The sequence below is a fragment of the Sorex araneus genome, chromosome 11 (assembly GCF_027595985.1).
Source record: "Sorex araneus isolate mSorAra2 chromosome 11, mSorAra2.pri, whole genome shotgun sequence".
Classification (NCBI taxonomy): domain Eukaryota; kingdom Metazoa; phylum Chordata; class Mammalia; order Eulipotyphla; family Soricidae; genus Sorex; species Sorex araneus.
Window position 1 is genome coordinate 31,766,653 of NC_073312.1, and position 72,089 is coordinate 31,838,741.

A 72,089-nucleotide genomic window follows, 5' to 3' on the forward strand; every position below is an offset into this window, starting at 1 on the left:
TGAACATCCTCATCATTTCATCTCTAAATTCTTTATCAGAGAGATTATGGATGCAGGCATTTCTTGTTGAGAGTTCAGGGTTATCTTCATCCATTCCCTGTGGTGGGAGATGGGGTGTTCTGTGCTGTTTTCCCATGATGCCTGCGGTAGTGTGGAGGTGGTTCCTTCCAAAATATTATCAGTGTATCCTCCTCGCTGCCAGGGAGTACTCTGTGGAAACTCAGTGAGTGGTGGTCTCTTTTCTCCTTCAAGGATATTTACCTTTCTCCTTGGTGCTTCTGGGTACCTTGTGTGAAGCCTCTTGCACATGCTCTTTGGCCTGAACTCTTAACAAAGATTGGGGTTATATTGGTTTTTGCACTCAGTGTTATTTTTGTGGTTTTGAGGAAAATGTTGATTGGAGTCGGGTCTAAGGGCTATTGGTCTAATGTATAAGAGGTAGCTACATTAATCTGGTGAGCGTTCAATAAAAGAGCCTGAGATGAAGGTGTGTGTCTTATGGGATATGCAAGGGGAGATTAACTGGTGACCATATTTGGGGGAGAGATAAAAGCATTAGTGGCACAATCAGGGTTGGTTACCAAACACGTGTTTTCACCACTCAACTCATTTAAAAAATCTTCCTGTCACACTGTTCCACCAAGTCGGTTCCTCTGCGAGGTGAGGGGCACCTGAGCTCCAAAGGAAGGGGGCACCCATTATATGAGTCATCTTTAAGTTTGATTTTAAAAGGAACATAATTTTCAATTTGGGGCATCTTTTAAAAAAAATTAAATTTTAAGCAATAGCACAGTGGTTGGGCATTCACGCGGCCAACCCAAGTTTGATTCCTCTGCCCCTCTCTGAGAGCCCGGCAAGCTACCGAGAGTATCGAGCCCATGCGGCAGAGCCTGGCAAGCTACCCATGCGTATTGGATATGCCAAAAACAGTAACAATAAGTCTCTCATGCCCGCTCGAACGAATTGATGAGCAACGGGATGACAGTGATAACAGTGATGACACCATGAAATAGTTACAAGCTTTCATGTTTCTTCTACAATCTCACAAAGACCAAACACCCATCCCTCCACCAGTGCACATTCCCCACCACCAATATCCCGGGCATACCCACACTTTCCCACCCTCCCCCTGCCTCTATAGCAGACAGTATTCCCCGTACTTTCTCTCTACTTTTGGGCATTATGGCTTGCAATACAGACCATGAGAGGTCATCATGTTTGGTCCATTATCTACTTTGGCATTCATCTCCCATCCCAACTGGTCGCTCCAGCCATCATTTTCTTAGTGATCCCTTCTCTATTCCGTCTGCTTTCTCCCCTATGCTCATGAAGGAGTCTTCAAGCTATGGGACAATCCCCCTGGCCTTGTATATACCATCCTTGGGTGTCAACCTCATGTGTTGCTACCCTACATTCCACAAATGAGTGCAGTCCCTCTATGTCTGTCCTCTATCTGACTCATATCAATTAGCATGGTCTCTCCATATTTATCCATTTATAAGCAAATTTCGTGAATTCATCTTTCCTAACAGCTGCATAGTATTCCATTGTGTAGATGGACCAAAGTTTCTTTAACCAGTCATCTGTTTTAGGGCACTCAGGTTGTTTCTATATTTTGACAATTGTGAACAGTGCTGCAATGAATATATAGGTACAGATGTCATTTCTACTGTGCTCTTTTGTATCCTCGGGATATATTCCCAGAAGTGGTATTGTAATTTCATATAGAAGCTCAGTTTCTAGTTATTGAAGGACTGTCCATATTGTTTTCCAGAAAGGGTGGACCAGTCAGCATTTCCACCAACAGTAAAGGAGCGTCCCTTTTTCCCCGTATCCAGGCCAGTACTGGTTGCTTTTGTTCTTTTGAATGTGTGCTAGTCTTTGTGGTGTGAGATGATATCTCATTGTTGTTTTGATTTGCATCTCCCTGATGACTAGCGATGTAGAGCATTTTTTCATGTGCCTTTGGGACATTTGTATTTTTTTTTTTTTGAGGAAACTTCTGTTCACTTCTCTCCCCATTTTTTGATGGGGTTGGAGAATTTTTTTCTTATACCTTTATAGAAGTGTCTTGATATTCTAGATATTACTCCCTTATCAGATGGGTATTGGGTAAGTATTCTTTCCCATTCTCTAAGTTCTTTCTTTTTTTTTTTTTTTGGTCACTATTTCTTTTGAAGTGCAGAAGCTTCTTAGTTTGTTGTTGTCCCATTTGTTTATGTTTGCTTCCACTTCCATGGTCAGTGCTGTTTCGTCCTTAAAGATGCTTTTAGCTTCAATGTCATGGAGAGTTCTGCCTACATTTTCTTCTATGAACCTTATAGATTCATGTCTGATATTGAGGTCTTTAATTGCCTTTGATCTGACTTTTCTGCCTGGCATTAGACAGAGGTCAGAGTTCATTTTTTTTTGCATGTAGCTATCCAGTTTTCCCAGCACCACTTGTTGAAGAGGCTTTCCTTATTCCACTTTGCATTTCTTGCTCCTTTGTCAAAGATTAAGTAGCCATATATGTGGGGGTCTGTGACAGGATATTCAACTCTGTTCCACTGGTCTACAGGTCTGTTTCTCGCCCAATACCATGCTGTTATAATTACTACTGCTTTGTAGTAGAGTTCAAAGTTGGGGATGGTGATGCCACCCATCTTTTTTCCCCCAAGGTTTACTTTAGCTATTCATGGGAGTTTATTGTTTCATATAAATTTCAGGAGTGTTTTGTCTATTTCTTTGAAAAATACCATGGGTATCTTGAAAGGGACCGCATTAAATTTATATAGTGCTTTGTGCAGTATTGCCATTTTGATAATTTTAATTCTCCTAACGATGAGCAGGGGATGTGTCTCCATTTCCTAGTGTCCTCATTTATTTCTTGAGGTAGTGTTTTGTAATTTTCCTCGTATAGGTCCTTCACTATTTGGTTAAGCTGATTCCACGGTATTTGATTTTCTGAGGTACTATTGTGAAGGGGATTGTTTTTTTAATGTCTCTTTTTTATCTTTCATTATTTGTATATAAGAAGGTCATGGACTTTTGGGTGCTGGTTTTGTAACCTGCCACTTTACTATATCGACTTCTTGTTTCTAGGAGCTTCTCTGTAGAGTCTTTAGGGTTTTCCAAATATAGTATCATATAATCTGCAGATAGTGATAACTTGATCTCTTCATTTCCTATATGTATGCTCTTGATAACTTTTTCTTGTCTAACTGCTACCACCAGGACTTCCCGTACTATATTGAATAGGAGTATCGAAAGTGGCCAACATTGCCTTGTGCCCGATCTTAGAGGGAAGGTTTTCAGTTTTTCCCCATAGAGAATGATACTTTACATGGGCTGGTGGTAGATGGCTTTGACTATACTGAGGAAAGTTCCATCGATGCCCATTCTGCTGAGAGTTTTCATCATAAATGGGTGCTGGATCTTGTCAAATTCTTTCTCTGCACCTATTGATATGATCATATGGTTTTTATTATTTCATTTATTGATATGATGAATTATGTTGATCGACTTGCGAATGTTAAACCATCCTTGCATCCCTGGGTCATAGTGTATGATCTTTTGATGAGCCGTTGGAATCTATTTGCCAGTATTTTGTTGAGAATCTTCGCGTCTGTGTTCATCAGGGATATCGATCTGTAATTCTCTTTCTTTGTGGTATCTTTGTCTGTTTTTGGTATCAGGGTGATATTTGCTTGAGAGAAACTGTTTGGATGTGTTTTTGATACTTCAATTTCCTGGAAAAGCTTAAAGAGTATTGGGAGTAAGTCCTCTTTAAAGGTTTGGAAGAATTCACTAGTAAATCCATCTGAGCCAGGATTTTTGTCCTTGGGGAGACTTTTTATTACCGTTTCAATTATTTCGATGATGATGATGATGATAGGTCTGTTCAGGTATTCCAGGTCTTCTTGGTTCAGCCTTGGGAGGCTATAGGAATCTTGGAATTTATCCATTCCCTCAAGGTTTTCATGTTTCATGGCATAAAGATTCTCAAAGTAATCTATGAGGGTCCTTTGTATTTCTGTAATTTCTGTTGTAATGTCTCCCTTTTCATTTCTAATTAGGTTTATCAGGGTTTTTTCTCCCCTTTTTTGTGAGTCTTGCTAGAGGTTTATCGATCTTGTTTATTTTCTCAAAGAACCAGCTCTTGGTTTCATTGATCTTTCGGATTGTTTTTATTTCCATCTCATTAATTTCTGCTCTGAGTTTTATTATTTCCTTCCTCCTGTTCGGATTGGGCTTAAACTGTGAGTTTAGGTTACTTATGTGGGCTCTCTCCATCTTCCTGAGGAATGCTTGTAGAGCTATGAACTTTTCTCTTGACACAGCCTTTGCTATGTCTCATAGGTTTTGGTAACTCGTGTCCTTATTGTCATTCATTTCTAGGAATATTTTGATTTCCTCTTTGATTTTCTTTCTAAGCCACTTGCTGTCCAAAAGTGAGCTGTTTAATTTACAGGTGTTTGATTTCATTTTCTGTTTGTGTGTGACTTATTTCTAATTTCAGTGCATCGTGGTCAGAGAAGATCGTTGATACAATCTCTATCTTCTAAATTTTATGGAGGTATTTTTTGTGACTCAGCATGTGGTCTATCTTGGAGAATGTACCATGCACACTTGAGAAGTATGTGTATGCAGCTTTTTGAGGATGAAGTGTCCTATATATATCTACTAAATGCCTTTCTTTCATTTCTTCCCTCAGATACAGTATGTCCTTGCTAAGCTTGAGTCTGGCTGATCTATCAAGAGGTGATAAATCAGTGTTGAAATATCCCACTAGTGTTGTGTTGCTATCGATGTCTTTCTTCAAGTCTATGAGTAGTTGTTTTAAGTACTTTGCTGGTCCTTCATTAGGTGCATATATATTTAGCATTGTTAGTTCTTCCTGTTGTACAAATCCTTTTATCAGTAAGAAATGACCTTGACTGTCTCTTTTGACTTTCTTCAGTCTGACATCAGTGTGGTCTGATACTAAAATGGCTACCCCAGCTTTTTTATGGGAGTTGTTCGCCTGTAGGATTGTTTTCCAGCCTTTGACTTTGAGTCTGTGTTTGTTCTGACTGTTGATAGGTGTTTCTTGCAGGCAACAGAATGTTGGGTACAATTTTCTAATCCATCCTGCCTCTCTGTGTCTTTTAATTGAGGCGCTTAACCCATTGACGTTGAGAGAGATTATTTTTGTTATGGGGTTTGTCCCATTTTTCTGCTGAAGTTTGGTGTATTTGAGGGTCCCGTCTTGTCTTAAAGTAGCCCATTCAGTTGTTCTTGTAACCATGGTTTTGAGTCTATGAAGTTCCTGAGTTTTTGTTTATCTGTGAAACTCTGTTTTTCCTTCTTTTTTGAATGAGAGTCTAGCTGGATAAAGTATTTTTGGGCAGGCATTTATTTCATTGAGTTTTTTCACTATATCCCACCACTGTTTTCATACCGTTTGGGTTTTATCAGACAAGTCGACTGTGAATGTTAAAAATGCTCTTTATAGGCAATTTCTTTCTTTGATCTTGATGCTTTCAGGATTTTGTCTCTATCTAACGTTTTGGTCATTTTGATCAGGATGTGTCTTGGGGTATTTTCATTTGGATTTCTTCTAGCTGGTACCCTTCGGGCCTCCTGAATGTGTTCACATGTTTTCTTAAGCTCTGGGAACATCATAGCAATGATGTCTTTGACAGTTTCTTCTTCATCAGGGTTTTCTTCCTGTCCCTCTGGGACTCCAATAATTCTTATATTACACCTCTTGGCTTCATCACGATCTTCTCTTGCCATCTGTTCCCAGATTGTCAGTCTCTTTTCCATTTTCTGTTGTTTTCTAGAGAGTCTCTGGACTTCATCTTTGAGCTCACTAATTCTGTCCTCAGCAGCTGTTACTCTGCTGCTGAGGCCGTCCATTGAGTTTTTTAATTCTCTTACCAGGTTTTTCATGTCTGACATTTCCGTTTGTATTTTCCGCATCTCTACCTTCAAATCTTCTTGTATTTTATTGGCATTGCTTTCCATTGTTTCTTTTAGCTCCCTGAACATCTTCAGTAGCTGCTTTCTAAATTCCTTGTCAGAGAGGTCGTGTAGCACTTCATTGCTGTTTGGATTGTATGGACTAGCCTCTTCAACAAGTAAGCTTGGTGGGGATCTGCATTGTTTTACCATTGTGACCTATGTGGCTCAGCCCTTCACAGTCAGTGATACAATTCTTTTTATGATGCAATATTAATTTAGGTACGCTTAATGAGGTATTGGATAATGTGTTTTTATTGCTTAAGCTAACCTGGTGAAAGTTCCAGCTAAGAGGGTAACTTCTGGTTTTTGTGTGATATGGAGGGGAGAGAATAACTCGTGGCTGCATTATCGGCCGTGGCTCTGGGCAGGAGTCCCGACCCGGGCTGGTACCTGAATGGGGTGGCAGAGAATGCGCAGAACGATTCAGCTTTGGATGTGGCACGGTGTCCTTCAATTCCTGTCCCCCGCCAAGACCAAGGGTGAAAACCGGCTTTCCTGGGAACCGGGCAAAAACATGGCCCTGGGCAGGAGCAGATTTTTGGGCATCTTAAATTCTACTAAATATCAACATTTAATATATAAATTTGTATATCATGTATAATAAATTTATTACATATAATAAATATTCACTATCACTGTCATTCATTCATCATTGATTTGCTCGAGTGGACGCCAGTAACGTATCCATTCATCTTGTATCACTGTATCACTGTCATCCCGTTGTTCACCGATTTGCTTGAGCGGGCACATTCATACCAGCCCTGAGATTTTAGCAGCCTAATAATGAAATTTATAATAATAAATATTAATATTTATTATCATAATATATTATATTATTATAATCTGTCACTGTCATCCCATTGCTCATTGATTTGCTTGAGCAGGCACCAGAAAGTCTCCATTGTGAGACATATTACTGTTTTTGGCATATCAAATACTCCATGGGTAGCTTGTCAGGCTCTGCCCTGCTGGTGGGATACTCTTGGTAGCTTGCTGGGCTCTTTGAGAGGTATGGATGAATCGAGCCCAGGTCGGCCGCGTGCAAGGTAAACGCCATGCCCACTGAAATATGGCTCCATAATATAAGATATAATATAATTATATATAATATATAATATAATTATATGTGATTATATATAATCATGTATATTTATACATATTATTTAATATAGTATATAGCATATATTATATTAAATATAGTAAATATATACTAGTAAATATATACTATATTTAATATAGTATAATATAACATTATATTACAATAATATTTATGGTAATAAATAAATATTTATGGTAATAAATATTATGCAATAAAATATTATAAATTACCATAAACAGGTGCTGGATCTTGTCAAATGCTTTCTCTGCATCTATTAATATGACAATACATTCACCAAGCCAGACAACAAAAAAAATTGGGTCTTGACACCATAATGATTTCCCTTTCACAGTCTGTCTCCTCTAGTCAAGTGAGTGTATAGATTGAATCCTAAATGATATGCTAGGCTTTTTGCTCTTTCTAAATTGTATTTTAGATTATTCTACATACTATGTCTTATGTAAAACTCAGCACCGAAAGAGGATTTTTATTAAAATAGTTTCTTTTCAGTATTTGGAATATCCTGATTTTTTTGTTGTTGGGACCCTTAGAGGCCTTATGGGCCTCCGAATTCCTGAACTCAATAGTAAGTTCTTAATTAATGATTTCTTCAGTGGTTTATTCAATTTTCTTCCTGTTCCTCAGAAAATCCAATTTTTTTCCCTTGTTTCTCTGGAACTTAGCTCATAGTTCTCTGATGTGCTGTTCATTTCTTTTCACAATTTTTTCTAGATCCCCTGTGGTACTCTTCTGTCACTTCTGACTATAACTTTCTCATTTCTGCTCTTATACCTGTGTTCCATCATTTCTTTGAGCTCAGTAACTATCCTTGACATGGTGTCACTAGAATCATTCTCTTAGATTTTACAGAGCTGGTTGGTACTGATAGTCTTCCATATTATTTTCAAACTCAGTGAGTTTGGTGGGCTTCCCCTTTGTGTTTGTGCTACTGTGCTGGGTAGGAATTTTTTTTGGTTATTCCCACTAGGAGGCGTTCTTAGATTAGGCTGGGTATTACTCTTTATTTCCCCTTGCTGGTCTTTTACCAGTGATGTGAGGTGTGTTTGCAGTGAGGTGTGATAATTAGAGCTTTCATACTCATATGTGACTGTGTGATTCAGATCACAAGGAACAGCAGATGGAGTTCTGGACTGAGGTGTATATATTCAACTGGAAGATTGTGAGAGCAAGCAGAGGATTTGAGATGGGACTGCTGAGAAGGAGATCAGGCAAGGAGACTTGGAAAGCAATTTTACAGGTAAATAATTGTCTTAGAAAGGTTGGGATGGCCATACATAGACATCACAGACTTCATATTTTAAAAGGCTCTAAGGAAAAGGAATGGCATAATTTTTTTCACCAAAGGCATGTCTTAGACTTATTAAAGAACCTGTGCTCCAATCAGCATAAAAACACAAAAATCCCATTAATTTAATAACAACAAGGAAAGGCGAAATAAGAACGAGGACCAAGCTTGTTGCTGATTAGTTACCATTTATTCAATCTTTAAACTTCCATCTCCCACACTCCCAGCTCCGGTCTCTCTCTGGATCTACTCTGCTCCCTTCTCTAGTCTCTCCTTCCCCTTGTCTCTCTCTCGAAACCCCTTTTTGCTCAGGGTGCAATACATTGACGTCACCAAATACACCAAAAGATGTTACAGGAAGAACATTGAGGCAACATTATTCTCTTGTATCTGCAGGCCAGTAATCTAGGCCTCCAGAAAGAAGATACAAAACCAAAATGGAAGCCTTCCTTGGGCTAAAAGCACTCGGATTTACATACCAAAGACTGGGCGGGGCTGCCACATGAAATATACATTGTCAATTAAAAACTAGGCAGCACCTGAAATCTACATCCCAAAGACTAGGCTGGGTCAGAGCCTGGAATCTACAATGTCAAGTCAGACCTGGCTAGCACCTAAGATCTGCATGTCAAAGACCAGCCAGGCTTCTGTGAGAAAAGGAAAACTGCCTCTGAAATTATTTCCAGAAGACAGCTGAAAAAGGGAAAATATTCCTGTCTGCAATATAAATGGTCTCCAACATCTCCCCCCTTTTTGTTTAGGACAGATTTTAACCATCATAACAATTCAAGCTTAAAATAAAATGCTAGGCACAAAAAGTTCAATAACAGTAGCAGAACACCTATTCTCTAGGACAGATACTCTTTCAGCAGGACCCATCAATGATGAAATCTCATGGTTGTGTTTCTCCTCTCCTTGTCCAACAAACGCATAAGCATTCAAAATACTAATCGTTTTGTATGGGCATAGCAAGAGATGCATCAAGCTTTTAGAATTGCTCCCCTGGGGCCATCTCAATCTCAGACTACAGTGCTCAGGCCAGATTAGTCTTTCCTATCCCTAGCAGGGTCCTAGTCTCGACATTACTTTAAGATCATGACAGCACTTGTCCATGATCAGACTCTTAACTTATAGTTAAGAATGAGGCACTTTGGCCAGGCCCATCTCGATGTCAGGGTAGCACATAACTTACTGCTTGCCCTGGGTCCATCTCGTCCCCCGTTGGGACCCTGCCTTTTAGAGGGCTAGAAACTGAGGGCAACCAAGGCTACAGTCAAGAAAGCAGATGTCAATAAAAGAATTAAAAAATAATAAAATAAAAAGAAAGCAGATGCCCAGGAATTAATAATATTCAAAGCCAATTAAATCCCAATTGCAAAGGCATATTAATAAATGTCTTTCTTTGTCCATACAAAAAGGACTTGCTCTGAATAAACTATGCAAAGAACTCAAGAAGAGACAAACATTATTTACAAGTCAACAGAACACCAAGAAAGAAGCTACAAATAAACACAGAGGAATGGGAGCACTGTGATGGGAGTAACCAAATAAACCTAAACTACCTGAAGCTATGTAGTCCTACAAACAACAATAACAAAAACCAAATGTGATAAAGGGGGCAGAGACAAGGCCCCTGGTGCAGGACCCCTTTCAGCAGAGCACTCACTTCTGGGGTGCTCTCAGCTTCTACATGTTCCAAATCTTGTCCAGCAGGCCATAGGTAAAGGCCTTCGTGGTTTTGTAACAGCCAGCAAAAATGGTCAATGATGAAGGTGTCTATACATTAAAGAGCTTACATGTAAGCACTATCATAATATGGACTATCAATATTTAAAAAGACAGCTAAAATATCTGAGGAAATATAAAGACACAGTAATAGCAGATTGTAACACTCATTGCTGGATAAATCAGCTAGGAAAAAAATAAGAAAATAATGACTTTAAAGGAAGAAATAAGTTTAAAATACATTCTTCATTATACATGGGAGTCTCCACAGTAGACCTCGTGCTGAGAAACAAAACATGGATGGCTCCATAAAATCAAGAAGTTAGGAATTGTATCAACTACCTTGTCAAACCACTGCACTTTGAAAGTAAATTAATGTGCATGCAAATGGGGTGAAATTAAGCACTAGGAAACTAAAATGTTTACTGAGAAATTGGTGGGCCAAGGGACATATAAGTGTTGCTGAAAGTAAATGAGAGTGAAGACATAAATTAGCAGAACATGTGGAACATAGCAAAAACTAAGAGGGAAGTTCATAGTAGTGCAATTGCTATTTACATTAAGAAAAAAAGACGCAAATAAATAACTGCATGGCTTTATTTCCCTATTTTGCTTATCTGGGGGTAAGCAAAATAGGAATATAAAACTTAAAACAGAAATCAATGAAATGGGAACCAACAAAACAACTTAGAAGTTTAACAAAATCAAAGGTGATTTTGAAAAGAATAAGCAAAGTTGACTAACCATTAGCTATCACTGTCACTGCCATCAGTTGCTCATCAATTTGTTCAAGTGGGCACCAGTATCATCTCTCATTGTGAGACTTATTCTTACTGTTATTGGCATATCCAATATGCCACAGGTAGCTTGCCAGGCTCTGCTGTGCGGGCGGGATACTCTTGGTAGCTTGCTGGGCTCTCTGAGAGGGGCAGAAGAATTGAATATTGGTCAGCTGCATGAAAGGCGAATGACCTACCGCTGTGCTACCATTAACTAAACTAAGAAAAAGATGTAATAAGCTAAATCATAAAAGAAAGGGAAGAGATTGTAATAGTCACCAAACAAATTCAAAGAATTACCAGAAATTATTACATAAAACTATTCCACAAAGCTAGCATCTAGAAAAATTTTGGAATTCCTGTATTCTTTCATGGCTGAATCAAGAGGAAGCAGCAGCTGAACAAATTACTGTCAAAGAAATTATTATGGCAATAAAAAGTTCCCCACAATACAAGAGCTCAGATGGTTTTACCAGCAAGTTCTTCCAATCATTCTCATGCTCCTTAAGAAAATCCATGAGACAGGAATCCTCCCAGTTTCTATGGGACACATAACTCTGATACCAAAAGCAAAGACATCACTGTAAAAATAATATAGTCCAATATCTCTAATAAGAGCAAAAATCTGTGGCAGGTAGTCTTCCCCTCCCGCGTTGCCTTACTGTTTCCTTCCCTAACTTTGCCTCCTCACCCCAGCATCAGTGCTAAGCAAGCTTCCAAATGAAGACCAGTCTGGTCTTTGTTTCTGTTGCCATTGGGCATTTGATGCTCCCCTCATCTGAGAGATCATTCTGAGCCTGTTCTTCCCCTCCCCTTTGGGTCACTCAAAATGTTAATCTCCAGATCCTTCCACATTGCAGCAAATTGAATGACTTTATATTATTTTAAATATGCATAGTATTCCTTTCTGTATATGTACTACATTTCATTATTCAGTCATATGTTCACAGAGCCTCTAATTCTTAACCCCCAGTGCCTAACTCTAACCCCCAAATCCAATCACCTTACTCATAGTGTCCTAACAACAACAACAAAATAATGCTGTATGAAACAATTTATCTTTGAGATAAATTACGATTCGAAGTAAATGCTAGTTTAACTTATAGATTTGAACTATATTTAAGTTGTCTTTGACACTCAGAAGTAAAAGTATTGTCCAGTCAGGAACCTCAGGAAAGTAAGGAGGAAGTCGTTTTTGAGTAATAAAATAGTTGCTCTAAGAAAATGGCTGAGGGGCCAAAGCAATAATACAGTGGGTTGAGCATTTGCCTTAATTGCAAATAACCCAGATTCAATCCCTGGCATCCCATATGGTTCCCCAAGCCCACCAGGAGTAATTCCTGAGTGCAGAGTCAGGAATAACACCTTGACGTGCCAGATGTGCCCAAAATCTAACAAAACAAAATGAAAAAATGGCTTAATCGATTCCAAGTAAGCAGGTGGTTTTAGAGTTTATATAGGATAACAATGCTTCTCATTTTCCTTGTACGATGGCACAGAGTATTGATTTTACACAAAAGATTACAGAACCAAACTATCCTGACCCTTCTTTTAATCAACTACAATATAATCATTAGCAAATATATATCTGGAAATTGATAACTCAGGGTTAATAGCAAAATGAATCATAATTGAACTACATCTTTGCTTGAGGGAAGCATGAAGAAGAAGTGCACCTGTCACCTCTTCCATATTCAGTTTGTTTTTTAGGGGAACACATCTGACAGAGCTTGGGGCGACAACTGACTCAGTGTTTGAGGGTCACTACTGGATGTGCTCAGAGATTATAAAGCGCCCACATACCAAACATACACTCAACCTACTGAACTTTCTCTTTTGTCCCCTCGTCCACATTCTGATATCAAGCACTTTGTCCAAGTATTCTACATTGAGTCCAAATTTCCTGATCCTTAAATGGGTGGTAATTTTGCCTCTGGTAAAGGTAAATAAAAAATTGAAAAGAGTTACAATGGGTTTGAAAATTAATAATGATTTTATATAAATTCATAGAAAAGAATTATTTTGTTTGGGGAAGAGGGGAAAATACCCAACGGTGCTCAAGGATAACTCATGGTGGTGTTTAGGAAGTCATATGCGGTACCAGGCATCTAATATAGGTCAGCTGCATTCAAGACAAATACTCTACCCACTGTACTATTTTTCAGGCCCCAAAATCCACATAAAAGAGCAATAAAACATTTTATAATGTCTTGACAAAGCAATTTTATTTCCTAAATGAGTGTATGAATAATTGAACTACTTAATTTAATTTAACTTCCACTGGTGCTGTGTAATCCCATCTCTTTCAAAGATCCCGAGACTATAAAAGAAAGCTCCCTGAAGAGAGCACTACAGAGTCTCCTCTTCCTGTGCCTTGCTGTCTTCACCAGGGCCCATTGGAGGGGGGCGGGTTGAGTTTCCCTCCCGGCTCTGAGCAGAGCCCCGGCAGTAAAGACCTCCGGAACTCAGCCAAAGCCATGCTTCTGGCCACTCTCCACATGCTTGGACGAGCTTCACGTATGAAGGAACCAGCAGAGGAACCCGGGTGTGTGGTACCCGGGGCTGAGATCTCTAGGTCTGCGTGGATCGGGACTGGGCCTCCTCCACCCAGATCTCCCATTTTGCAATAGCTAGTCATTCACACCCACAAATAGTCTCTGTGCCCGTGCAATCCCATCAATGGCCAAATCCAAAGACTATAGAACAAAGCTCTCTTAGCCAGTTTCTCCGAGAGGTGAAACCGGCAAGCTCCTGAGAGTATCCTGCCTGCACAGCAGAGTTTGGCAAGTTCCCCGTGGCGTATTCTATAAGCCAAAAACAGTAACAATGATGGGTCTCATTCCCCTGACTCTGAAAGAGCCTCCAATGTGGCAACGTTGGGAAGGACAAGTAAAGAGAGGCTGCTAAAATCTCAGGGCTGATCCCATTCAGGTATCCAGTCCATGTCAGGGCTCCTTCCCGGAGCCGCAAACCTAACCAGACCCCGGGGTGGCCGGTTTTCATCCTTGATCTGCGGGGGACAGGAATTGAGGCACACCATGTGAGCACCCCAAGCTGCAATATTCCAGCACCCTCTGCTCATCCCATTCAGGTATCCAGCACATGTCAGGGATTCTTCCCAGAGCCATGATTCTAATGAGACCCCAGGGTGGCCAGTTTTAATCCGTGGTCTGCAAGGGACAGGAATTGAGGCACACTACACGACTACCCCAAGCTGCTAATGCGATGACAAGTTACTCTCCCCCTTCCATATCCTATAAGAACCATAAGTTACCCTCTTAGTAGGAACTTTCACTAGGTTAGCTTAACCACAAGAAAGAAAATAGCCAATAACTCATTAAGATCACCTCAATTAATACTGCATCATAGCAGAATAGTAACAGTAAGCATGAAAAGCTAAACCATATAGGTCACAATAGTAAAGCAATGCAGAACCCTACCAACCTTACTTATTGAAGAGGCTAGCTCAGAAGACCCCAACAGCAATGAAGTGCTAGATAAACACTCTGACAAGGAATTTAGAAGGGAGCTACTGCGGATGCTTAGGGAGCTAAACTAAACAATGGAAAACAATACCAATAAAATACAAGAGGATTTGAAGGTAGAAATGTGGAAAATGCAAACAAAATTACAAACGGAAATGTCAGACCTGAAAATCTTGGTAGGGATCCAGCTAGAAGAAATCCAAATTTAAAAACTCCAAGAAACACCCTGATCAAAATGACCAAAACCTTAGATAGAGACAAAATCCTGAAAGCAGCAAGAGCAAAGAAAGAAATTAAAGGAGCATCCTTAAGATTCATAGCCAACTTGTCTGATGAAACCCTCAGGGCATGAAAACAGTGGTGGGATATAGTGAAAAAACTCAATGAAATAAATGCCTCACCAAAAATACTTTACCCAGATAGTCTCTCATTCATAACAGAAGGAACAACACACAGTTTCACAGATAAACAACAGCTCAGGAACTTCATAGACTCAAAACCATGGTTACAAGAACAATTGAATGGGCTACTTTAAGACAAGACAGGACCCTCAAATAAAAAAAAAAAACAAACTTCAGCAGAAAAATGGGACAAAAACGCATAACAATAATCTCTCTCAGTGTCAATGAGCTGAAGGCACCAATTAAAAGACACAGAGTGACCAGACAAATTAGAAAAGTGAAACCAAAATTCTGCTGCCTGCAAGAAACACATCTCAACATTCATTCTAGTGCACATGGAACATTCTCCAATAGACCATGTACTGGGCCACAAAACATACCTCAATAAAATCAGAAAAATAGAAATTGTATCAACTATCTTCTCAGACCACGATGTGCTGAAGACAGAAGCTAGTCACACACAGAAGCAGAGAACCAAAACAAAGATCTGGAAATTAAACAGTTCAATGTTGAACAATAAGTGGGTCAGGAAGGAAATCAAGGAAGAAATCAAGAGTTACCTCAAAACAAATGAGAATGAAGACACAAGCTACCAAAACCTATGGGACACAGCTAAAGCTGTGTTAAGGGGAAAATTTATAGCTCTGCAAGCATTCCTTAGGAAGGAAGAAAGGGCCTATATAGATAGCTTGACATCACAGCTCAAGGCCTTAGAAAAGGACCAGAAAAAGGAACCCAAAACCAGACCGAAGGAAAGAAATAATAAAAATTAGAGCAGAAATTAACAACATGGAAACTCAGACAACAATCCGAAAGGTCAATGAAACCAAGAGCTTGTTCTTTGAGAAAATGAACAAGATTGACAAACCACTAGCAAGACTCACAAAGAAAGAGTGAGAGAGAACCCTAATAAACTGAATAGGGAATGAAGAGGGGAACATCATGACAGAATCCAACCATAGAAATTCAAAAGATCGTCAGAGACTACTTCGAAAGCCTGTATGCCACAAAACAAGAGAACCTAAAAGAAACGGATGAATTCCTTGATTCCTACAATCTCCCAAGACTGAACAAAGAAGACTTGGAATACCTGACTAGACCCATTAATATTAAGGAAATTAAAACTGTAATCAAAAATCTTCCCAAAAACAAAAGCCCAGGTCCAGATGGATTCACTGGCGAATTCTTCCAAACACTTAAAGAGGACCATTTTCCAGTTCTTTTTAAGCTTTTCCAGTAAATTCAAAAAGCAGGAACTCTCCAAAACAGTTTTATTAGGCACACATCTCCCTAATACCAAGAGCAAACAAAGATACCACTGAGAAAGAAAATTATAGACCAATATCCCTGATGAACACCCTAAATGTATGATCATCTAATCTTTGATAAGGGAGAAAGAGATGTGAAGTGGAGCAAGGAAAGCCTCTTTAACAAATGGTGCTGGCACAACTGGACAACCACATGCAAAAGAATGGGCTTAGACCTTGACCTGACACCATGCACAAATGTCAGATCAAAATGGATTAAAGACCTCAACATCAGACCACAAACCATAAGGTACATTGAAGACAAGGTCAGCAAAACCCTCTACGATATTGAAGATAAAGGTATCTTCAAAGATGACATGAAACTGGCCAACCAAATGGAAACAGAGATAAACAAATGAGACTACATTAAACTAAAAAGCTTCTGCACTGCAAAAGATACAGTCACCAGAATACAAAGACAATCTACAGAATGGGAAAGGATATTCACCCAATACCCATCTGATAAGGGGTTGATATCAAGGGTATATAAAGCACTGGTTGAACTTTACAAGAAGAAAACATCCAACCCCAACAGAAAATGTGGCAAAGAAATGTACAGAAACTTTCCCAAGGAAGAGATACAAATGGCCAAAAGGCACATGAAAAAGTGCTCTACATCACTAATCATCAGAGAGATGCAGATCAAAACAACCATGAGATACCACCTCACACCACAGAGACTGGCACATATCCAAAAGAACAAAAGCAACCGCTGTTGGAGAGGATGTGGGGAGAAAGGGACCCTTCTACACTGCTGGTGAGAATGCTGACTGGTTCAACCCTTTAGGAAAACAAAATGGACGATTCTCAAAAAATTAGAAATTGAGCTCCCATTTGACCCAGCAATACCACTGCCGGGAATATATCCCAGAGAAGCAAAAGAGTATAGTCTAAATGACATCAGCACTTATATGTTCATTGCAGCACTATTTACAATAGCCAGAATCTGGAAAAAACCCGAATGCCCTAGAACAGATGACTGGTTGAAGAAACTTTGGTACATCTATACAATGGAATACTATGCATCTGTTAGGAAAAAATGAGTTCATGAGCTTTGCATATAAGCGGATCAACATGGAAAGTATCATGCTAAATGAACTGAGTCAGAAAGAGAGAGACAGACAGAAAGATTGCACTCATCTGTGAAATATAGAATAACAAGGTAGGAGACAAACACCCAAGAATAGTAGAAATAAGTACCAGGAAGTTGACTCCATGTCTTGGAAGCTGGCCTCCCATTCTGGGGAGAGGGCAACTCAGATAGCAAAGGGAACACCAAGTAAAATGTGGTTGGAGGTCATGCGGGGGGAGGGTGATGTGTGCTGAATGTAGACTAGAGACTGAACACAATGGCCACTCAACACCTTTATTGCAAACCACAACACCTAATTAGAGAGAGAGAACAAAAGGGAATACACTGCCACAGTGGCAGGGTGGGGTTGGGGGAGATAGGATTGGGGGGGTTGGAGGGATGCTGGTTTATTTGTGGTGGAGAATGGGCACTGGAGAAGGGATGGGTTCTCGAACTGTGTATGAGGGAAACATGAGCACGAAAATGTATAAATCTGTACTGTACCCTCACAGTGACTCACTAATTAAAAAATAAATAAATTTTTAAAATTAGGCAGAATAAAGAGGTTTTTAAAAAATGTATATATATATATGTATATATATATATGTATATATATATACATATATATATATGCACCGAATGAGGGGCCAGCATAGTCCTTAAAACAACTACTCAAAGACTGGTAGAAAGACATAGAGAGCAACACAACACTAGTGGGGGATTCAACACTGCTTTATCACCTCTTGATAGATCAGCCAGACTCAAGCTTAACAAGGACATACTTCATCTGAGGAAAGAAATGGATAAAAGGGACTTGGGAGATATATACAGAATACTTCATCCTCAAAAAGCTGCATACACATTCTTCTCAAGCATGGAACATTCTCCAAGATAGACCACATGCTGAGCCACAAAAGATACCTCCATAAAATTAAGAAGATAGTGATTGTATCAACGATCTTCTCAGACCACGATGCACTGAAATTAGAAATAAATCACACACACAAACAGAAACAAAAACAAATACCTGGAAATTTAACAGCTCACTATTGGACAGCAAGTGGCTTAGAAAGGAAATCAAAGAGGAAATCAAAAGATTCCTGGAAAATGAGGACAGGAGTTACCAAAACTTATGGAACACAGCAAAATTTTGTTAAGAGGAAAGTTTATAACTCTACAAGCATTCCTCAGGAAGGAGGAGCGAGTCAACATAAGTAACCTATCCTCACAGCTTAAGAGCTTGGAGAAGGACCAACAAAAGGAGCCCAATCCGAACAGGAGGAAGGAAATAATAAAACTCAGAGCAGAAATTAATGAAATGGAAACCAAAAAAAAAAAAAACAGTCCAAAAGATCAATAAAACCAAGAGCTGGTTCTTGAGAAAATAAACAAGATTGATAAACCTCTAGCAAGACTCACAACAAAAGGGAGAGAGAAAACACTGATAAATCGAATCTGAAATGAAAAGGGGGATATTAGAACAGAAACTACAGAAAATCAAAGGATCCTCAGAGATTACTTTAGAATCTTTATGCGAAACACAAAAACCTCAAGGAAATGGATAAATTCCTAGATTCCAATAGCCTCCAAAGGCTGAACCAAGAAGACCTGGAATACCTAAACAGACCTATCATCATCAAGGAAATTGAAACCATAATGAAAAATCTCCCCAACCACAAAAGTCCTGGCCCAGATGCATTCACTGGCGAATTCTTCCAAGCTTAAAGAGGACTTACTCCCAATCCTCTTTAAGCTTTTCCAGGAAGTTGAAGTATCAAAAACACTTCCAAACAGTTTCTATGAAGCAAATATCACCCTGATACCAAAAGCAGACAGAGATACCACAAAGAAAGAGAATTACAGACCAATGTCCCTGATGAAAACAGACGCAAAGATCCTCAACAAAATACTAGCAAATAGAATCCAACATCTCATCAAAAAGATCATACACCATGACCAAGTAGGATTCATCCCAGGGATGCAGAATGGTTTAGCATTAGCAAATCAATCAACATAATTCATCATATGAATAAAAGAAATAATAAAAAACACATGATCATATCAATAGATGCAGAGAAAGCATTTGACAAGATTCAGCACCCATTTATGATGAAAATCTCAGCACAATGGGCATTGAAGGAACTTCCCTCAATAAAGTCAAAGCCATCTACCACAAACCTACAGCAAGTGTCATTCTCAATGGGGAAAAACCAAAAGCCTTCCCTCTATGATATGGCACAAGACAAGGTTGCCCGCTTTTGCCATTCCTATTCAGTATAGTACTGGAAGTCTGGCCATCACAGTTAGACAAGAAAAAGATATCAAGGACATACAAACAGGAAAGGAAGAGGTCACTTTATTACTATTTGCAGATGATATGATACTATACTTAGAAAACCCTAAAGACTCTACAAAAAAGCTCCTAGAAACAATAGGTCGATATAGTAAAGTGGTAGGCTATAAAATCAACACCCAAAAGGCCAGGGCTTTCTTATATAAAAATAATGAAGGAAAAGAAAGTGATAGTAAAAACACAATCCCATTCACAATAGTACCTCAGAAAATCAAGTACCTTGGAATCAGCTTAAACACAGAGGTGAAGGATCTATACAAGGAAATTTACAAAACACGTCTTCAAGAAATAATATTAGGACACTAGAAGTGGAGACATATCCCCTGTTGATGGATAGGGAGAATTAAAATGATCAAAATGGCAATACTGCCCAAAGCACTATACAAATTTAGTGCTGTCCCTGTCAGGATACCCATTACATTTTTCAAAGAAATAGCCAAAACACTCCTGCAACTCATATAGACTAATAAGCCCTCACGAATAACTAAAGCAATTCTTGGGAAAAAGAAGATGGGTGGCATCACCTTCCCCAACTTCAAACTCTACTACAAAGCAATAGTAATTGAAACAGCATGATATTGGGCTAGAAACAGACCTGCAGACCGATGGAACAGAGTTCAATATCCTGTCACAGACCCCCAAATATGTGGCCACTTAATCTTTGATAAGGAGCAAGAAATTTGAAGTGGAACAAGGAGGGGCTCTTCAAAAGTGGCACTCTTGGGAAGGACGAGTAAAGAGAGGCTGCTAAAATCTCAGGGCAGCGCTGGAGTAAATTGATTAACAACGGGATGACAGTGATACGGTGTATATGGTAACTTTTCCTGGGGGCCTTAAAAAGAGAAACTTATCCAGGCCTTCTTTGACTGGTAATATTACTATTTGACTCTGTCTTCACATGGTGGTCTGTCCTGTATGTCTGTGTCTGCGTCTCTTCCCCTCTTTGAAGAAATCTTACATGATTCAGGTCTACCCTAATGTAGTATGATCTCAATTTGGTAACATTTAATTTTAATTCCAAATAAGTGCACATTTATAGGCCCCAGCATGAAAACTTGAATTTATGTTTTGAGGAACATAACTATCTACAAACACTAATCCAATGCTCATAAATTAGTAAAGATATTTCAGAAATATACCTTAGCATTACTTTATTCTACTCATTTCATAAGAAAGTCACCTGGAGAATGAACAGAAATATGAATTAAAACTGCACATAAACTATAATTTATATAATTATCAAAAGAATTGTATGAAAAAGAATATGAGGATCAAAGGGGAAATATTAAATATTTTGATAACCTGATATAATGGAATGTTAACAATCACTAGAAATAATATTTGTAATTCTTTAATGTTCAAAATCACAGGTTATGTAAGAATTACTAAAGAGTAGCAATTAGATAATATTTTTTTCTATAAAATTAGACACAAAGCAAAGACAATAAATAAGCAACATCTGTAGCAAAGCACAGCTGACAAGAGAATGGAGAAAGGAACATTCTTCTATATTGCTGATAAAATGTAAGTGCTCTAAGGACTCTTGGAAGGTCATCTTCAAATGCAAAGACGTCATTATATGGTAAATATCTTAGAAATACAGATGACCGGGTCCCTCTTGTGCCCTCCCGCCCGCCCTGATGGGACCCTGAGATGATGCCCACGAACTGCCCCCGGCTACTTATTAAATTCCTTAACGGTCATGATCCAGAGACACACAAATGAATCTCAGAACCAAGCAGCTCAATGCAGTGATCTCTCCAGAACCTAACTATTAAAATTTTAGAATTCCAGGAGTGCATGGCGACTCTTGCGGCTGCGCAACATCATATGCTATTCATAAGTAATACAAAACAAATTGTCTAGCATTGCCTTTTTGGCAGAGTTGAATGAGGCGGGAAAATTCCAAGTAATAATGGTGAGACTGGTGTTTAAATATTGAATGTAATCAAAGTAGAGAGAAAGTATTGTGGAAATTGCCACGCAGGCAGGAGAAGGTTTGGGATGGGCAGGTACACTGGGGATTTTGGTGCTGGAAAATGTGCATGGGTGAAGGGATTGAGTGCCCAACTTATATTTTTTGTTGATTTGTTTGTTTTTGCCACACCCATCAGTAATTAGGGTTGACTCCTGGCTTTGCCCAGGCGTCTCTCTCTGTGGGACTCAGGGGACCACATGGGATGACAGAAACTGAACCCAGATTTGCCACATGCTTGGCAAATACACTACTAATTGTAGTATCACTACAGTCCCTGAATTCTATTTTGGGGTGTGTGTGTGTGTGTGTTTGTGTGTGTGAGTGTGTAGAGGTATTGCCTAATCCAAATTTGAAAGTAGGAAAAATAAAGATGCACACACTTACTAAAGACCTATATTTTGAAGGTAGTATACTTACAACAACTTTCCATGACAGCTTTAAACAAAGTCACCTCATCCTTGTTGAAGTTACAAGTCATAATTTACTCATTGTTTTAAGAAATGTGAGGAACTCAAACAGGGAGAAACTGTGTTGCTTACAGAGATTGATGTAAACAAGGGTCAGAGATTCTGCTCTGTGGGAGTACACCTATCCTAAATAAAGGAAGTCCTAGATTTGACCCCATGCTTCAAAATATACAAACAGAGAGAATAGCCGAATTGTATTATTTTAAAACTTTAGCTACTCTATTCCTTATCTATGTGCTCGGATTTTTCTCATACTTTGTCTTCTTGAAGTTCTCTTCCACTGAGTTCTCACTTCACTGAGCAAGGGTACAAGAGTTTGACCGAATTGCTTTGAAGTCTTAATCAGGGAATTTAGAAAGCTCTTATATGCTAGCAAACTTCCCAGATTTTTTATCTCTGTCCTTCTGGCAGGTGAGTCTCTCAAATGTTTCATTATGTCTGGTGCTATATAAGGTTTGCAAGGAAGACCTGTGTTCAAGAAGTCCTTGGTACTAATTGGGAATTCATCACAATAAATTCCAGACAGTGATTCTGTAATTTTCTGGACTTGGATGACTGCTGATAATGTCATAAGTTTCTTGTAGCTGCTATTGAGACCTGGATTGAGACCAAGGCTAGTGCCTGGTAATTGGAGTAGCATTGAAATTCAGTGGGCCTGAGAAGTCATTGAGGATCTGTGGTCTTGAATGTCCAGTAGCAGCTGAAATTCTCAGAAGTCCTACATCTACTATGAGATTTGAGTTTTCCAAACCTGGCAGCAACTGTAGTAGCAAGGTCATTAGTAGAATCTTGTGACTGAGATTGCAAATGTTTGTCAAGACTTATAGTACCATATTTTTGTGGAACTTGCCTCTACCAAATTTCCAAATAATGGGTTCCTAGCTTCTGTTCAGAAAATCAGCCAGTGAGTCCAGGGATGGGTCCAAGAGTTTGACCTAGTAAATGCCTGAAAACACCTGCCTATCATGTTTGAATAATCCTGCGAGCTAGCCTGGGTTTGAAATGACCAGTACCCAGGTACTCCTTTTATTCCCCTTTTAATTGAATCATTCTGAAATACATAGTTACAAAACTTTCACAATCAGGTTTCAGTCATATAATTTTCTAACAACTATCCTTCTACCAGTGTATATTTTCCAGCACTCCTATCTCCAGTATCCCTCCCTTCACCACCACCCCAGAGTGCCTCTATGGCTAACACATTTCTTCTTTCTCTCTCTACTTTTGGGCATTATGGTTTTCAATACAGATACTGAGAGGCCATCATGTTTGGTCCTTTACCCACTTTCAGCACACATCTCCCATTCAGAGTGAACCCTTCCAACCAACCATTGTTAAAGTGGTCCCTTCTTTATCACAACTGTCCTCTTCCCCAACACTTGAGACAGACTTCCAATCATGGACCAATCCTCCTGGCCCTTGTTTCTACTATCCTTGGACAAGATACTACTTATCTCAAGTTTCAGGTAGTCTGAATAATGACAAGGGTAAACAGTCACAAGAGACTGTGTTGGCTCCCTACCAAGTTCAGGCTCCCTGGAATATGACTTGGATACAAATTTCCCAGAAACCCTAATAAGAAAAGACTAAGAGTTAAAACTTTGTGCAGTAATTTATAATAGACTATGAGTGCCCAGACTCTCCAGAGGACGAAGATGAAAAGGCCTAAATGACAACCAGGAATTCAATATCTAATGTTGACACATGGTGATGCTATTTTATTTAATATTTAATATTTTGCTTCTGGGGTCACACCAGGCAATGCACAAAGGTTACTCCTGGCTCTGTACACGGGAATTACTCCTGGTGGTGTTCAAGGAAACACATGGAATGCTGGGAATCTAACCAGGATGCATGCAAGGCAAATACCCTACACATTGTACTATAATTCCAAGCCCCGGAAATTCTCTTTTAATGTGTATTGGTTGTTCCTAGGTTTTTGATGAAGATGGGAGAAGTAAACAGAGCAATTTCAGGAAATAGATAAAAATTAAAGGAGGTAAACCCAGCCCCAGGTGAGCAGAAGTTATGGATAACATCACAGTGGAAATCAAATTGTCTGTACAATTCACACAGGAATGAAGCAGAGTTTGTAGTTAGGGGGTACACGAGCAACTCCACTGGCAGTTGCGGTAGTGTCAATGTCCTTGGGATCAATTTCAGATTTCAAGGTAAAATTCTGTAAAATGGTGGTGAGAAACAAAAACAGCTCCATACGACCCAGACTCTCTCCAGTACATGCTCGTTTTCCTGAAATTAACAAACACAGAATGCAAAAATTTCTTGAATATTTTTTCTCTTGTGAGAAGGAGAATATGCAATACGCATATGATGAATGGTTGCATTAGAGACAGAAGGTTTGAATAACCAGATGGACAAAAGGTAGACACCTATGCTATCCATATACCTAAATACATATTTATCTTTAAGTAAATATTCACTGAGGATCAACATTATGCCAAAGACTTCATTAAATAATCCTACAATTGATATTTTGACATTTAAAACTTTGATCAGTGTTCCTCCAGAAATGCACATGCATTAGTAGTAATTTATGTTCTTATTCTTTTATTCCATTACTTTGTCACCATTCTTCATAACCTCGCATTACTGGTATTACTTCCATTATAAAAATTCAGCAAACCAAGAAATTTAGATATTTTAGTACACTGTTATTTTTAGTATGCCCTTCATTCATATTTTAAATACCTAGATCAAATTGTGTTTCTAAGCTTTTAAAAAGCTGGATGAAATACCTAAGGTTCTAGTGATCTGGATCAAAAATTATTATCATAAATAGGAAATTGCATGGATACTAAGATTGATGTTTTTACTGAAAGACAGCAATTCTATCAACCCTGTGTGAGCACTCAAGTGTCCAAGGATAGATGACTAGATAAAGAAACTATGGTATATATATATATATATATATATATATACACAATGAAATATTACTCCGCCATAAAAAGGATAAAGAAAATTTGCTGCTGCTACATGAAGAGTATCACGTTAAGTGAAGTCAGAGAGAGAGACAGACACACACTGATCTCTCTCATACTCAGGATATATAAAACCTTAATGGTGGGACAACAAATGCCTAAAGACAGTGGAAACAAAGGACATGAGAACTGGGCTTCAGTAGGAAATATGCCACTTGAGAATGCTAGGGGATAGGACAGGGAGGGGCAAAATATCTAGGGTGGAGGGGAATGTTCAAGCAGGAGGAGGAGATGGTGCAGAAAGGTGTTAAAGTGTATGTATGAAACTCTGTAAATCACAGTGCAAAAACTGACAGAATTTTTTAAAAGCACCTCTCTTAGGAGCAGACTGGTAGGTGGGAGGCAAATGGGGCTCGGGGTGGGGAGCAATGAGAGAGGGAAGTGGACACTGGTGAAGGAATCCATGTTGAAACATTCTAGGCCTGAAACAATCAAAATAACTTTTGTTTGTTCGTTTTTTTGTTTCTTTTGGAGCTACACCTGGCAATACTTAGGAGTTAATCCTGGTTCTGCACTCAGCAATCATCCCTGGCAGTAGTCAGGGGACATGGCTATGTGGAATGCTGAGAATAGAATCCTGGTTGGTCGTGTGCAAGGAAAACACTCTCTTCGCTGTACTATTGCTTCAAGCCCCCACAATCATGAATACTTTTATAACTTCACAGTGACTATATCTCGATAAAAAGAATGGGTACTACCCCAGTTTTTACTATTCCCAAAATGTTCCCTGTCCTCTAAATACAAAGGAATTAAGCATTTGTTACCTGCAGAGAAAGCCATGAAATGGTCACTTTTCTTAAACTTGCCATTCTTATCCAGAAAGTGACCAGGGTCAAACACCTTTGGGTTGGGAAATTCTTTGTCATCATGCAGGATTGACGTCAGTGATGTTAATATCATTGTGCCCTGAAATAAATATCAACTGAGTTAGGAAGAAGGTGTGAAGCTGGAATAAATACTCAAAATAATTCAATCCAATCATTTAGATTTTTTAAAAAGCCTGATTCCAAGAAATGTCAGTGTGTCTTGAGTCAGATAAAATGAAAAATACAGAACGATAAGCATAAAACTAGTGGTGGTGATGTTAATAACGAGGCCTTCAATAGCATTTAAATAATGAATACATGGGATCTAGGATACAGACCTCTGAATCCATTCTGCTTATTTGGACACTGATATCTTACACTATCAGATGCATTATCTTATTTCTATTTTCACTAATTTCTAATTTGGGTCAAAATTAAAATGGAAATATGTATGAAACTTGAGTTTAGTAGTATCTGCATATAAGAATTTTATAAATAAAAATGTAATCTAATAAATAAAACTCTTTGTATTAATTAAATTGCATAGTAACAAGTACTAGTATTTAGCATTGCCACATATTTTGCTTTTCTTAACTGAAAAACAAGTGATGAGCATTTTAAGAATGTTGATTCTTCTGCCAGTGAACTAGACAATATTTTCACTTTCTTATTCCTTCTTTTATTTGTTTTAGAAGTGATTTATAGTTTTCACTAACAAGGTATTTCTCTTCCTTTGTAAAATAAATTCATAGATATTTAACTATTTTGAGATGATAATAAAAATGAACTCTTCTTATTTTTCTCTCTCACTTCTATGTCCTTGTTAACACCTCAGAATGCGATCATTTTGTGCTCGTGATTTTGTAGCTTGTTACTTTATGGATTACTGGTCCTAGGAGATTTTTAGTGGCATGTTTGGGTTTTCTTTGTATAATGTTATGTCCTCTTTACATGGTGATCATATAGCTTCTCTATTAATCTGAATTCCTTTGTTTTATTTTTTTCTAATTGCTGCATCTAGGATTTCTCATATAATACTTGTCTTGTGCCTAAACTCAGGGGAAAGCTTTTCAATTTTTCTTCTAAGGATAATGACATCTGTGAGTTTATTGTCTAAGGCTTTTACAGTACAGAGATAAGTTCCTTCTACCCCAATTCTGATGAGAGTCTCTAGCAGGATGATTGGATTTTGTTAAATGTTTCTTCTGAATCCAAAAATATGATCCTGTGGTTCTTGTTCTCTTAACTGCTGTGTGAAACACATCAATTATGTATGTTAAAACAAACTTGCTGTGAATTACATAATTATGTAAGTTACGACAAACTTGCCTACCTGGGATAAATGCTATCTCACTTGATCATCATGTATGATGTTTTCAATGCAGTATAAATATTATAAAAATGACCATTTTACCTAACGTACCTTATAGATGCTACATGATACTCATAAAAATTTCTATGGAATTTTATGTACATCTTTCACTCATATCACTTGTAGTCCCATTGATCTTTGATTTGCTCAAGTGGGCTCCAGTAACATCATCATTTGTCCCTGTCATGAGCTAGTGTAGCCCAATGATACCTGCTCACTCCAGAAACAGAAAGAGCCTCAAATCGTTCATTCAGAGATTTGACTAAGAAATCTGACCATCCAGTTGGAGGGTGGCCACAAGGTCTTCTGATGTCCCGTGGAATCCAGTCTGTAACAGCTCTAGTCCAACGGTTGTCTCTGAATCACATGACATGACCGGCCCATCTGATTTTTGATGCCTTGGCAAACGAGACAGCATCCCTGATTTTTAACGGTCGAAGGAGGTCAGAACTCCGGATTCCTTCTCTCACTTGAGTGAGACATGATATTCCCAGCATAGCTCTTTTGATTCCTCTTTGGGATACCCTAATAGCATTCTCATCCTGCTTGCGTAGGGCCCAGGTCTCTGAGGCATATGTTAGTGCAGGAAGAAAGGTGGAATCGAAAAGATGTGCCCAGAGTCGGAGGTTCTTTGTTCTCTTAACCACCTCTTCGACCCTCTTGAATGCATTCCACACTGCTATCTTACTCCTGCGCAGTTCTGGCACCAAGTCATTCCTCATGATGATTTCTCGACCCAAATACATATAGCCGCTGCTTTGGGATATGTTCGTTCCATTGAGAGCAAATGGAGCTTCAGGGATCAGTTCATTTTTCATGAACATCGTCTTGTTGAGATTCAGCTGCAATCCGACCTTTCCACACTCTAGGTCGAAGTCTGCCAGCATTTGTGCAGCTTGGCTAATGTTTGGCGTTATGAGAACGATGTCATCAGCGAAGCGGAAGTGGTATAATTGCTAACCGTCTATCTTCACTCCCATTCCTTCCCATTCCAGTCATCACATGATGTTCTCAAGGGAGGCACTGAAGAGTTTTGGTGAAATGGTATCACCTTGCCACACTCCTCTCTTTACATCAATGATCACTTCCTTGTAGAATGGTGAGATCCTGGTGGTGAATCCACAATACAGCTCATGGAGGATTTTGACATACTGAGTTTGAACGCCCTGTTTGGCTAGGGCTTCGATGACCACCTCAGTTTCAACAGAATCGAAGTCCTTCTTTAAGTCGATGAACATTAGACAGAGCAGCATCTTGAACTCTCCCGAAACTTCAATGAGTTTGGTCACTGTGTGGATATGGTCTGTTGTGCTAAATCCTCTTAGGAACCCGGCTTGTTCACATGGTTGTCCTTCATCTAGTGTTCTGCCTATTCTATTCAGGATGACACGAGTGAACAACCTGTAGACGACAGACAACAGGCAGATTGGGCGATATTTACCGATGTTGTGGATATCTCCCTTCTTGTACAACAGAACAGCTCTACTGGTTTTCACTGAGATGAAACCTTGCATTCAGACAGGTAGCATGTGAAGAGTCGAGCCAGTGTATTGATGAGTACTGGTGGCAGATTCTTCAGGTGTTCAGGTCTGACCTTGTCCGGACCAGGTGCTGTTCGCATCTTTACCAGCGAAATGGCGTGTCAGATTTCAGAAGGGAGAACGTTGGGAACGACATATCCATCCTGCGGAATTTGGTATGTGGGCAGGTGGACATGGCTCTCAAAGAGATCTGAGAAGAAGTCATGAATAATTTTCTCCATTGCCTTTCTGGAAGATGTGATAGATCCATTGGGACATCGGGGGGCAGTCATCTTGGTCTTGTAGTTGGCGAAGGACAGGCAAGCATTGCGAATGCTTTTCCCGGCTTCTGCTGCACTGGCCGACACTGCTGCTCTTTTCTCTTTGAGGTCTTCCTATATCACATCTCTGCACAGCTTTGTGAGCTCGGACGTTAGCTTGTGGTTGCCTAAGGCTTGAGCCAAACCACGTTGACAAATGAGCTCAAGAGTTCAGGCAGAATACATAATTTAGTATGTACATCTTTAATTTATATAAATCCTTAATACCCACAAAATGGCCAATATAATCCTAAGAAAAAAGTATTTGGGAAACATTTCATTCTCAGACTTTAATCTTTACTACAAAGTTATAGTCATCAAAACTGCATGGTAATGAAACAAATAGTCTAGATAAGCTGACTTTAGAGGGGGCAAGGTCAGCCTGGGACCACCCAAGCAGAGGCCTTGGCAGCTTCTCGCTCCCACAATCCAAAATCACTGCCATGCCCCCACCAGACCCCACCATCTCAGGACAGATCTTTTTGAGATACTAACCTGCTGAAAATTTGAGTATGTGGATTTTTCTGACAGAAATCCCCAGGCTCTTTGGGGTTGGAATGGGCTACCTCTTCTCACTTCCCTATACTCCTGGAAGCTGCGGCAATCACCCCCACCAAACAACTCCAGTGCCTCCATGTAAGCTTTTCTTTTGGCCTTGTTTCAGAGAACCATAAATAAATATTGAAGGATATCAAAAGACAGTTAATATTAGGCCTGTATAAGGCTGAACAGGACAAATAGGAAGGACATGGATCAGCCTGGTACTCACCCAAGCAGAAACCCCTCCCTCACACCCATCTGCTTGCTTCCACAATCCAAAATCACTGCCATGTTCCTTGTCAGACTACACCATCTTGGGATGGACCTCCTAAAGATAGAATCTGCTGAAAATTTGAGTAAGCAGGTTTTGAGACTGAAATCTACAGACCGTCAGGGGTCAGGATGAACTACCTTTCTCCACTTCCCCGATACATTGGAAGCTGCAGAAGTCACATCCACACCCCAAAACTGCCACCCAGTTGAAAAAGCTACTCCAGACTTACCTTCCCAATAAAATTAGTAAGTGCCCTGAACAAACACGATGACTTCCTCTTAGTACCTGTATTGCAAATCATAATTCAAAGAGGAGAGAAATGCAGATGGGCAATGGTGTTGGAAGGTGGGGGGATGGAAAAAGGGTCATTGGTGGTGGGAAATGTAACACTGGTGGAGTAATGGGTTTGGTATCATTGTATGAATGAAATACAATCATGAATAGCTTTGTAATGGTCTCATAAATATTCGATAAAATTTTTAAAATCCACATGTACATCTATGTTTATCAAAGCATTATTCACAACAACCAAGATTTAGAAACAATCCAAATGCCCAACAACAATTAAATGATAAATAACTTGTGATGTATACACAACGTACTCCTACTCAGGTATGAAATAAAGTCAAATTTTATAGTTCACTGGATAAAATTAGACAAAGTCATACTGAGTTATGTGAACTAGAAGAAAAATATACAAGGATCAATTGACTCCTCTCATTTTAGAATCTAAAGAATATTCAAGTGATTATAAAATCCACTGAGAAAACAACTACAAGTTATGATCAAGAGAACTATGACCTGAGTGTGCTGGTCAGAGGGGAACCAAGAGATAATGGCGAAGGGATCCTGACACTTTGATAGTGGTCATGTTGTAGCAGTAATGCAAGTAGAAAACAATAATATTTTATACTATTGTAAAAAATACTTGGGCTGTAGGGCCAAAGACGTGAGAGGCCCTGGGATTGACACACGGCATAATGAACAAACTAAAATACATCAAATATAAAGACTCTTTACTATAAAAGAAACTCACTAAAGCAAAGGACATCTAGTGGAATGGGTAAATTATTTATATAGTATAATATAGCATAGGGCAAGTATTGAAGATATTTAAGGAATACACAAAACTGCAATAAAATTAACAGATGACCCCATGAGAAATGGGAAGGGGAGGTAGAAAGTGAAGAGATAAAGATGTCCTTCAGGCACATGGGGAAAATTATTATTATCAGTGATTATAAAGTAAAGCTGTCAATGAGTTAACACCTCATATATTGAGAGCAATATATTTTAAAATGACCAGAAAGAAAGAGAGTCAGCAGGGAAGTTGTGAAACATGAATCTTGGTTCAGTGTTGGCAGAAACGTAAACTGGTTCACCTACTATGGAACACCGTATGAAGACCTCAAAAATATTAACAATAGAACACCAAACAATACATGAATTGTATTTCAAGTACCTATTCCAAGAACACAAAATCACTTATTTGAAAAGATATATGCACACTCTATGTTCATTGAAGCTCAACTTACAATAACCAAGATCTGGAAACAACGTAAGTGCTCAATGACAGATGAGTGAACCAAGGTGTGGAACACCTACACAATGGAACACTACTCAGCCATGAGAGAAGGTCAACTGTTGCCTCTTAGTCTAACCTGAACTGGAGGATGTCATGCTAAATGAAATCAGTCAGAAAGTGAAAGACAAAGACTGGGTGACCTCCTTCACATGTGGTAAAGTAAGAAGGTAAGGGAATAGACTATTTAGAATGAAAATATTCCCTAGGCATCCATGTCTACCTCCCACAACTGCCTGCCATACTGACTTACCCACAGGTTCTGTTCTACTAATTCATGACTAAATCTTCAAGGAGATGAAAGCCAAACAGCTAAAATGTATGGACATTCTAGGGTACCCTTGGAAAGCAGAAGGGTCGTGTACCCTGCTGAAGCCCCAACAGCTGTACCCACACTCCACCGATGGAGCCACACCAAGGGTTAACTCCACCACTTCAATAATATTCTCTCCAGAGACACCAAAATATTTCAGGCACACTGGTACCAAGGCTTACAAATCTGGGGTCTTCTCAGAGTGGGGGTAGGAAGCCTCCTCCAAGGCCCCATATTTCAGGAGGCCCAGGCAACCACAATCACGTCCTCAAGCTACCACCATGTCAACTTATTGGCTCAGACCTTACATTCTGAAGGCTCTGGTATGTGACTGCACAACAATTCCTAATTTCTCAAGACGCTGAAATTCCAGCAGGAGGACACCCAATTGGATGCTTAGGTAACATAGAAGCCAGTGAAACTCAACAAAATAATAATACAGAAGGCTCAGCTAGCAACAAAGAGCTTAGTAAATTCTAAGATATGGACTTAGCAACTCATTAATGAGATATAACAATTTTCACAAAAATAAATTTTTATACTTATCAATTTTAATATTGGAGCTTTGCTATCTAATAAATTTTAGCTCTAGAATGAATTATATCCACAGTTGTGGCTCTTTTCTACATTAAAATAGATAATTTTTAAAAAAATTTTATAATTTGCCATAGAAATTAAATTGCCTTGTGGAGGAAAATGGGCCAAAATTATCACTGAACTGTGGTGTTGTGTACTGTCACTATGCTACTAAGCAAAGTGTATACCTTATGAGTGTGTAAACATTTACGTGTTTTTAAACCAATGTTACCTCAAAAATGTTAAAACAAATATGGAATAAATTTCCTCAAAGATTAATCCTAACTAAATGCACAGAAAATATAAAATTAGATAAAACACTGTATCACTATCATCCCGTTGTTCATCGAGTTACTTGAGCAGGTACCAGTAATGTCTCTATTCCTCCCAGCCCTGAGATTTTAGCAGCCTCTCCATAATCATCTTCCTCAATGATTGGAGGCTCTTTCAGGGTCAAGGGAATGAGACCTAACATTACTGTTTTTGCATATCAAATACACCATGGGTAGCTTGCCAGGCTCTGCTGTGCGGTCAAGTTACTCTTGGTAGTTTGCTGGGCTCTCTGAGAGCTATGTACATATCTTTTACTGTATTTGGGTTATGAATACACCATGGAGAGCTGGCCAGGCTCTCCCGTGTGGGCAATAGACTCCTGGTAGCTTGTCAGGTTCTCCAAGAGGCAGAACAAGGGTATTAGATGTTGCGGCCACGAAACTTACGGGAGATTGGTCTTATAGTCTCTGGATATTGGCCGTTGGTGGGATAACATGGCTCCGGGGTCAGTTTGTGAGTGTGGCTGCCAAGCTACTGGAAAATGAGGAGTTTGGATGGAGAAGACTCAGTCCCAATCCAAACAAGCTTGGAAATCTCAGCCCGGGTTCCGTACACCAAGGTACCTCTCTGGTCCCTTCATGGGTGAGGCTCGTCAGAATGTGTGGAGAGTGTCCTTGAGTGACTATGGTTGGGTTCCGGAGGTCTTCAACTGTCAAGGCTCTGCTCGGGGCGGGGATAAATCATCATATGCAATAATTCACAAGGGATTATTGATTCAAGCAGTTTTTATCCATCAGGCTAAACCTTTTGGGAAATTATTGTCAGTTTCTTGTTTATAACTTACTGAAGTGTCATTCCTAGTTTCATAGTAGTGAAATGTAGAAGCCAAGCCAAACCGGAACAAAATGAACTCTGACCTCTGTCTAGTAACAGACACAAAAGTCAGATCAAAGTGGATTAAAGATCTCAATATCAGACATCAAGCCATAAGGTACATATAGGAAAATGTAGGCAGAATCCTCCATGACATTGAAGCTAAAAACATCTTTAAGTATGAAACACCACTGAGAAAGCAAGTGGAAATCATCAGAGAGAAGAAATGAGCAAAAGTTTTCTCAAAAAAGAAATACAAATGGCCAAAAGGCATATGAAAAACTGCTCCACATCGCTAGTCATCAGGGAGATGCAAATCAAAGCAACAATGAGATATCGCACACCACAGAGACTGGCACACATTCAAAAAAACAAAAGCAACTAGTAATTGCGTGGTTGTGGGGAATGAGGGACGCTCTTTCACTTTGGTGGGAATGCCGACTGGTTCAGCTTTTTTTTTTTAATAATTTTTTTTGCTTTTTGGGTCACACCCAGCGATGCTCAGGGGTTAATCCTGGCTTTGCACTCAGGAATTACTACTGGCAGTGCTTGGGGGACCATATGGGATGCCGGGGATCGAACCCAGGTCGGCCGCGTGCATGGCAAACGCCCTACCCGCTGTGCTGTCGCTCCGGCCCCTGGTTCAGCTTTTTTGAAAACAATATGGACAGTTCCTTCAAAAACTAGAAATTGAGCTTCCATATGACCCCACAACACCACTTTTTGGACTATATCCCGAGGCTGCAAAAGAGCACAGTAGAAATGACATCTGTACTTATATGTTCACTGCAGCACTGTTCACAATAGCCAAAATCTGGAAACAACCCAAGTGCCTGGGAACAGACAATTGGTTAAAGAAACTTTGATACATCTACACAATGGAATACTATGCATTTGTTAGGAGAGATCATTGTCATTGTTTCACTGTCATCCCTTTGCTCATCGACTTGCTTGAGCAGGCACCAGTAACGTTTCCACTCTGAGACTTGTTACTGTTTTTGGCATATCAAATATGCTACGGGTAGCTTGCCAGGCTCTGTTCTCCAGACGAGATACTCTCGGTATCTTGCCGGGCTCTCCGAGAGGGGCAGAGGAATCAAAACTGGGTCAGCCACATGCAAGGCAAACACTTTACCTGCTGTGCTATAGCTCCAGTTCCTTAGGAAAGACGAAGTCATGAAATTTGCTTATAAGTGGATAGATATGGAGAGTTCCATCTATGTAAAATGTGTGAGAAATAGAAGGACAGATATAGAAGGACTGCACTCATTTGTGAAGTATAAAATAACATAACATAAGACCTACCCCCAAGAACAGTAGATAAAAGGGTCAGGAAGATTGCTTCATACTTGGAAGCCTGCCAACAAGTAGGCAGGGAGAGGACAGCAAGAATAAAGAAGGAATCACTAAGAAAATGATGGTTGGTGGAATCGTTCTGGATGGATGATGTGTGTCAAAGTAGATCAAGGACCAAACATGATAACCTCTCAGAATCTGCATTGCAACCCACAATGCCCCAAAGTAGAGAAAGAGTATGAGGATTATTGTATGCCATGGAGGCAATGGGAGGGTAGGAAAGGTGAGGGTATACTGAGGATATGGGTGGTGGGGAATGTGCACTGGTGGATGGATGAGTGTTTGATCATTGGGTGATTGTAACTCAGATATGAAAGCTTGTAACTATATCTCATGGTTAATCAATAAAATTTAAAAAATATTTAAAAAAGAACATTGTATGCCTAAAACTCTACTATTGGCACAATTGTAAATTATAGTGCCTGAATAAAATTTATTTTAAAACTAAAACAAAACAAAACTTAAAAACAAACAGATATCTCCTTAGAAATTACTGGAACAGAATAATCAATACTGGCATAAGTGACATGATCCACTTCCCTAATCACTTTCAGAGGGATATACAAAGAACTAAGTGATTTTTTAGTCAAAGTTGTAACTAAAATCTAATCTCTGAAAAACAATTACACAAAACAAGACTCAGAAATACTTTGCATGTTGGTTTTCTGAGACACCACAAAGTTAAATGAACTGAAAGAAAAACAAGAAATAGAATAACAGAAAACTAAAGGGAAAGATAGACAAATTATATGTTATCCTTTGACAACTTATTGAAAAGAAAAAATGAAACATTAATGTATTGATGATGACTTGAGTATGAATGCTATAATACCACTTGAGACAAAAATAAATTATTACTAAATATATACACTAAGAACTGGAGGGATAGCACGGGACTGAGGACTGAGCAATAGCACAGTGTGTAGGGTGTTTGCCTTGGACATTGCCAACCCGAGTTTGATTCCTCTGTCCCTTTCAGAGAGCCTGGCAAGCTACCGAGAGTATCCTCCCTGCATGGCTGAGCATGGCAAGTTAGATGTGGCATATTCAGTATGCCAAAAATAGTAACAACAGGTCTCAGAATGGAGACGTTACTGGTGTCCCCTTGAGCAAATCAAAAACAAAAAGATGACAATGCAGTGCAGTGCTATATACACTGAAATATTTAAGGTTTGATAGGTGCATACATATGTGTAAATGCATATAAATGTATACACACGAATTTATATATTATACAATGATAAGCATATTTATTTTATTGTTTTTAGTTTTTAAAACTTTTTCATGTAAAGCTGGGAAATTCCATTCCTTAACGTTATGTAAGAGATCTGTGACTATTTTAAAAATTGTTCCCTCATATGTTTTAAGCAAGAAATATAACAAAATTCTACTTAAGCCTTATAAAGTCAAAATAAGGGGCTGGAGCAATAGCACAGCGGGTAGGGCGTTTGCCTTGCACGCGGCCGACCCGGGTTCGATTCCCAGCATCCCATATGGTCCCCTAGCACTGCCAGGGGTAATTCCTGAGTGCACACCCAGGAGTAACCCCTGTGCATCGCCAGGCATGACCCAAAAAGCAAAAAAAAAAGTCAAAATAAGAAGACCCTATATATATATATATATATATATATATGTGTGTGTGTGTGTGTGTGTGTGTGTATTTATACACACACACACTGATGGATATATATATTTCTTTTTGGGTCACACTCAGCATTGCTCAGTGGTTACTCCTGGCTCTGCACTCAGGAATTACTCCTGGCAGTGCTCGGGGGACCATACGGAATGCTGGGAATCAAACCCGGCTAGACCATGTGCAGGGCAAATGCCTTACCTGCTGTGCTATTGCTCCAGGACCAAACATTTGAATATTTTAAAGAAATAAAAAGAAGCATAACTATTATACCACCGTGTAATTAAAAATTTCTATAAACATTTGCCTTAATTTAAACCCATTGTAAACGATGACTGGTTAAAGAAACTCTGGTATATCTATACAATGGAATACTATGCAGCTGTTAGAAAAAAATGAAGTCATGAACTTTGCGTTTAAGTGGATCAACATGGAAAGTATCATGCTAAGTTACATGAGTCAGAAAGAAAGAGATAGACATAGAAAGATTGTACTCATCTGTGGAATATAAAATAACAGAGTAGGAGACTAATATCCAAGAATAGTAGAAATAAGTAGTAGGAGGTTGGCTCCTTGCCTTGGAAGCTGGTCTCACATACTGGGGAAAAAGGCAGCTCAGATAGAGAAGGGAACACCAAGTAAAATGTGGTTGGAGATCCTGCGCGGGAAGGGAGATGCATGCTGAAAGTAGACTAGAATCTGAACACAATGGTCACTCAATACCCCTATTGCAAACCACAACACCCAGTTGGAGAGATATCAAAAGGGAATACCCTACCACAGAGTCAGAGTGAGGTGGGGGTAGATGGGATTGGGGGAGTGGGAGGGATACTGGGTTTATTGGTGGTGGAGAATGGGCACTGGTGGAGGGATGGGCTTGTGAACATTGTATGAAGGAAAAACAAGCTTGAAAATGTGTAAATCTGTATCTGTACCCTCATGGTGACTCACTAATTAAAGAATTAAAAAATAAAAAAATAAAAATACATAAAAAATAAACCCATTGTAACCATTGATTATAATATTTTTTAAAAATTCTTACCTGAATTGAAAAATGAATTAAGTGTAAGCACTAAATCTATAAAGTTTTATAGATAAATGATGGTAAATATTTGGGCCCCTGTACTGGAAATGTCCTTTACACAGGAGGAGGAAACCACAAATACATTAATGCAATGTGCTCTATTATATCATCTTATAACAGACTTTGATACCAACAACCAATATACAGATTGATTCTATCACCGTTTTCACTCTTATTTTGTATTTCTGGGCTGGAGTGATAGCACAGTGGGCAGGGCATTTACCTTGCACGCAGCCGACCCGGGTTCAATACCTCGATCCCTCTCAGAGAGCCCAGTAAGCTACTGAGAGTATCCTGTCCACACTGCAGAGCCTGGCAAGATACCCGTGGCGTATTCAATATGACAAAAACAATAACAACAGGTCTCACAATGGAGATGTTACTGGTGCCCGCTCGAGCAAATTGATGAGCAATGGGATGACAGTGATAGTGACAGTGATCTTGTAGTCTTTGATGTTTGGATACATAATGTGAAATATAGAACCATTGAGATCAGAATAACAACAAAACCAACAACAAGATCTAACCTTGGGGATAAAGTAATTTCTGAATTTAACATCACGGGTCACAGCATGAGGCACACTGTTGGGAGCGATGTCAATGAATCTCTGGACCTCGTGCACCAAGGCATCCATGTAGGGCATGTTGCTCCTGTCCTGCATGCAGGGGCTCCGGTGTCTGCCAATCACACGCTCAATCTCTTCTTGGGCTTTGGCTGTTGAGATGCAAGTAAGACTCATTGAAAAAGAGAACGATAAGTACCACAGTGTACACCATTTCAGGGATACGCAAAGTATTATGTAAATGCCAGCATCATTATAGGCATCAGCAACATTTCAGAATTTATATATGCATATAACTTTTTCACACTTAAGTTACATCTCTCCACACATATATACTAGTACATATGATAAGAAAACAAATACCTATATATTAGCAGATATGATAATAAAACAAAAATAATGTCTCAAAATATAAATAAAATTAAGAAATTTTAGTCTGTTTAGGAAGAAAACTAGGAAGTATTTATTTTATATCTAATAATTATTAGTTAAAATTAAATTACAGGGACTGGAGTATAGCAGGTAAGACATTGGTCTTGCATGTGGCCAACCAAAGTTTGATCCCTGACACCCCATATGGTGCCCCAAGACTCCCAGGAGTGATCACTGAGAGTAAGGAGTAAGCCCTGGGCACTGCTGAGTGTGGTCCACAAACAAATTAAATTACAATGACTAAATGTGGGGTGGTAGCATAATTGCGTCTTGTTAGTATTACCAGTACAGGAGAGATCTCTACTAATATATGTACTGTTCAGGCGCCAGAGCAATAGTACAGTGGGCAGGGCATTTGCCTTGTACATGGCAAAACTGGTTTCAATCCCCAGCATCCCATATGGTCTTCCAAGGACTGCTAGGAGAAATTCTTGAGTGCAGAGCCAGGAATAACCCCTGAGCATCACTGGGTTTAACCCAAAAATCAAAATAATAATAATGATAATAATAATAATAATACATGTACTGTTCAGATTAATTTTTTTTCATATGAAAACAAATAGGGAGTTCTTGCCAATTCAAGATGGACATTCTGTCACAGATAACTGCCCATGAAGTCCTATCACTGTTTTCCATTTTTCGTTGTATCCTGCCTGTCACTGTCACTGTCATCCCATTGCTTATCGATTTGCTCGAGCTGGCACAAGTAACAGTCTCCATTGTGAGACTTGTTGTTACTGTTTTGGCATATCAAATATGCCATTGGTAGCTTGCAAGGCTCTGCTGTATGGGCGAGATACTCTCGGTAGCTTGCCTGTCTCTCCAAGAGTGGCGGAGGAATTGTACCCGGGTCGGCCGCGTGCAAGGCATATGCCCTACCCGCTGTGCTATCCCTCCAGCCCTGCCCACTGTGCTATTGCTCCAGCCCCATTTCCTGCCTACTATGATTTAATTTGTCCCAATTATGTCCTCATATTGCACAAAGATTCCCATTATTTCCTCTTTATTACATTTGAGAAGATTAAGCAAGTAGTCAGACAACTGAATAATGATGTTTTTCTAAGAAAAAAACAAGACTCTCTGTGTGCCTTTGCTGTGTCTATCAAGATGTTTCTGAAATTCTCCCAGTCTACCATGCTGGCGATACCTGTGACATCTGGGTGCTTTAGCAGCAGAAGCAAAGCATATTTCAGTGTGGCGCTTGTTGTCTGTGTCCCAGCTATAAATAGATCAGTTAGCGTGATCATCAAATTTCCAAAAGTAAATATCAGTTCTTGACTCTGTTTTTCCTAAAAAAAATTTTGATAAAATTATTTGAGAAATAGTTTACAAGAATTATAGCTGATCCAGTTTTGCTCATATTATAAAATTAAGCCAACATATGAGATTCCAGTTATATTTTAGAAAATATTACCATATGGTATGATAAAACACAGTATATCAGATGGCCAGAAGATCATTTTCCAGTATCTAATTCCTTGTTCACCTAGAAGTTCTGTTTCTTCGATTTTTTTCACAGTTATATGTGTCATGCAACATAATATTTATCAGTGAGAAATAAGGAGAATTGAGTGTGTTACTTACTCTATTCATCCTTCTTATCCCAAACTAAGATCAAAGAGCATAGCAGATCTCATCTTTGGTGAGAGGAATCAACCGTTATTAAGTCTTATTATAAAATACTCTGTGTGAATGAAGAATATTGGGAGACATTTGATTCTGATATTCCAGGGTCACTGTATTGAACTATGCTAACATCGTTATGTAAAAAATATAAGCGCATGCATAGAAGGGTGATATGCACGCGTGGAAGGGGTGATGTGATGTGTTTGCGAGCTCTCGGGGCAGCTCTCTCTCTCTCTCCACTCAAGTTCGATGCTGACACGCCACTCCATATAAACCGGATCGGGGATGGCTCCTCCTTTGTGCTCTGATTCTGTGTACTGCTGTGCTCTCTTCTGTCTCTCTATCTCTGACTCTGTCTCTGTAGTCTCTCCTCTGGTCTCTTCCAATCTCTCTCTGTCTCTGTCGTCTCTCCGCTGGTCTTCTGATCTCTCTACTGATCTCTTCTGGATCTTTCCTGTTTCTCTCTCTGGAGCCCCACTCTCTCTCACTTCTGACTCTGACCCTTATTTCTGACTCTGACCCTACTTCTGACTCTGATTCTCACTGTAATTCTCACTCTACTTCTGACTCTAACTCTGACTCTGATTCTCGCTCTACTTCTGACTCTAACTCTGATTCTGATTCTCACTCGCTTTGCTCTTACAGACTTGTTTATATAGCAATCACATAGGGTGGTGATACAAAGATGGACTGATCATTAACAAATCAACAAAGAGAGGTAAGACCATTTTTATAGCAGATTAACAAAATCTCATCTAAAGAGACTACTCCAGATTACTAGGAGAACCACATATGGGCAGGGTCCCATCCAGGGTGTGTCACTTTCTTCTTTTCTCAGCTAGTAATCCACTTAAATATTTATAGTAAATTTACTTCTATTATTTCTAGCAATGTGGTGAAAATACAGCGGGCAGGGCATTTGACTTGCACGCAGCCAATGTGGGTTCGATTCCTCTGTCCCTCTCGTAGAGCCTGGCAAGCTATTGAGAGTATCCTGCCCACACAGCAGAGCCTGGCAAGCTACCCATGGCGTATTCGATATGTCAAGAACAGTAACAAGTCTCACAATGGAGACATTACTGGTGCCCACTCGAGCAATTGATGAACAATGGGACGACAGTGCTACATTCTGTAAGAGCACAGTAAGAGATATATTAAACTTAAAGTGTAGTTCTTCCTGAGGACGTCTCACAATATTTTCTAGACCACAGTCCTCAGGTCAGGTTAGTCTTCGTAACCCCAGCAGGGTCCTAGTCTTGTCGTTATTTTTCGATTGTATCACACTTGTATCACTTGTCATCCCATTGATCTCTGATTTGCTCGAGCAGGCACCAGTAACGTCTCCAATTGTCTCTGTCCTGTGCTAGTGTAGCCCAATGATATCTGCTCACTCCAGGAACAGGAAGAGCCTCAAACCATTCATTGAGAATTTTGATGAAGAAGTCTGGCTATCTCTTTGGTGGGCGGCCACACGGTCTTTGACATTCTGTGGAATCCAGTCAGTAACAGCTCTAGTCCAGTGGTCATCTCTGAATTGCATTATGTGTCCAACCCATCTGATTTTTGACGCCTTGGCAAATGAGACAGCATCCCTGATTCTTTTTTTTTAGTAATGTTGATTTTTTTTATTAGTGAATCACCATAAGATAACGTTACAGACTTACAAGTTTTCATGCTTACGTTTCAGTCATACAATGAGCGAGTATCCATGCCTCCAACAGTGCCCATTTTCCACCACCAATAGTCTCAGCATCCCTCACACCACCCCACCCTGTCTTCTTCACCCCACCCTGCCTCTGTGACTGGGCATTCCCTTTTGCTCTCTCTCTCACTTTGGGTGTTGTGGTTTGCTACAGAGGTATTAAGGAGGCATCATGTTCAGTCTATAGTCTATTTTCAGCCTGTATCTCTCATTCCTAGTGGGCCCACACTGCACCCTTTGCTTGGTGATCCCGTCTCTATCAGAGCTCCTTCACCTAGCAATTGAGGCCAGCTTCCAAGCTGTGGAATAACCCTCCTGGTATTTATGTCCACTATTCTTGGGTGTTAATCTCCCATTCTGTTACATTATATTCCACAAATGAGTGCAATCTTTCTATGTCTGTCCCTCTCTTTCTGACTCATTTCACTTAACATGATACTTTCCATGTTGATCCACTTATATGCAAACTTCATGACTTCATCTTTTCTAACAGCTACATAGTATTCCATTGTGTAGATGTACCAAAGTTTCTTTAACCAGTAATCTGTTCTCGGGCACTTGGGTTTTTTCCAGATTCTGGCTATTATGAATAGTGCTGCAATGAACATATAGGTGCAGATGTCACTTTTGCTATACTTTTTTGCATCTCCAGGATATATTCCCAGAAGTGGTATTGGTGGGTCAAAGGGGAGCTCAATTTCTAATTTTTTGAGAAGTGTCCATACTGTTTTTCAAAAGGACTGAACCAGTCGGCATTCCCACCAGCAATGAAGGAGAGTCCCTTTTTCCCCACATCCTCGCCAACACCAGTCACTTTTGTTCTCTTGGATGTGGGCCAGTCTCTATGTTGTGAGATGGTATCTCACTGTGTTTTGATCTGCATCTCCCTGATGATTAGTGATGAGAAGCATTTTTTCGTGTGTCTTTTAGCCATTCTGATTTCTTCCTTGAGAAAATTTCTATTCATTTCATCGCCCTATTTTCTGATGGGGTTGAGCATCCCTGATTCTTGACCATCGACAAAGGTCGGAACTCCGGATTCCTTCTCTCACTTGAGTGAAATGTGATACTCCAAGCATAGCTCTCTCTAAGCTCTCTCTATTCCTCTTTGGGATACCCATATGACATTCTAATCCTGTTTTCGAAGGGCCCACGTCTCTGAGGCATATGTTAGTGCAGGAAGAATGGTGGAGTCAAAAAGATGTGCCCGGAGCCAGGGGTTCTTTGTCCTCTTAACACTTTCGATACTCTTGAAGGTGTTCCATGCTTCTTTCTTCCTCCTGCGCAGATCTTGTGCCAAGTCGTTCCTCATGTTGAATTCTTGACCCAGGTACACATCACTGCTGCATTCGGAGATGTTCATTCCATTGAGAGCAAATGGAATGTCAGGGACTAGTTCGTTTTTCATGAACACTGTTTTGCTGGGATTCAGCTGCAGTCCAACGCTTCCACACTCGCTGGTCTTAGTCAGCCAGCATTCGTGCTGCTTGGCTAATGTTTGGTGTTATGAGAACGATGTCATCAGCGAAACAGAGGTGGTGTAATTGCCAACCGTCTATCTTCACTCCCATTCCTTCTCATTCCAGTCATCGCATGACATTCCTGAAGGTGGCACTGAAGAGTTTTGGTGAAATGAAATCACCCTGCCGAACCCCTCTCTTTACGTCAATGATCACTTCCTTGTAGAATGGCGAGATCCTGGTGGTGAATCTGTAATACAGCTCACAGAGTATCTTGATGTACTGAGTTTGAACGCACTCTTTGGCTAGGGCTTTGATGACCACTTCAGTCTCAACAGAATCGAAGGACTTCTTTAAATCAATGAATGATAGACAGACTGGCATCTTGAACTCTTGCAAAACTTCAATGAGCTTGGTCACCATGCGGATATGGTGGATCGTGCTGAATCCTTTTCAGAACCTGACTTGCTCACATGGTTGTCCTTCAGCCAGTGTTCTGCCAATTCTATTTAGAATGACTCAAGTGAACAACTTGTAGATGACGAGCAACAGGCACATTGGGTGATAGTTGATGATGTCGAGGATGTCTCCCTTCTTATACAGCATAATGGTCCTCCTGGTTTTCCATTTGGATGGAACTTTGCATAGGAACAGGTAGTGTGTGAAGAGCCAAGACAGTGTATTGACAAGTACTGGCGGCAGATTCTTCAGGTGTTCGTTGTCTGGATAGGGTGCTGTACACATCTTTACCGACAAAATGGCATGTCGGATTTTCGGAAGGGCGGATGTTGGGAATGACATAGCCATCCTGCATAATTTGGTATGTTGGCAGGTAGACATGGCTGTCGAAGAGATCCGAGTAGAGGTCATGAATAATCCTTTCCATTGCCGTTCTGGAAGATGTGATAGATCCATCAGGATGTGGGAGGGCAGTCGTCTTGGTCTTGAAGTTGGCAAAGGACAGGTGAGCATTGCGAATACTTTCCCCAGCTTCTGCCGCATCAGCCAACACTGCTGCTGTTCTCTCTTTGACGTCTTCCTTTATCGCTTCTCTAGACAGCTTTGCAAGCTTGGACGTTACCTTGTGGTTGCCTGAGGTCATGCCAAACCACTTTGGTGAATGAGCTCGAGAGTTTCTGAAGTCAGGCGTTTGTTTGTCCCTTTCCACTTATAGGCATTTTTTGCATAGTCATGGGGGTGATGAACCAGTTAATCATATTCCTCATCGATGTTGTCAAGGACGTTATCTTCTCAAGTTGCTGCAATAGTGTCAAACCCTCTCAATTGGTGGTCATTCTGGGAGTTCTCTTCTGAAACTTATACTTTACAATCCTTTCTTCCCGCTCTGTGAAGTAGAATTTTGCATGAAGGAGACAGTGGTCTGATCCCATTTGGAATTTGGGGACAACAGCCACATCAGTCAAGCAAAACCTTTGATTGAATATGATGGGGTCAATTTTGTAGTGGAACTGTCCACTGGAAGACTCCCATGTCCAATGTTTATATTCAGCCTTCTGAACTGTGAGTCTTGGTCAACATGATGAACTCAGAGAGTCTCTCACCCTGAGATTATGATTGTGATATTTGGATTATGACACATGTCTATGACCATATTCTCAACATATAGTTGAGTATTATGGTGCTTTGGGCTGACCCATTTCGATGTCAGGATAGCTCAAGCTTGCCCTGGGTCTAATCCATCCCTAGTCAGGACCATGTGTTTGGGATGCTAGGAATTAAGGGCAATTGAGTCAAGAATGCAGATGTCCAGGAGTAAATATTATTGGTAAATATTAGTAAATATCAACTCCCAAGTTACAAGCATAATATTAACTGTCTTCCTGTGTCCACACAGAAAGCACATTGCTTTAAGTTAAACTAGGTTCCCTGCGGCAAGGCTGAAAGGACAAATCCAATGTTATCCTACACATTATAGTCCCTGAATAGGAGGTAAATAAATCCATTACTTGTGAGAACAATAATAAATCTACTCATAGTAAACTCCTCTTAATTGTAGACAAGCATAATATTAATTAATAGAGAAAGCTGAACTGGATGTTTGTCATGGAAGATACAAATATCTGATTCAAGATTTTACAATTTTCTCAGTGAAAAATTTAAATGAATTTAATATTCTGAATACTTTGAAATTCTATGATAGCTAAACACCCCCAGAATCCCCTAAAAAGTGATTCCTGAGTGCAGAGCCAGGAGTAACCCCCTGAATACTGCTGGATGTTGCCCAAAAACTAAAAAGAAAAAAAGAACTGAGGTAAAGATGTGACATAGAATAGCAAGGGGAAGTATCACATGTGGAAGGTATCATTAACATACAAAAGAGTATGTATTTGCAAACATATCCCTCAACTTCCATTAATTTTATTATGTTCTTGTACTTATCAGTGAGCAAATGTATGTTAAATATTATGTATAAATACAATAACGCAGAGTAAGTCCTCTGAATGCTTTAAATTTCTTGATAATCATGAAACGTGAAAACAGTTTGTTATCATTGTCTTCACATTATACTTAAATTTCTCAGTTCAAAATAACTCTAATCAACATGAACAACTTGTAAACCACAGTGGTTATATAAAATGTAAAGGGAAAATAAAATGTAAAAGTTAAAAAAAAAACTCTAATACCATGAAAAAGAGCAGTCGACTCACAAAACATTTTCATTTCCTGAATTAAGTTTGAGAAGCAATGGGTACGTACACATGGTCTATCATTATTAAATTGGACAAAACAAAGTTAACGTAAATTGCATAAAATAATGCTGAGAGAAATCAAAGAAGATTTAAATAATCAGCAAGTCTTCCCTTGCACAGATCCGGGCACTCTATGCTGTTATAATGACATTAATGGTGGAACTTCACAGACATGGCAGAGATGAAGTTCCCACAAATCAGTCCTTACACTGAAACAACAATTAATGATGCACAAATATTCTAAATGAGCACTTGAATCTGAAGATTTTTGGTCAGTTGAGGCACACAATGCAGTGCTTAAATCAGTGTCTTGCACATTTTACAATACTATGTTCTTATATTCTTCCAAGACAGACAATTCCTGAGAGTATGAGTGGTATTTCTGCCACAGATAAAGGTCCCAAAGTGGCAAAAGAGATAGAAACTTAAGCACTGGAGTTGTGTTGAGATCACTAAGAGGGTGGCACTGAGAATATCTATGATTTCAATCCAGACAGCTTAAGAAACCTCTCCACTGGCTTTCACCAAGTATACAAACAGAAAGCCAGCTTTTACTTTGCTTTGCTTTTTTTAAAATCTAGGCATTCAAGGGCAACTTTCTGTCAGGGCACTGTCACAGAGATAACCAGAGATTTAAGTATCTACAAAGATGAGAAAAGAGACTATTGGCAAAAATGATTGGGGCTGGAGCGATAGTACAGAGGGTAGGGCATTTGCCTTGCACTCGGCTGACCTGGGTTTGATTCCCACCATGCCATATGGTCCCCTAAGAATGGCCAGGGGTGATTCCTGAGTGCAGAGCCAGTAGTAACCCCTGTGCATCACCAGGTGTGACCAAAAAGGAAAAAAAATACAGAAAATTACTAAACAAATGTTTAGCAAGCAACAATGTAATTTCAAAGAGAAAAAAATTATTTGTCAAGGTACCTTATTACAATAATATTTCAATGATCTATTACCAAAAGAAAAATAACTGTGATTTTTTTAAAAAGACACAAGTGTATGACCCATTAATAACTGAAAATTTAAATTGACACAAAATTCTTAGTAAGCCCAGAAAATGAATTTGCAGGATAATACTTTAAATAAATGTATTAAATATGCTCAATAAGAATATAAATAAGAATATAAATGTTTTAAATAAGTGTCTTAAATATAAAAACTAGAGATAATCATAAAACTGCATAAACAAGCTGAGAATTGATAATAAAAAATAAGCTAATAGTTTCAGATACTGAAAAATACAATATCATAACAGACAACCAGGATTATAAGGATAATAGAGCAGGTAGGGTGCTTGCCTTGCCTGCTGCTAACCTGGGTTGGATCCTCAGCATTTTATATGGTTCCCTGAGCACCTCCAGGAGTGATCCCTGAGTACAGAGGAGTAAGTCCTCAGCTACAGTTATAAGTGGCCTAAGCGCCACCCTCCCTCCAAAAAACATCCAGAAATAGACAACTATAAAGAGTATGTTATGATGTCCAAAAGTAGAGAGAGTATGTGGAAAACTGTCTTCCATAGAGGCAGGGGGCAGATTGGGATGAGGGTGTAGATACTGGGGGACATCTATGGTAGAAAACATGCGCTGGTGGAGGGATGGGTGTTCAATCATTGTATGACTGAAACTCAAACATGAAAGCTTAGTAACTGTATCTCATCGTGATTCAATATTTTTTAAAAAATAGTATGTTAAATCTAACTAGACATAACTAATGAATATAATTAAATGATAGGCTACAAAATTAGTATATTAAAGTCTTATGGTGTTAAAATGTCCATATTGCCTTATATATTTTATAGATTCAACATAATACCCATCAAAATCCTAACGACATTTTAAGGATATAGGACAAGCAACATTTGTATGTAGTATCCCACCCATATGGTAGAGCCTGGCAAGCCACTCGTGACATATTCGATATGCCAGAAACAGCAACAACAACAACTTGCTCTTCATGTTCCTGGAGTGAGCAGATGCCATTGGGCTAGACTAGCACATGACAGGGACGAAGGGAGACGTTACTGGCTCCCACTCAAACAATTGATGATCAACAGGATGACAGTGACAGTGATACCATGATTTACCATTAAGAAGTTTTGGTGACATTTATGTGGAACCACAAATACTGTGAACAGACAAAAGAACCCTAAGGGGAAAAGTATGGAGCTCCCATAGGACACGAATTCAAACTACATTACAAAGAATCACTAATAATAAAAATTAAGATATTGAACAAACATGGACATAGGATATGGAATATAATTGTGAGTCTGAAAATAAGCACCAGTATATATGGACAGTTAATTAATAACAGAAGAGTAAGACCATACAATGAAGAAGAAATTTTCTTGAACAAATAGTGTTGGAACAGTTGTATAGCCACAGGGGGAAATGACAAATGAAAATAGATCATTATTTAACTCCTTGTGCAAAGCTATGAAAATAACTCAAGAGTGCCAGATAATCTCATCATTGGCCTGGATTCAGAATCTCATGTTCTACTCTCCTGGAAGGGAGCATAATACAAAACTGGTCATAACCATGTTATCAGACACTGCACCAGGCTGTTTTATTTGGGGCGCCCCGGAATGGGGGTGGGTAAGACCCCTTCCCTCCCCAAAGGACCAAGCCCTGTCAGCCAAAAGCCTCTAGAACTCAACTGCTGCCACACTCAAGGCCACTCTCCACATCCTCGAGCGGAGAGTCATCCAGAAATGAATGTATCTTTGGATTCGCAACAACTCATATTTCACACCACCCATACTCCAAGACTACCACAACACATTTGATGAGGTTTAAAGTAGGGGGCAACAAATATTAGAGGGAAATATACTTTTAGAGACATACTTATACACACATATATATGTATATATATACATATGTATACACACACACACATATATATATATATAGAGAGAGAGAGAGAGAGCATTTGTCTTGCACGCGGCCAACCCGCGTTAGATTCCTCTGTCCCTCTCGGAGAGCCCAGCAAGCTACCAGCACAGCAGAGCCCAGCAAGCTACCAGCACAGCAGAGCCCTGGCAAGCTAGCCGTGGCATATTCAATATGCCAAAAACGGTAACAACAAGTCTCACAATGGAAACGTTACTGGAATCGCTCAAGCAAATCGATGAACAGCAGGATTTCAGTGCAGTGCAGTGCTATATATATAAGCACGCAAGGCTCAACCTTAGAGAACAAAGTAGTGATCTCTTATAGAAGGGCTTAATGGCCCCTGCATGAAGTACAATAATATTCACACTCTTTTCTCTAAGGAAACATTCTTCTAGCATTTTCATTGTTTTATCAAAACAAACAATACAAAATAAATTATTTTTGTTTTGCTTTAGTGCAACGGTTGGGGTTCAGGATGGAAACATCCAAGACATGGTGGTGAAAAGGAGTAATGGCAGTGGAATTGATGTTCAAGTATTAAATATAATTAAATATTGTGAATTATTTTATAAAATACAAAAATAAAAAATAAGATAAATCAAATATTCAACTATAGATGAATGAGGAATTTGTGATATATATAAGTATACATACACGCACAATAGAATAGTATGTAGTTAGAAGAAAAGATTAAACCTTGTTCTTTGCTACAATTTGGATGGAAATGTAGGGTATCATGTTAAACAAAGTAAGTCAGAGGGAGAAAGACAAATATCAGATAATTTCACTCATCGGTGGATATAGAGAGTCAAAATTAGAGAATAAGTCTGAAAATAAGTGCTGAACAGTGACAAAATTTGACATTGGAATACAGAAAAAAGTACCAAATAGTGTGGAGGGGAGGAATAAGACAGGAATAGAAGAAACATAAAGACAGTCATGGAGGGTCATGGGCACTTAGGTGGTGGTGATATGTAGTAATGTAGTAATGTTGTATATAAATACCATAAAAGTCCTTAACTCTAATAATATTTTTAAACATCAATTCAAATTTTATATCACTTCACACCCTGTGAAATGGTCTATATTTTTAAAATACTAGAACATTGAGTAAAGGTTAACAAAGGTATGGATAAAACAACCTCATGCATGGTTGGTATGTAACTCTATGGAAAATGGTATGAATATTCTCCTAAAAACTAAAGATGGAAATACTATAGTATCCAAAATTTCTATTTCTAGTTATTTATTTGAAGAATATGAAAGCAGTCAAAAGACTTATACATCTCTACATTGACTATAACATTATTCATAATACCCAATACATGAAAGGATTCTTAATGTCCATGAATAAATCATTTGAAAGAGTAATTGTGATTTATATACTAAATAAAATAGCACTTATCTATTAAAAATGATGAAATTATGTTGTATTTGAGCATGATAAAAGTTTCCTGTAAATATGCAAAGTAAAATAAGACAGAAAGTGAAAGATAAACGCTGGATACTTTTATTCACATCTGTAATATAAATAAAGCAACAGACTAACAAAATACCAACACAAAAATAACTTTTAGGGACCAGAGCAATAGTACAGTGGGGAAAAAAATAGTACAGTGGGTAGGACTGTAAGATTTCCACTCTGGAGAAGCCTCTGTTCTGCCTTAAAGGCTGTGTTACCATAGAACACATTTCCCCTTTCTTCCTCCTCTCACATTTATTTTTGGTGGGGGTCACACCCACGATGCTCTGGGGTCAGGGGTTATCCCTGGCTCTACACTCAGGAATTACTCCTGGCTGTGCTTGGGGGACCATATGAAATGCCGGGGATTGAACCCATGTAGGCTGTGTGCAAGGCAAATGCCCTCCCCACTGTACTCTCGCTCCGGCCCTCCACTCAAAACTTTAATAGTAAGTTTTATTTACTAAAAATTATCTTGCTTCAAAAAAAATGTTGACAACTTTATTCTAAAATGCATGTGGAAGTTTGATGGAAGCAGAATAATAACCAAGATAAAAATCTAGAAAAATAACAGAGAAGATTTACAGTTCAATTTCAAATTTCTATGAAGCTAATTATGACTAGTAGTTGAGATTCAAAGTATCATTTATTAGATTCACATCAGCTAATTTTTGACCAGGTACTATAATTGTTCACTCCTGTGAAAAAAAAATTATCTTTTCAACGGATGTCTTCAAATAGCCCTCTTCCTCCATATCATGTTTTCAAACACAACCCTCCTCTTCATATCAAATTATTTCTATTTTATATTCATGTATTGTTATTTCTATCTACATTATCCAAGCATAGAGCTCTATGTGTTATATGCATTATTGACATATCTGAAATTCCTTCTCTTGTCTTTCCTGAAAATATTTTAGATTTACCTGCAATCACCAGCTGTAGAAGAACGCAATCATTCGGAGCCCTCTCTAACCTTCCCTCACACATTGTATATAACAATTATGTGCATCCTGATATTATAATGTGATAATCTGTAATTTCCGAATTTTCTGTAACTATCCATTTTACGTGAGTATCATTTTCTTACTTCTTGAGTGAATTATTAGTTACCATAGAACAGGATAAAATATTCTACTTATATTTAACAATTTAATTTGCATCTTCCCTAATGATTAGTGTAGATTCCTGCATATAATACACAATGAAAGCATTTGACAGCATTATTTGCATACTTACTGAGAGATCCCTGGTAAATGCAGAACTATTCAACAAACCACAGAGTGTTAAAAGTGTACTAACAATCAAGTAATTGAACTTCCACTAACATCTTACCTGCTCCATTTTGATGAGGAAACAATCAATAAAGTCTCGAGGATTATCAATATCCAAGGATTCTTGATGTTCCGCCACTTTCTCCATAAAATAACTTTTAAGATAAGAAAAATTTTGATATAATTTGCTAAAATTCCCTGGGTAATAATCAAGGAGAATCGGAAAAGAATTGCAGAGCTAGAAGAGAAAACAAGTTTATTAAACAGTGAACATTTAAAAATATACATATAAACACCAAGCCTGTTCAGGAACTGCATTATAAATTTAAATTAGTCTTTGTCTTGAGAGAAAATATTTACTTTTTAAATAGTTGCTATTTTTTATACTGATAGATGATTTGGTAGAAAATATTTTTTACCAGATGATCAATATGATAATCATGCTTTCATTCAAATGCAATGTTTATAGAATTCAAGAATACTTATCAATTCACTCATGTATAGATGAAATCTTTCATATACTCTTAAAATATTAAAACTACTAGAATTCATGTTTTGTGAGTTTTAGACAATATTGAAGAAATACACTGGGGGCTACTCCTTCCTCTGTGCTCAGGAGGTAGATTTACATATTTTATTTTACTTTTGTTTTTTTGGGGGCCACATGCTATAATACCAATGGCTTACTCCTGGCTCTGTGCTCAGGATCACTTCTGGCAAGACTGGAGAGTCATATGTGGTGTCGGGGAGCGAACGTAGATCAGTTGTCTGGAAGGCAAACATCTTACCTCCTGTACTGTCTCTGCACATCCACAAATGAACATATATTAAAGGACACCAGAGATAAAGGAAGTTTGGGCAGTAAAGAAAATCCTACTATTTCTACTAGCTTCAAATAAGAATTAATGTTTTAGAGGTGCAGGTGTCTTTAAGATACTGTGAAATATCTCAACAGATGATGCTATCTAATTATTCTACATATATAGAAATTGTGCAATAGAATAGTGAGATTTGTTTGAAATAACATCACTATATTTGAGGCAGAGTACAGATACATCAGCTCAAAACAGAGTAAGACTGATTTTCTTTGTCACTCCTTCAAAAAATAAAACAATTATTTTGTTATTTAGGAGGCCACTTGAAGCTCAACACAATGGTACTCCCTGAAAGAATATTGTCCTCTTCCCAAATACAGATAGTTTTGCATCTACTGTGATGAAAGTATTATTCAGAGTTGAAAGACAATATTTGTAGGGAACGAAATCTTTTAATGAGTGTAAAGGAACTTTAATGCAATGGACATGCTTTGGGGAAGTTACCAAAGTACTTTATAGATTTGAACTTTAGTGAGAAAAGCACCTAGCAAATTCAAGGGAATTTAATTCCAGTTCTTTATTCTGGAAGTACTCTGAGCACTTTATTGCCAATATTTTCAGGGGGCAAGGCTGACGCTCTGCCTACTGCGCTAAGAGGACTGCTGGGGCAAGGCCACATTTCAGAGATGAGCAATCTGAGAGCTAAGCTCTGCAGGGCTGTGGTGTCCACACATTTACTTCTCAGCTTAGTTTATCGAGAGGTTTGACATCTTTGAGAAAAGAACAAATAATTCCTATGTAGAAGTGAATAATAGCCTCACCTGAATCCATGGGGAGCTAAGAATTGCAATAAATTCATTTATTTTTTCTATCAACTTTAGAAAATCTTGATCTGTATAATCAAAGCGATTCTGGAAAATAATGGAGCAGATCACATTGAATGAAGCACAACCCAGGGTAAAGGTGGGGTCACAAAGTGAAGCTAAAAATCAGAGAATATTTTAAAGTACAATTAAAATATGCACATGAAACATGATAATTTAGATGACAAGTAAACAAAAAAATTAACCTTTAAAATAAAAATTTGCTTAACAAGAAAAATACCAACATGTATAAAGCTGAAAGATCACTTTTATGTTATATCAGTGTAAACTATTTAGACCCAGGTAGCTAAATAATATTCTATAAAATAAATAAAAATTTTATTTTATGCCATCTGACAGTAAGATATAAACATTAACAGAAAACAATTAAAAATTTTTTTTTGCTTTTTGGGTCACAACCAACAGTGCACAGGGGTTACTCCTGACTCTGCACTCAGGAATTATTCCTGGTGGTGCTGGGGGACCATATGGGATGCTGGGAATCGAACCCGGGTTGGCCATGTGCAAGGCAAACGCCCTACCTGCTGTGCTATCGCTCCAGCCTCAAACAATTAAAATATTTAATTTATCACCATTGCCTATATTTTTACCCATTCACAAGAGTGCCTCAAATTATTGGACATTTTTAAAAATGACATTTCAGACTCCATTTAAAGAAATTTCATAACTAAAGTCATCAGAATTCAAGATTTTCTATATGAAAGACCTATAGAAAATTAGGAACAAATATTACAGGCAAGAGTATATGGTTAGGGATTTTAAATGATTCACTTAGAATTAGATTTGAAAAAAACTGGTCTGGGGCTGGAGAGACAATATAAAAAAGGTAGGTTATTTGCTTTGCACAGAGCCAGGAATAAGCCTGAGTTCTTCTGTGTGTGGCCAAAACAACAACAATAGCATACACACAAAAACAAAAAACAAGGAAACATATAACCTGAGCTGAAAATCAGTGAGACAAGCACATAGTACTGGAAGACAAATGAATACAATGAGCTTCCTCCAAAGGACAACAAGATTTAGTATTCTAAAATAATATGTCTGTTTAGAATAAGTATTATGTTCAGCTGAGTAGTTTTTTTCTTTTGCTTTTTTGGGTCACACCCAGTGATGCACAGGGGTTACTCCTGGCTCTGCACTCAGGAATTAGTCCTAGCGGTGCTCAAGGGACCATGTGGGATGCTGGGAATAGAACCAGGGTTGGCAGTGTGCAAGGCAAACACAAACACCCTACCTCTTGTATTTTCTCTCCAGCCCCTGGCTGAGTACTTTTAAAAACAGCCCAGTGGGGCTGGAGCAGTAGCACAGCAGGTAGGACGTTTGTCTTACATGCGGCCAACCTGGGTTCAACCCTTCAACCCCCAGCATTCTTTATGGATCCCCGAGCACCGCCAGGAGTAATTCCTGAGGGTATGAGCCAGGTAACCCCTGTGTACCACTGGGTGTGACTCAAAAAGCAAATAAAATAAAATAAAATAAATAAAAAATAGAAACAGCCCACTTTAGATTTTTCTCTTCTTATCCCTTAAATGTCTAGCTAAAGGACTGTTCTTAACAGCTAGGTAAACAACAGCAAAATAACATAAAGTTGGACTGATTAGGTTGGGGATATCAGCAAGGTCTGTTTTTTCCAATTCTTCTCCGTGTCTCTTTATCTCTGCATGGTACAGCAAACATTTATTTACCAAACATTTTCCTTTTCTCTTCTTCCTATAAATTTTCGTCTTTCCTTTTGAAGTTTAAAACTACCCTCTTTTCCCCATTCTATGAGAATCCTCATAAGATTTCTCATTGCCTAACCGTTGTGAGCCTCTTGTTTCTATATTGTTGGATGTCTGTAATTAAATGTAATTTTCTTCTATTAATCTTTATGTCAGTGTCATTACTAGACAAGCTAAAAGAATGTAGAGGGTAGAAAGATCTATTTCTCTTTCCAACATTAGAGAAATCACAAAGATAGAGCAAAGTTTAGTGAATAAAAACAAAGCCATAGTCCACTTAGACAAGACAGGTTAAACAGTTACTGATAATGGCTGAAGACTACTGCAACAAAACATTTTATAACCTTGTGTATATATATATATATATAATTGAATTATGTAGCAGTGCATATTTAAGCACAGAGGGCACTGATAACGAAGAGTAATTAATGCTAATATATTTTAAACAGGCTGGACTGTCTTTGCACGAAAACACTAGGAATGAGATTTGCACCATATTATTTTTACTTGGTTCAAACCACATATGGTATTATTGTTGTTAGCCCAAATTGTAACTCTGAGTTAACTCTGAGACATGTCTGTGAGACTGATTATATAAATATAGTCCAACTAAGGAAAATATTTATCTCCTGTTTTGAGATCATTTCAACCTTGTCCACATGACATGTATTCCCTAGTAAAATATTTTAACTAGGGAATAACATTTCGTAACTAATGCATTTAATGACTCAAAACTATTCTCTGTGATTTATGGTCTAAAATCTTAATTCAGGACCTCCCACAGACACCACCCTATTGACTTACCCTATAGCCCTACTCAACTGATTACCGACTAAATCTCCCAGGAGATGTAAACCAAGAAGCTAAAACTCATGGAAACACCAGTCCTCATAGTTGCGAACTGGGTCGGCCTTGGGAGGAGGGTGGGTCGAGTACCTGCCATGCTGAAGATCCAGCAGAAGCATCCACACCCCACTGCTGCAAACATGCCAAAGGTTCAACTCTACTGCCTCATTAATACTCTCTGCAGAGCCTCTCTCCACCTGCCAATACAAACATCTCGGAAGCCACACCCACATCTCAAGGATGCCGCCTTGTGAGCTTATTGGCAGAGAACATAGATCCTGAACTAAGCGGTCTTTGGACCAAGCAGCCTTCTACACCACCTAATTCTTCAATACTGAAGTTCCAGTAGGAGCACACCAAATTAGATGGGAAAATCATATAGAAGCCCACTAAACTCAACAAACAGAAACAATAACACAGAAGGCTCCACTAACAACAAACAGCCTAGTAAATCTTTAGACAAGGAGTTAAAAAAGGGGATATAACAATTTTCATGTTTCTATTTTGTATAGTTATTGATTTTAGCATTAGAAATTTGTTATCTAATCTATTTAAATTCTGGAAATGTACCAAGAGCTGTGGCTTTTGTCTACATTAAAGTAATCTTAAAAAATTAAAATAGGGGGCTGGAGCGATAGCACAGCGGGTAGAGCGTTTGCCTTGCACGCGGCCGACCCGGGTTCGATCCCCGGCATCCCATATGGTCCCCCAAGCACTGCCAGGAGTAATTCCTGAGTGCGGAACCAGGAGTAACCCCTGAGCATCGCTGGGTGTGACCCAAAAAGCAAAAAAAAATTAAAATAAAACTGAATTTAATGGGGAACTGAATAACATTTCATATTTCATGCCCACACTGTGTATACACATAGTGCGGCATAGCTGCACACATTTGCCAGTCTCTGTTGACTCTGCTGCATATTCCCCTCCTTGGAGGACCTGAGGGATAGTGAAGCAGGAAAGGTGTTTGCATTTCAAGCAGACAGGTCAGGAGTCATCCCTGAGCACAAAACCCAGAGCAAGACCCAAACAATGCCGAGTGTGGCCCCCAAACAAACAAAGAAACAACCAAGATTCTTCTTTTCACATAGGATAGATAGCTCTTATCCCAAGAATTAGTTAGCTGAGGGGAGAATGCAGATAGAATAGAGAAGGGATCACTAAGAAAATGCTGGCTGAAGGAATTAGTTGAGAAGGGAGATGCGTGCTGAAAAATAGATAATGGACCAAACATGATGAGCTCTCAGTGTCTGTGTTGCAAGCCATAATGCCCAAAAGTAGAAAGAGAATATCGGGAATATTGTCTGCCATGGTGGTAGGGGGAGAACATAAAAGGGGAGTATACTGGGGATATTGTTGGTGGGAAATGTGCACTGGTGGAGGGATGGGTGTTTGATAATTGTGTGATTGTAACCCAAACATGAAAGATTATGACTATCTCACAGTGATTCAATAATTTTTTTTTAAAAGTAGTTAGCTGAACTTGAGACCTTTCCAAAGTCAGAGGTAAAGCAGAAAACACCCTCTAGGCATGAGCACACATAATCATCCCACCATTGGTTTTTCTCAACTCCTCCACAAGGCAGTGGGCTTCCTCTTGAATTCCGTCCTCAATGCTCCTCTTCCCCATCCCAAAACTCCGTAGGGTCATGAGATAGCAGCTCCTGAGTTCCTTCCATGTCTTTCCAACACTGTACGCTATTCCAACTGTAGAGAAGACAGAAGAAGGAGAAGCTTTGTAGGTGAAGAGGAGATCATGTGCATTGACCAAATTTTGCTGAACAGTACAACAAGTTCCTGTCTTTTATCTCCTTTATCCCCAATATCAGTGCTACACTTAAACACACCCACACCTACCGTGTCCTTTATTAAGTTTTTTCGTTACTGGGGAAGCACTTCTTCCAGCAAACTCTTCTCCCAGACCTACCAGGGCTTCCTTCACTGCTTCATATCCATACAGGACCACAGCAGGCTTCATGCCAAAATACACAGTGAACACAGGGCCATAGACTTTTGAGAGCTGGGAAAGAAGGCAAATGGTAAGTCAGAATTTGATAAAATATTGTGCTTTCTCCAAAATGATATTATCGTGTTTTTTTAAATCACCACAGTTTAAAATAGCACTACAATTTAGGATAACACACACATATATATGTATATTAATATATATATATATATATATACATACAGTGACTGTATCACTGCATCACTGTCATCCCACTGCTCATTGATTTGATCAAGGAAATCTATGAAACACTATTGATTCTCTACACACAAACTTCTTTCTTTATTTCACTGTGTACCATGACAATAAAACACAAGATAAAGTTTTAAAATGACTGGAAGTAATTTGACTCACAATTTTGACAGTGAGTCAATTTTAATAGTGTGGCACCGATAGTATATCTTACCTTTAAAATTTGGTGTAAATTACTTACATTTCAAATCATTAAAGGAACATAAAATATACTCACATTGCTCAGAGATTGACTGATGTTCTTAACATCTATTTGCAGGATATTTCCAATAATTGGGAGAGGAGTAGGGCCAGGCGGAAGCTTTCCTTTACTGGCATTCTGTTTCCTGCGGGAAAGGAGAAGCCAACAGGAGAGACAAAACACCAGCAATAAAACTGGATACATTGAAGCTTTCTCTTCTTACTCAGAGAAGCTGACCTGAAATCTAAAGGTTTTTTTAAAAACACTCTCTGCTAATATAACTTGTGCCTTTCTGTAAATACAACCGGTTACAGGCTCTGTGAGTGGACTTTGACCTGGATTGAAGAATTGAACTGTGGTCTGCCTTGAGCAAGGCAAATGCTCTACCCACTGTGCTATCACTCCAATCCTGATAAAGGTAACAAACGGCATTCAGTCCTTTCTTACTGGTTAGTCCGATTGCTATTGGTAGATTCTGGTTTAATTTAATACTCCTTTGGGATTACTAGGTATTGATAATTTTTTAAAAATGTTTTAAGACCTGTCCCTTTTATTTATTTATTTTTTGATTTGGGGGCCACACTTGCCAAAGACAATACGTGGGTGAACAGGTCAGAAGTAGGGACACCACGAAGATTAAGAAAAGAGACAAAAATAAGAGACCAAAAGACTGCTATCAAGGGGCTAACAGCCTCCTGGACTGAGAGCCCTGACTGTCCTCCACAAACAGTATTTATTGCTAAGAATCAATAATCATTAAAAGAAAAAGAACAACAGTCTTTGGTCAGACACATAAAAATCTTATTTTTTCTTTTCTCTCTTTTTTTTAACTGAACCTAACAATCCTGATCTATCTGGGTGTGACTATTACATATCAGAGGGTGTTAGCTTACTGGGATAAACATAAGTGTAAAGGGCTTAAGATTTAAGGGGAAATTCTTTCAGGAGGGGAACAGAGAGACAGCAGACAGGACCCCTGCTGGAGTCAGTGTTCCAGGCAGCATTCCAAAAATGGACTCTGGGATTCTGACTGGTTCCAGACATCTCCCCCTTTTGGTGTTGCTACTCCATGAACTAGTAGTCCTGGCTGGATAGCTGCCAAGACTTGGTGAGGTTTCGTTGGAACCTCTCTGGCATTTGGACACACTTGGGCAGAGGGAATGATGCAGATATGGTGTTGTGATCCACTCTGGGTGTTTCTCAGGAACAGTGACTCCATCATGGTTAATCTACTGAGTGTCCTTTAAATCAACCTACTATGTTTAAGTAGGTTAAATCAACCACTTGTTTAAGTCATTCCTGACTTTAATTTATATAAAAGAGCACATTACTGAAATGTATTGCCTCCTCTTTTCCTTTAGTATAATCCATGTAAACAATCATTTTATGTTTACTTCTGATAAATATTAACAGCCATTTTATACAAACAGTGAGAGACCCTTTTATCTAGACCCTTTTTGATTAAGCTTAACATGGCCTTATGGGAAAGGGTTAGAGAAGGTGGCTTTTCTTGGGGACATCTCACTATATTTCATAGATTATGGTCCTTGAGACATGTCAGCTTTTCATAACCCCATAAGTCTCTTTTAAGTTGCTTCTTTTGTGTCATGATCCTTTCGCCTGTTCCCTGGCCATGACTTAAACAATTATACTTTTCATGCCCCTTGGGCTGTCACATGTCAAAGCCAGGGTACCTTAATGCTTGTCCCAGATCTGTCCAAGGCCCTTGGTGGAATCCACCTTTTGGGATGTTAGAAATTAAGGCCATTCTTAGGGCTTTAAGTCCTGAACCTTTAGTCAAAATATATGATGGATGCTCAGGAATTTCAGGATTCAGCTGCATATTAATGTTTTTCAGAGTCAGTTAACACTCATATTACAAAATCAAGTATTAAATGTGTTTCGTTGTCTATATAAAAAGAGGCATTGCTCTAAAATAAAAAAACATACAAAGGTATAAGGGAAAGAGAAAAGCAAAATATTTCACTTCCATCATGATGCAGTCTTTCACAGAAGTTTCTTAAATCACTTAAAACAAGCATATGTGATCTCAAACGAAATTGTATAAATATATCAACTCCAATTCTTATAACCTAATGCATTTTCACACAACTTTCATACAAATAATTATAAAAACATAATTGAACTGCATATTTAATCAAAATGATGTATTTGACCTTCAGATTTTGATCCCGGGGCCAGGAGTGATGCTATTACCCTGCCTGCCCCCACCTTTTTTGTTTTTTTGGCTTCATGACTTGTAGCCTCAAAATGGCAGACATCTCTGTCCTTTTGATGATGCAAACTCTGCAGTGGCTTCTCCAGAGTGTACCTAATTGGGAAAACATAATAACTAAAAGAGGAACTGTTAGAATTGCCATAAGGGAAGAGAAATGTTTTAAGGAACTGAAACTTTGTATAACATCAGTCATGCTATCAAATCAATCTCAGTGGGAAAGAACATGTAATTTCTGAGGAAAAGCATCATAGATTTCAAATTGCAAATGTTGTATGTCATAAGACATACTTCCGGATTAAGCAAATGTTTTCTAATTAATTTCCATGAATGCTGTGTTTCATTACAAATTTGAGGAGTTACACAGAACTTGGTAAAATTCTGATTACATATTAAGTCAGCTTTAGTTTGTAAATTTTGTATTTTATTCCCTAAATAAAAAAACAAACACTGCTTGTTGCAAGTCTGCTATTTGGGTAACAGTTTTTGTATTGATCTGTTATTTGTTGTTGACTATGTCATAATACAGTAATGTCACTGACAATTCTCAACAAAATGAACAGTTTGGATGCAGTTCTAACAGCAGCTGCAGTGGTCATTAATACTATTAATCCCATAATTCCAAAGATATGAATTAATATAAACCTTCACGATCTTTTCAGAATCTTCTAAAAAACTTTCTACAATGCACATTGAAGGAGAGTCCTGGCGTGCCCGGGGAAGCTCAAAAGGCATCTCTGGGTTTAAGTAAGTAAAAGGAAGGAAATGCTTGAATTTGGGCAAGTGAATAATCTGCAAAAAACACAGACTAGGCTTTGTTTTTCTTTATCAAATCTTTCTTTTCCGATTGATAGGATAGGGCATCTTGTATAAAATAAGTTTCATTTTCTGTGAAACTGAAGCCAGACAGAGTTCCTTTACTAATATTTTGATATTTCTGTATCCATCATTTCACAAATTTTAAAGTTGCAGCAAACCTCCACAGTTCAGATGTTGAGGCCTACCTGGAATACTGGGATTTGGAGGAGAAAGTTCTGCCGTGTTCCATAGTACAATCATGTTGGAATGAGTTGTCATAATTTCAGTTTCTCTAACAATTTTCCTATTCAATTTAAATAGTTTTTGTGTGCACTGGCAAAACCAAAAGGACTCCAATCAATTATCTTGCTGTGGTGGAAGTTAGCAGGACTCTATGTACTCTGCTTATTCATTGTCCCATAGTATCCAAAATCTAGAACCAGAAGTCAGATGGTTTGACTGTACAAGTTAACATATCTGGTCTGGAGATATTTGTAACTCCAATATCTTTTTGAGTCACAGGTCCAAGCCATTTACGAGAAAAGCCTAATAACAATTGTAAGGCTAAATCCCCTTTTGTAGTATTTATAGGTCTGAAGCCAGACCCAATTTGCTAGTTTGAGACATGATCTCCATAGTCTTAACAGATTGGGAAACTGAAAAGACCCAGGGGTGCAGTTTCTGAGAAATGTCCCTTTTTTCATTGGGTTTTCTGATGCCAGGGACCTGGCATCAATATAGTTTCATTTGTGAATTCCAAAGGTGGTATATCTCCCTTTCCACTACTTGAATAGTTGGGGGATGGGTGAAGAAAGCCCAGTATGGTGCTCACAAGGATACCATAGCAATATTTTCATAGTATCATTATACATAGAAACACGGTACTTGTGTTTTACCAGTATTGGTCCTGATCAATGCTCTTACTTCCTGCCTCCAATCTCCATGACTATTGAAGCTAAAGATGAAAGACCATTGACCAGGCAAGTAGAAGCAAAGATAAACAAATGGAACTACATGAAACTAAGAAATGTCTGTGGCTCAAAAGAAATAGTGACCAAGATACAGAAACAGCCCAAAAACAACCCATGATTAAAGAAAGGTATTTACACAATAGCACTGTCACTGCAGCATTGTCATCCCGTTAATCATCGATTTACTCTAGTGGGTGCCAGTAGTGTCTCCATTTGCCCCAGCCCTGAGATTTTAGCATTGTAAACTTGATGTCCTCTCTCTGTAGATGCGACACACCAACTGGATGTCCTTGGGCATAATGGTAATGTGCTTGGCGTGGATGGCGCAGAGGTAGGTGTCCTTGAGGAGCCCACCAAGTAGGCCTCACCCGCCTCCTGCAGCAACATGGCAGCCAAACTCTGGGAGCCCAGGTTTGTCTTGAAGTCCTGTGCAAATTCGCGCACTAGTCACTGGAAGGGCAGCTTGCGGATAAGCATCTCGGTAGACTTCTGGTAGCTGCCGATCTTGCACAGCGCTATGGTGTAGGTGAGTATCGGTGCAGCTTCTTCACGCCGCCTGTGGCTGGCGTACTGTTGCGAGCCACCTTCGTGGCCAGCTGCTTGGGAGGGGCCCTTCCCACCCATTAACTTGCACTGTGTGCTTAGTATGAGCCCTCTCGTTCTTCCCAATTAAGCTGTAGACTCCTACAAGGTTAGGGAAATGAGACCCATTTTTGCTACTGTTGCTGGCATATTTAGTATGTCACGGGTAGCTTGCTAGGCTCGGCTGTGCAGGCTGGATACTCTCAGTAGCTTGCCAGGCTCTCTGGAGCGGGAGAGATTATTTACACAATACCCATCAGATAAGGGGTAATGTCCAAGATATATAAGGCACTGGTAGAACTTTACAAGAAAAAAAATCCAACCCCATCAAAAAATGGAGAGAGAAATAAACAGAAACTTCCTCAAATGGCCAAAAGGCACAGTGGAAAAAAATGCTCTTCACCACTAACCATCAGGGAGATGCAAATTAAAACAACAATGAGATATCATCTCACACCACGGAGACTGTTACACATCAAAAAGAACAAGAACAGCCAGTGCTGGTATGGAGGTAGAGAGAAAGGGACTCTTATTCCTTGTTGGTGGGAATACCCAATGGTTCGGTCTTCTTGGAAAATAATATAGGCATTCCTCGAAAAAAGAAAATAGAAATCTAGCTTCCATATGACCCAGCAGTACCACTTCTGGATATACACTGGGGGCACAAAAAACACACAGCAGAAATACCATCTGCACTTCTATGTTCATTGCAGCATTATTCATGATAGCCAGAATCTGGAAACAACCTAAGTGCCCAAGAACAGACGACTGGTTAAAGAAACTATGGTATATCTACATAATGCATCTATGAGCTGTAAGGAAAAATAAAGTTATGGAATTTGCATATAAATGAATGGAGAGTGTCAGACTGAGTAAAATGAGTCAGAAGAAGAGGGGCAGACAGAATGAGTGCACTCATTTGTGGGATATAAAATACAACATAGTATGATACTAATACCCAAGGACAGTAGAAACAAGGACCAGGAGGATTGGTCCACAGTTAGAAGCCCAGTGCTTCCAACCTAGGGTTTCTATCCCAAGTGCTGGGGTAGAAGGCAGTTGAGAAAGAAAAGGGACCATTATGACAATGGTAATTGGAAATGATTACTCTGAACAAGAACTGCATGCTAAAAGTAGGTAAAAGAGCATACATGATAATCTCTCAGTATATATACAGATTGTACAATACATTGTAAACCATAAAGCCCAATAAGAGAGAGAGAGAGAATGAGAGAGAGAAGAAGAAGAAAATTGCTGGCCATAGAGACAGGATTGGGGGGTAGCAGGAGGGATAATAGGGACATTGGTGATGGTGAATGAACACTGATGGAGGGATGGGTGATGGAACATTGTATGACTGAAACCTATGCATGAACAGGTTTGTAACTGTATCTCAAAATGATTCCATTTTTTTAAAAAAAAAAAGAAAACAACTTCTACCTGCCTCCTGGGTAGCACTGTAGCACTATCATCCCATTGTTCATCGATTTGCTCACCGCAGGCACCAGTAAGCGGGCACCAGTAATGTCTACATTGTTGTTACTGTTTTTGGCATATCGAATATGATACAGATAGCTTGCCAGGAGCTGCCGTACAGGCGGAATACACTTGGTAGCTTTCCGGGCTCTTCAAGAGGGAAGGAGGAATCAAATCTGGGCCTTTATTAGTCCCCAGCAGGGCAGTGATGCTTGATAAATCACTGACTTGGATCTTTTGAAGGACAGGTTGGGTATCTTTTCTTGTCAAAATACAAGCATATCCTCTCCACCAAACATTTGCATCTTCCTATTTATTCTGTTTCCCCTATTCTTCATCCATAAACCAGATATGTTCATTTATCTGGATTTTATCACTGTCTCGCTGCCAATGTTTTTCAGCTGCACAATTTTTCTTTTCCTTGAAGACCAAAAAAAATAGGATTGTTTTTGCAAATGAAATTTTATGCACAATAAATACTTTAATTTGGAAATTTTGTAAATGCCTTTAAAGTTAATCAGGTTCTCCATGGGCCCCTAAAGTTTAATACTTTCTCTATCTTACACTACTCTGACCACATACTGGCTATCAGAAACGGTATTTATTTCTTCTGTTACATGTTTTAATAATTGAATCTCTGCAGAGCACAAAGCGAAAGAGAATCACGGAGTCATTGGAGTCAGAAACAGGGGAAAGAAAAAGCACAAAGTGAGTCAGAAGTAAGAATCATAGTCAGACGTGAGAGCGGGTCAGAGTCAGAAGTAAGTGTCAGAGTCAGCAGTAAGAGACAGAGTCAGAAATGAGAGCGAGAGAGAATCGAGTGAGAATCAGATTCAGAGTCAGTCAGAAATGAGAGTGAGTGGGGCTCCAGAGACTGAAGCAGAAGGGCTCCAGAGAGAGAGATCAGAAACCAAAGGAGAGAAGGAGAGACTACAGAGACAGAGTCAGAGATAGAGAGACAGACAGAAGAGAGCACAGCAGCACACACAGAAACAGAGCACAAAGGAGGAGCCATAGCAGTCCAGTTCATACACAGCGGCTCAAGAGCACTGAATGCGAGTGGCGAGAGAGAGAGAGAGAGAGAGAGAGAGAGAGAGAGAGAGAGAGCCGCCCCGAGAGCCCACATCACATCACCCTTTCGCGTGCCCGCGTTTATATTTTTTACAGTGGGGCAGCTGCCTTGTATGCAGCTGACCCAGGTTCAATCCCTGAGACATCATACAGATCCCTGAATCAGAAGTGATCCCTGAGTACAGAGCCAGGAGTAAGCCTTGAACGCTGCCAGTTGTGGTCCATTAAGCAAAAAACAAAATGACAGAAAAAAAGGAAAGAAAAAATGCAAGAGATATTTCAGAAGAACTTTTTTATTGTTTTTCACCAGAGATTTTCTGCATATGCACATATCAATAGTTTATAATTGTTCTATTTTTTTTTAGCAGAAGTAACTTTTATATGGACCACTCTTAGTGATGCCTACAAAGAGTATAGGTGTAACATTTCCCTGAAGTACTTGGGCCCAGGGGAACTGAGGACACAAGGGGCCCCCAGCAGTGCTCAGAAGCCACCAGGGTCACACCCAACAGTGTTTGAGGACCATCAGGGCTAAACTGCTACCCAGGACATGTGGTAGGTATTAGAATCACAGCCTTAAACATTATGGACATATGTCCTATCTCCCCAGAACCTATAAATATTTTTTATAAAGTTTGATTTGCAATTTTAACTAAAATTATCACTGGAGTTATAGCACAGTGGATAGGGAGTTTGCCTTGCACAGGGTTCAATTCCCAGCATCCCATATGGTACCCTGAGGACCGCCAGGAGTAATTCCTGAGTGCATGAGCCAGGAGTAACCCCTGTGCAACACTGGCTGTGACAAAAAGCAAAAATAATAATAATAATTTGCAAATGTGATTATAAAGTACAAAGTTCAACTATGCTTTGAAAACACAAGTGTAAATAAAGTCTTTGACAACTTACATCAGAATGGCTATTAGAAGTGACTTATTTTCAAAAACTTGAAATTCTTTTGGTTTTAGAATTAACCCCAAATGTTACTCTTATTTAGGTGTTCCCCAGATCTTCTGATAAAAGCTGCATATACATTTTAGTTATGTTTAATAAATTTCAGTTCCCTAGTAGACAACAGTCCTTTCTGCTACAAAGTACATTCACTCCTCTTTCTAACCAGTCCTCAGAAGCAGCCAGTACTCCGGATTCTAATAATAGATTAGCTTTGTGTTTCTAGAACTCTAAAGACAGAGACACTTTTAGAACAGTGTTGTCAATATTTTCCCAATAGGATGAAAATTCTCCAATGCACAATTTCTTTCATTTCCAAGTTGATACATGAAAAAATTCCAGGAGACATGTAGAAAAAAGAGCTCACCTACTCTAATCCTCTTTTTCCTTCTCTGTGACTATCACTATGAAGACAACTGTAATCCCAAAGCTGCTGGATTAATTCTGTTTCTTGCCTGCATTGTGGAGAGAGGAAAGGAAGTTTAAAATTTGGCTCCAAAATTTTATTTTTAAAATTTAGAACATGATAAGAAAAAATGTCTGTGTATTGGCATACACTAATCCCTTGCTCAATAGTGCCGACTTTCAATTTTAGGAAGTATGAGCATATTGATGTTATGATTCCATTTTAGAAAATATGACATATAAATGTTACATACTATGAAGGAATAACATGGTTTTGAAGTGAAACTCTGAAAACCCTTTTATAATGAACGCTGGATATTTTTGAATCTGGAGACAATGGGGAGGTGAGGGGAGGAGAGATCAGAAATAGCATCTCAAGAAATGGATAAAGATGGAAGGAGGTAAACAAAGCCCCATATGGAGAGATTTTCAGAAAAAATCATAGGAGAATTAGGTGATCTCTTCTTCTCACACAGGAACAAAGCAGAGCTTGTAAGAAGGGGGCACAGATGTCAATCCTTTCGCAACAAGAGTAGTATCAAGGTCCTTGGGATTAACCACTGATTTCAAATTAAATTTCTGTAAAATAGTGGTCAGGAATAAGAATAATTCCATGCAGGCCAGACTTTCTCCTGCATATGAGCCTTTTCCTGAAAAAAAGCAAAGATAAAGAAAAGCTATCCTTGAACTCTGTTTCTGGCTGTCAGAACAAGAATATGCAATAATTATTTAAAGAATGCCTAAATGGGTGAATTAAAAAAATGATGGTTTAACCCGGAATGCCCCCTTGCACCCCGCGGCCATGGGAGCAACAGCCTCCAAGTCAGCGCCCTGTAAGCTCGGGCTCTCCAAGACCCCTACCCCCACCTCTCCGCAGCTGCCAGTCTTCTCCAGTGCTACCCTAATAAAAGCTTCCTGCCCAGGTTGTGGGGGTATGTCTTACACCAGAAGGAGTGGCCTCAAAAGGGGCGTGGCCTCCCTCCAAAGCAGCCGCAGTTGTTTCTCCCCTCTTGCTGCATTGCTCACTTGTGTCACAATCTATCGAATCCACGCCTTTGAAGAACACCCTGGCCCTCTTACAACTCTATGCCAATCGTCAACTACAATATCCCATCCTAACTTCATAAAACTGTCAGTGAGCACAAGAAGTTGCACAAAAAACCTTTATGAAGAGATTACAGCCTGAAGTCTTCAATAGAGGCCCTACATAAGCCAGGAGGAGTGCCTGAGGGTAAGGCCTATAACAACATGAAGAAACAGCGAAATTTCCCACCACCAAGAGAGAATGAAGAAAAACTGACAGAAACCTCAACAGGGACTACCCACAAATACAGCCTCCTCTCAGATAGAGAATTCAAAGAGGAAATCGTGAAGATGATTGATGATCTCAAAGCAACAATGGAACGGACATCCAATAAATTCAGGGAGGATATGAAGGCAGCATTGGAACAGACCACCAAGATAATAAGGGAAGAAATGAGAGCAGAAATCTCAAAACTACAAACAGAAGTGACTCAATTAAAGGAATCGGTAGATGAAATAAAAAACTCAGTAGGAGCCCTCAACAGTAGAATGACCGCAGCCAAAGACAGAATCAGTGAGCTTGAGGATGAGCTACAGAGAGCATATAGGCAACAGCAAATAATGGCAAAATACCTCAAAATGGCTCTAGGGTGAATCAGAGTCCTAGGGGATGACATCAAGAGGAACAACATAAGAATCATTGGAGTACCAGAAGCAAAGGGAACTAATCCCAATAAAAAAAATCCCACAGTCAAAGACATCATTGCTAAGACATTCCCAGAGCTAGAGAATGCAGGCATTCAGATCTAAGGAGCCCTAAGGGTGCAAGCTAGAAGAGACCCCAATAAAAAATGTCCAACGCATATCATGGTACCAATGATGGATGCCACGGATAGAGACACAATACTGCAAGCAGCAAGGTCAAAGAAGGAAATCACATACAAAGGAGCACCCCTTAGGAGGTGTTCCCGGCGCGCCTTCCGCCCAGAGATGAACCAAGAGCCGCGGCACGAGAAGCAGAGCCTCCCGCCTACTGACTGTGATCCTGAGGTCTCCTAACCCATTTTGGCACCAGAGCAGATTCTTGCAGCCATGCATTTTGACTGCGAACTGAGCTAAAATATTTGAAACCCAAAACCGCGCGGCCACAATAGCGGCCGCGCAGACTCAAAGTCTTCACTTTTACCAAGGAAGAGAAATTATTAGATGATGATTATTCAGCAGGCCTGATTGTTGGGGAAAATTTCCAATCAACAATAGTGAGTTCTGTATGGAAATATGAAATGTACTCAATATATAGAGAGAATAATGGGAATATCATAAGCTACTTAGATGGGGGGTGGGGTGGGAGGGGGGTGTATTGGGGTTCTTGGTGGTGGAACGGGTGCACTGGTGAAGGGATGGTGGTTTAATCAGTATTTGACTGTGACTTAAACCTGAAAGCTTTGTATTTTTTTTTGTTTTCACGGTGGTTCAATAAAATATTTCTTTAAAAAATAAAAAAAAAAAAACAAAGGAGCACCCCTTAGACTTACAGCAGACCTATCAGAAGAAACCCTCCAAATCCCAAAGACAATGGTGGAATATAGTGAAAAAACTCAATGAAATGAATGCCTCACCAAGAATACTTTATCCAGCTAAGCTCTCACTTAAACTTGAAGGAATCATACATTACGTCACCGATAAACAACAGCTCAGAAACTTCATAGACTCAAAACCAAACTTAAAAGAAGGAATAAAGGGACTATTGTAAGTCAAGGAAGAACCCCAAAAGAACAACAAACCCTACAGAAAGATGACAATAGTCTCTCTCAATGTCAATGGCCTAAACGTACCAATTAAAAGACACAGAGTGTCAAAATGGTTTCGAAAACAGAACCCAACATTCTGCTGCCTACAAGAAACACACCTGACCAGTCAGAGCAAATACAGACTCAATGTCAAAGGATGGAAAACAATCCTGCAAGCAAACAACTCCCTCAAAAAAGCTGGGGTGGGGACCCTCTGCGCCTAAAGACTTTGATTCCAAAGATGTAACAGATTCGGGCATCCAGCGCAGCATCCGATAGCGATGCACTGGGACACCGAACTGGGCTACAACTCTGTGCTGCCGGGGGTGGATTTTTTTTTCCTCCCCACCCTGTCTTCCTGCACGGAAAGCGGCGGGCTGGCGGCACCCATGTGGCAGGCGCCATCTTCTGGGACTCCAAACCCACAGGTATTCGGTTTTTATTTTGGGGGCTCCCAGGAACTCATGGGAAGGGGGCGTAACCGGCACGCCCTCGGCCCAGATAAATCCGGAGCCGCTGAGCGCAAATCAGACACTCTGCGCCTAAAGACTTTGAATTCAGAGACTTATTACAGCAATGCACTTGGACTGTGAGCTGGGCTATGTAATTTCTGGCAGAATTTTCCCTGGACTTTATACAGAAATCCAAAACCGCGCGGACACGACTTAACATTTATAATTGTCAGCAATGTGAAATGGTTCCATTTGAACAGGTCTGACTTGGGGGGGGCAAACTCCAAATAATAACAGTAAGTTTTTGTTGAAATATTGAAGGTTTTTAATGTAGCAGCCACCTCTGGACTGTGAACTAAGCAAAAGCCCCACGCTGGCCGACGCAGCGTGGTGTACACCATACTATGAGGCGCAGGAAGGGGGATGAGGGGGAAAAAAAAAAAGGGAAAAGGAAAAAGCAAAAAAAAAAACAGAAGAGAGAGAGAGAGGAGTTATGTACTTGTAGCAGTGGGGCTACATATCTCTTCATTTCCAGCAATGGAAAACTAATTATCAAATGTAGTAGGTCTGTCTCTCTTGGTTGGAAACTCCAACAATTATGGCGAGTTTTGTGTTGAATTATGGAATGTAATCAAGGTAAAGAAAAAATGAAGTGAAATTCATTAGTTATACAGTAGGGGGTAGGGGGTGGGGGCGGGGGTATACTGTGGTTTCTGGTGGTGGAATATGGGCACTGGTGAAGGGATGGGTGTTTGAATATTGTATAACTGACATATAAACCTGAGAACTTTGTAACTTTCCACATGGTGATTTAATAAAAATTAAAAAAATAAAGCTGGGGTGGCCATACTAGTATCCGACAACATAGATTTCAGACTGAAAAAGGTTAGAAGGGACAGCGAAGGTCATTTTTCTACTCATCACAGGATATGTACAACAGGAAGAAATCACACTCCTAAACACATATGCACCTAATGAGTGACCAGCTAAACAGTTAAAACAACTCCTAGCAGAATTTAATGGGGACATCACTAGCACCATGATAGTAGTTGGAGATTTCAACACTGCCTTATCACCTCTTGGTAGATCAACAAGAACAAAACTCAGCAAGGAAACAAAAGGTCTGAAGGAAGAAATGGAGGAGAGAGGGCTAATAGACCTATACAGGGCTTTACACCCCAAAAAGAAAGAATACACTTTTTTTTCAAGTGCACACGGAACATTCTCCAAAATAGACCACACTCTGGGTCATAAAACATATCTCAATAGAATCGGGAAGATAGAAATTTTATCAACTATCTTTTCAGACCATGATGTGCTGAAGATAGAAATTAATCACACACAGATGCAGAGAACCAAATCAAACACCTGGAAGTTAAACAGCTCATTGTTAAACAATGAGTGGGTCATGAAAGAAATCAAGGAAGAAATCAAAAGATACCTCAAAACAAATGAGAATGAAGACACAAGCTACCAGAACCTATGGGACGCAGCTAAAACCGTGTTAAGGGGAAAATTTATAGCCCCACAAGTAATTCTCAGGAAGGAAGAAAGGGCCTACATAGATGGCTTGACTTCACAGCTCAAGATCTTAGAAAAGGACCAGCAGAAGGAACACAAACAGGAGCGAAGGAAAGAAATAATAAAACTTAGAGCAGAAATTAACGACATGGAAACTCAGAAAACAATCCGAAAGGTCAATGAAACCAAGAGCTGGTTCTTTGAGAAAATAAACAAGATTAATAAACCGCTAGCAAGACTCACGAAGAAAGAGAGAGAACCCTAATAAACTGAATCAGAAATGAAAAGGGGGACATAACAACAGAAACTAATGAAATTCAAAAGATAATCAGAGACTGCTTTGAAAGTCTGTATGCCAAAAAACAAGAGAATCTAGAAGAAATAGATAAACTCCTCGATTCCTACAATCTCCCAAGACTGAACCAAGAAGACTTGGAATACCTGAACAGACCCATTAATATCAAGGAAATTGAAACTGTAATCAAAAGTCTCCCCAAAAACAAA

General features: G+C 39.2%; 1 protein-coding gene across 4 annotated transcripts; it reads right to left on the reverse strand.

Annotated features, from left to right (window-relative positions):
- Positions 1–24,028: 24,028 nt before the first annotated feature.
- Positions 24,029–58,513, reverse strand: LOC101547469 (cytochrome P450 2C18-like). 4 transcript variants are annotated; one of them, XM_004621858.2, is made up of 9 exons: positions 58,346–58,513; positions 57,729–57,891; positions 57,426–57,578; positions 53,245–53,405; positions 51,670–51,846; positions 39,624–39,765; positions 38,009–38,196; positions 25,724–25,865; positions 24,029–24,210 (listed from the first exon to the last, which is right to left on the reverse strand). In XM_004621858.2, the coding sequence occupies exons 1-9, from the start codon at positions 58,511–58,513 to the stop codon at positions 24,029–24,031; spliced, it is 1,476 nt and encodes a 491-aa protein (XP_004621915.2). The 4 variants fall into 4 exon arrangements, with proteins under 4 accessions (XP_004621915.2, XP_004621916.2, XP_004621914.2 ...); XM_004621859.2 differs by having other exon boundaries at positions 57,426–57,569; positions 57,723–57,891; XM_004621857.2 differs by having other exon boundaries at positions 57,723–57,891.
- Positions 58,514–72,089: the final 13,576 nt, after the last annotated feature.

What these genes read in the sequence shown, in the direction of transcription:
- LOC101547469 (XM_004621857.2), bottom strand. Translation starts at nt 58,513, where the DNA reads ATGTATCCAGTTTTATTGCTGGTGTTTTGTCTCTCCTGTTGGCTTCTC. An exon ending in TCAGTCAATCTCTGAGCAAT is followed by an intron (nt 57,892 to 58,345) that starts GTGAGTATATTT and finishes CTTCTTTCCCAG; the next exon opens with CTCTCAAAAGTCTATGGCCC. An exon ending in TCCTCATCAAAATGGAGCAG is followed by an intron (nt 39,766 to 51,669) that starts GTAAGATGTTAG and finishes AATTTTTTTTAG; the next exon opens with GAAAAACAGAGTCAAGAACT.